At 44.6% G+C, this 60,952-nt stretch overlaps 4 protein-coding genes and 2 long non-coding RNA genes across 8 annotated transcripts; 2 read left to right on the top strand and 4 right to left on the bottom strand.

The window, feature by feature from the left end:
* Nucleotides 1–219: 219 nt before the first annotated feature.
* Nucleotides 220–4,823, top strand: LOC118960363 (pleckstrin homology domain-containing family A member 8-like). Of its 3 annotated transcripts, none has more exons than XM_036974506.1 (5): nt 220–434; nt 1,200–1,401; nt 1,537–1,598; nt 3,344–3,565; nt 3,599–4,823. In XM_036974506.1, exons 1-4 carry the CDS (start codon nt 411–413, stop codon nt 3,539–3,541), a joined length of 486 nt encoding a protein of 161 aa, XP_036830401.1. In that variant the 5' UTR covers nt 220–410; the 3' UTR covers nt 3,542–3,565; nt 3,599–4,823. The 3 variants fall into 3 exon arrangements, 1 of the variants encoding a protein (XP_036830401.1); XR_005048454.1 differs by having other exon boundaries at nt 224–434; nt 3,344–3,598; nt 3,665–4,823; XR_005048453.1 differs by having other exon boundaries at nt 226–434; nt 3,344–3,643; nt 3,710–4,823.
* A 5,730-nt stretch (nt 4,824–10,553) lies between these two features.
* Nucleotides 10,554–33,415, top strand: LOC110514762 (acetylcholinesterase collagenic tail peptide). Its single transcript, XM_036974505.1, is given in 15 exon segments — nt 10,554–10,736; nt 12,149–12,193; nt 12,372–12,398; nt 22,934–23,005; nt 23,483–23,545; nt 23,644–23,670; nt 23,832–23,912; nt 24,175–24,211; nt 24,214–24,254; nt 27,974–28,070; nt 29,210–29,346; nt 29,482–29,601; nt 29,757–29,883; nt 30,145–30,247; nt 30,398–33,415. Coding segments are annotated over 15 exon segments (1,122 nt in total). The 5' UTR covers nt 10,554–10,661; the 3' UTR covers nt 30,468–33,415.
* Nucleotides 33,416–37,432: 4,017 nt separating this feature from the next.
* On the bottom strand, nt 37,433–47,459 carry LOC110515045 (2-hydroxyacyl-CoA lyase 1). Its single transcript, XM_036974504.1, has 17 exons — nt 47,193–47,459; nt 46,550–46,654; nt 46,408–46,448; nt 45,463–45,543; nt 45,229–45,301; nt 44,964–45,041; nt 44,698–44,792; nt 44,279–44,391; nt 43,154–43,289; nt 42,510–42,615; nt 41,329–41,412; nt 39,577–39,678; nt 39,336–39,490; nt 38,680–38,838; nt 38,370–38,477; nt 38,030–38,216; nt 37,433–37,912 (listed from the first exon to the last, which is right to left on the bottom strand). The coding sequence occupies exons 1-17, from the start codon at nt 47,241–47,243 to the stop codon at nt 37,880–37,882; spliced, it is 1,707 nt and encodes a 568-aa protein (XP_036830399.1). The 5' UTR covers nt 47,244–47,459; the 3' UTR covers nt 37,433–37,879.
* LOC118960362 lies at nt 40,113–41,322 on the bottom strand. The gene is made up of 2 exons (XR_005048452.1): nt 40,365–41,322; nt 40,113–40,214 (listed from the first exon to the last, which is right to left on the bottom strand). It is a non-coding gene; the product is annotated as an uncharacterized LOC118960362 (long non-coding RNA).
* Nucleotides 47,460–53,042: 5,583 nt separating the features above from the next.
* On the bottom strand, nt 53,043–56,297 carry LOC118960361. The gene is made up of 5 exons (XM_036974502.1): nt 56,266–56,297; nt 55,989–56,113; nt 55,569–55,605; nt 55,048–55,322; nt 53,043–53,790 (listed from the first exon to the last, which is right to left on the bottom strand). Exons 2-5 carry the CDS (start codon nt 56,087–56,089, stop codon nt 53,043–53,045), a joined length of 1,161 nt encoding a protein of 386 aa, XP_036830397.1. The 5' UTR covers nt 56,090–56,113; nt 56,266–56,297.
* A 146-nt stretch (nt 56,298–56,443) lies between these two features.
* Nucleotides 56,444–59,355, bottom strand: LOC118960364. Its single transcript, XR_005048455.1, has 3 exons — nt 59,202–59,355; nt 56,572–56,782; nt 56,444–56,483 (listed from the first exon to the last, which is right to left on the bottom strand). It is a non-coding gene; the product is annotated as an uncharacterized LOC118960364 (long non-coding RNA).
* Between the last annotated feature and the right edge of the window lie 1,597 nt (nt 59,356–60,952).

The raw sequence follows: 60,952 nt of genomic DNA, 5'->3' as shown, positions 1-60,952 counted from the left end.
TTGTTCGTGTGATCCCGACCGTAATGCATGTCACTGTGTAAACTATAGAGAGCTACGGGTATGTATTGTATGTTACACACATTGCTCTGGATCCTCCAGGCTTACGATCTCTTCCATGTTATACTTAGAATTTACTCTTCTATTGAAGTCTACATCAATTTGTAATGGTTACTGGGGAATGGGGGGGGGGGGGGGGGGACACACAGATTAACACACATTCTTGACTCAAAAGCATTTAATGGAGATTCTCTGTCAAACTGTTTTTTTAGTCCAGGACTAACCTTAATATGTGTCCGTGAAACCGCCCCACAAGGACAAACAATAGTGTAGCAAAAATATCCAGCTTTGAAGTGACATTGGACTCTCTCTCCTCAGACAAACTAGGATCCACAGTATTTGGTCCAGTAAAAATGGATTTTACAGGCAACATCAAGGTAAGAGGAAAGGCTGTCTTGAGTTTAGAACAATGTTAGATGTTTACATTACAGGAAATTAAAGTTAGATTAAGTTTACTAAAGCCTACCTTTTTAAAAAGCTGCTCAAATCAGCATAACATTCTGGGTGCAGATGTTGTATAAACCTGTCTGGTATCAACAGTTCTCTAAATGACCACAAGAGGGACTCTCCTCCCTCCATGCAGTTACAATGGGACCAAATGGACTTTTACACCCACTGGTTCTGTCCCAAATGGCACCCTATTCCCTATATACGGTAGCGCAGTACAGAAGTAGTGCACTACAGAGGGAATAGGGTCCTTAACCCGCCCTGTGAACTCTTCAGTTGTGCAGAATACACACTAAACAAATACTGTTCTAACAATTTCTGTGCTGGAAGGTGAAAGTGATATATTGTCATTAGGCAGTGCTGTGTGTATAAAGCACTGGAACATTTCACTAGCAGAGCTTTAACATAGTTATTTTACTCTACCGCCACCAAGAAATAACAAGCTATGGTTTCCAGTGTTGTCATGGAACAAGTAAACCTGCTAAGTGGCGACACGACACGACCAACCAGATTTAGAAACCTATAAGAACTGCTGGGGCTGCGTGACAAACAGCGCCCTATTCCCTATGTAGTGCACTACTTTTGACCAGGGCGCACATATAGTGTACTATAAAGGGAATAGGGTGCCGTTTGGTCATCAGACATTTGTCTTTATGACGACAAGTTCTTCTGTCTCTCTGTGTGGCTGTCTGTAGAAGATCCACCAGAAGCTGTCGTCGGACCCGGGCAGCTTCCCCACACTGCAGACCATAGTGCTCCACGAGGTGCAGACCGGCGTGGCCCGCGTCCGCAACTCAGCCACCGAGGCCCTGCTGTGGCTCAAACGAGGACTCAAGTTCCTCAAGGAGTTCCTGTCCCTGGTCAACTCTGGGGAAAGGGATATCCCCGGAGCGCTGGGTGAGTTAGCATCGCAACACTGTGGTACACACACACGGTTAATGGTTAGGTGATAGTCCTCTTTTGGTTTGATGTCATATAGTGTATTACGTAATGTCCTCTATTCCTAACACACTCCCCTCCTCGTCCACTCAGGTAATGCTTATGGACGGAGTCTGCGGCAGTATCATGGATGGGTTGTGCGAGGTGTATTTGCTGTGAGTAATGCTTGATAATCAGTCTTCAAGCTCTTTTTAAGGAAGCAGTTTATAGTTGGAAAAAGTCTCCCATCATAAGATCAGGCCCACTTTGGCGGCGCGGGCGGGCATGTGTCTGTGCGTGCGTGTGTCTGTGCGTGCGTGTGTCTGTGCGTGCGTGTGTCTGTGCGTGCGTGCACTAAGGCTATTATAGTCAACTGAAACAAACTAATCAAGGAACAAAAACTATTTAGTAAACGGAAATAAAATAATTAACAAACCTGTTGAAAAGCTATACTGAAACTGTTATCTTTGACTCCAAAACAAACTGAAATAAAAACTAAAATGTCGTTTTTTTTTGGGAGGCAAAAATGGGGTTTAAGGATTTTTTTCTAATGGGGTTTTCAAGCTTCTGAATCTTGCGGATCACATTGAGATTGACTTTATAATTTAAAGGGAGACTCCGCAAGACGAGGAGCAGCACTGCAGATATTGGGCGCGTTTGAGTGGTAATTCTAAAACAACCAACTGTCAAGGACTGGAGTCGGGGGGAGGTGCATTTGCGACAGCTGAAAGTCAGACACTAATGTTCTCTAACAGCAAGGCTCAGATCAACATGGCAGCGATGCCATTGTTTATAAAAAGGTTTTATTTATAATGTGTACAGTATATAACCCTACATCACACACAAACTGAAATAATATTATCCTGAACAAAAATATAAATGCAACATGTAAAGTTTCCAGACATTTTTCATAGGCACGAAAGCTTATTTCTCTGAAATGTTGTGCCCAAATTGGTTTACATCCCTGATAGTGAGCATTTTCCCTTGCCAAGATAATCCATCCACCTGACAGATGTGGCATATCAAGAAGCTGATTAAACAGGATGATCATTACACAAGGGCACCTTGTGCTGGGGACAATAAAAGGCCACTAAAATGTGCAGTTTTGTCAAACACAATGCCACCGATGTCTCAAGTTGAGGGAGCGTGCAATTGGCATACTGACTACAGGAATGTCTACCAGAGCTGTTGCCAGAGAATTTAATCTTAATTTCTCTACCATAAGCCCCCTCCATCATTTTAGAGAATTTGGCGTCCATCCGGCCCCACAATCGCAGACCACGTATAACCACACCAGCCCAGGACGTCCACAGCGTGGACACAGCGTGGACACAGCGTGGACACAGCGTTGTACGAGATCTTCAGTCTGTTCTTGTTCTGAGAAATGAACGCTATTTCATGTGAGAAATTGCCAAGAAACTGATGAGTTTAAGAAGAGTTATTTGTTTCTGGCCATTTTGAGACTGTAATCGAACCCACAAATGTTGATGCTCCGGATACTCAACTAGTTTAAAGTAGGTCAGTTTTTTTATTGCTTCTTCAAATCAGCACAACAGTTTTCAGCTGTGCTAACATAATTGCAAAAGGGTTTTCTAATGATCAATTAGCCTTTTAAAATTATGAACTTGGATTAGCTAACACAACGTGTGGTTGGAACACAGGAGTGATGGTTGCTGATAATGGGCCTATGTAGATATTCCATTAAACAAATCTGCCGTTTCCAGCTACAATAGTCATTTACAACATAAACAATGTTATTTTAATGGACAAAAAGTGCTTTTCTTTCAAAAACAAGGACATTTTCTAAGTGACCCCAAACTTTTGTAGTGTAAGTACAAAACAGTAGTGTAAGTACAAACCTATAATAACCTTGGTGTGTTGGTGTGTGAGACTTAGTGACACTTCGTCTCTCCGTTCCCAGCTGGCCCTCCGAGCAGCGCCATCATACAGCAGCTTTGCGGCGGCTCTGGTGTCCAGAGAGGGGGAGGAACTGAAAGAAGGATTCAACACAGGCATGCACCGGGACCTGGGGGTCTACCTGCCTGCCATGGAGAAACAACTGGCCATCCTGGATGCCCTGTATGAAGAATACAACCTGGAGTCAGATGAGGTGGTCTGAGAGGAGGAGACGAGATCCCAACTGGTGGCCTGAGAGGAGGAGACGAGATCCCAACTGGTGGCCTGAGAGGAGGAGACGAGATCCCAACTGCTGGCCTGAGAGGAGGAAACGAGATCCCAACTGCTGGCCTGAGAGGAGGGGACGAGATCCAAACTGGTGGCCTGAGAGGAACACTACCAGAGGAGGAAGAGAGCCCTCAGACTCAGACCATCTGGGATACAGTGACGAAGGAGGAGGAGGAGGTAGAAGAGGAGAGCCCGATATGAGCCGCCGCAGCAGAGCAGTGGCTCTGGTGTACTTGATGTAGTGTACAGTACTTTAGACTCAGGCTCTTTTCCCTCCTGGAAGTCACTTCCATTATGAACAGCTGCACCATTGGTGGCTGAGATTGCACAAATATGGACTTTTACTTTAAATTGAGGCTGATATTGTTATTATTGACAGCATTATTTGACAGCCTACATAGGCTGCATGTAATGAACTGCATACAACACTGAAGAGTATAATGTAGCGGTGTTAGTATTGATCCCTGCTGAACTCCTACACCAATATACTGTACCTACATGGATGACATGCGTACCACCACCAACCCACCTCCTCCAACCCCCTCCCTCCAGAACCCACCTCCCCCCTCCCTCCAGAACCCACCTCCTCCCTCCAGAACCCACCTCCTCCCTCCAGAACCAACCTCCTCCCTCCCTCCAGAACCATTCTCATTCTCTCACATTGTCTCATCTACAAATGTATTGTTTACCAAGTGACATTAACATGAACTATTATTTTCCTCCTTATCGTAATCATTTAAATGTAGTCTTTATGAGTAACTTATGGAATAAACCATGTTCTATATGGATGGGAAATGTCCATGTTTTAATGTATAGGGTTCGACTGAGGTGCCAACTGAAGTGGGATATATAGCAAGGCCTTGATTCAAAATGTATTAACAATCATGGTGGATAGATTGTTATTGTCTTCTATTAGCTGACTTTCCTCTCTGTGACTGATGTTGTGAGTTAAGAATAATACAACGGGGATCATCATAGAGGCAGTCTAACTTTGGCCTCTTAGTTCTGGACATTAATTCAGTCTTGTTATAGATGCACTGAACCATTTGGACAAAGCAGGAATATCTGACCGATTTGCAATAGGCTGATTCCTTGTTGTGAATAATTTCTAGTGTTAATGCTAATGTTTTTGTATCTCACAATTTCAGAACACATTTTATACGAATGTACATAAGATGGCATTTTTACATATGTATTAAACTGGATGAAATCGTGAATGGCCATGTTTTGGTCATTTGGATGTTATTTCTACCTAGGGCATTTCAGTTTCCATTACAACCCTGTGAAATCCCCTCTTCCTAGCCCTTGATTATGACTCTCCATTACACAGAAGTCATTAGGTAAAGGCATCTTCTCCATGGGGTTTTCTTAAGAGTCCTGACACTTGAGTTTGTTGAGAGCATGGTTTTGGAAGCATAAGGACCTTTCATATCAGTGAGAAATAATTGTCAAACAAGGTTAAATTGATACTCACAAGGCTATGTTCATTTGGAGAGGAAATGTTCATTTGTAAGAGTAATTAATTTGTTCACTTCATTTGGGGTGATAAAACTGAACGTAAAATTCAAGTCATGGCAATCACCTACACATGCAAACAACTGATTGCTCTAATTGGGAAAATGGCAAATATAATTCAAAACTTTTACATTCATTTATTTAAATTGATACTGGCGTCTATATTGATCCCCTGCCAACCCACGATCCAAGTGCCTCTTTATAAATGCCTGACCATTAATGTTGCGGCAGAGGCTGATAAATAGATGGGGGTCTAATTGATATATCCTAGAGACCGACGTTGTGGTGTTTTAGATTCTATATTTTTTACGGTGACAACCGAAAGGAGCGTGTGCTCAGCTTTGTGATTGCATTCATGACAGAACCGTGTTCATTTTTCCTTGTCTTGTGCAACATGTACAAGATCAGATACCTTGTGAAATTGTGTTCTGTTTATTTGTCTACAGTTGTGAAGTGACCACATAGTATGTATGGTCTTTGTCTTTCCAATGACATTCCAGCCATGTAGTATGTTGTGTCGTCGTTGTGTCGTCTTGTTTCCTTGTGAGAGGAGAGGGGAAAGGATTCAGAAAGGCATCCCTTGCAGTAGTAAGATTGTAATATTGTCACAAAGAGCAGCTGACACGATGCCTCCTGTAAATTTAGCGCTCACTGAGGCAGGATATTTAATGGGCAATGGTTGGCAGGGCCCCCTCCTAAAGACGCAGGGATACTGAGAGAGGAGAGAGCGGGCTGTTGAGGGCAGTAGGCAAGAGAGAGTCAGAGAGTGAGAGTGGAGTCGTTTTGCTGTGGCTCCTCAGTAAACCCAAGTTGGAGAGAGAGGGCATTGTATTGACAGCAGCATGATCCTTATCACATTTGGACTCTATCTTCCACTATTGTTTTGTTATGTCTTGTCTCAGTCCTCTTTCCTGGACAATATTCTCTCATTCCCAGCAGGTAAGCGAGCCAGCCGTGTGTGTGTGTGTGTACATGCGCATACTCATGCATGTGTATGTGTTTATATGTGTGTGTGTGTGTGTGTGTTATATGTGTGTGTGCGTGCAGGAATATGTCATGCACGGTTTTGACAAGCTGCAGTCCGACCCTGGGTAAACCCCATGTCGTGTCTTATCCTGATTGTCTTTGCACTTTTGAAGAAGTGTGTGTTCCTGTGTATTTTCCCTTCATTTATGGAATATGAAATGCTGTCAGAATGGAAATGTCTCTATAAATAGCGTCTGTGGACAGTTCCTGACAGGGAAGGCGCATGGTGCTTCATATGTGTATTCAGTCAGAGCCAGGAGCAGCTCTCTCCGGTGTGGATGACTCCACGTATCATGTTACAGCTCCCAGTCGGAATATTTCTGCTGTTCTTATTGGATTCTAGTTATTACGTGTTAGATTTGTAGAGCTATTTTACTTGTTGTTGTATATCTATGTAGATACCAGTTCTAGCGTCTAGTGTTGTCAACAACCTACCAGACTGTACAGTCTTGGCCAAAAGTTTTGAGAATGACACAAATATTAATTTCCACAAAGTTTGCTGCTTCAGTGTCTTTAGATACTTTTGTCAGATGTTACTATGGAATACTGAAGTATAATTACAAGCATTTCATAAGTGTCAAAGGCTTTTATTAACATTTACATGAAGTTGATGCAAAGAGTCAATATTTGCAGTGTTGACCCTTCTTTTTCAAGACCTCTGCAATCCGCCCTGGCATGCTGTCAATTAACTTCTGGGCCACATCCTGACTGATGGCAGCCCATTCTTGCATAATCAATGCTTGGAGTTTGTCAGAATTTGTGGGTTTTTGTTTGTCCACCCACCTCTTGAGGATTGACCACAAGTTCTCAATGGGATTAAGGTCTGGGGAGTTTCCTGGCCATTAACCGAAAATATCGATGTTTTGTTCCCCGAGCCACTTAGTTATCACTTTTGCCTTATGGCAAGGTGCTCCATCATGCTGGAAAAGGCATTGTTTGTCACCAAACTGTTCCTGGATGGTTGGGAGAAGTTGCTCTCGGAGGATGTGTTGGTACTATTCTTTATTCATGGCTGTGTTCTTAGGAAAAATTGTGAGTGAGCCCAGTCCCTTGGCTGAGATGCAACCCACACATGAATGGTCTCAGGATGCTTTACTGTTGGCATGACACAGGACTGATGGTAGCGCTCACCTTGTCTTCTCCGGACAAGCTTTTTTCCGGATGCCCCAAACAATCGGAAAGGGGATTCATCAGAGAAAATGACTTTACCCCAGTCCTCAGCAGTCCAATCCCTGTACCTTTTGCAGAATATCAGTCTGTCCCTTATGTTTTTCCTGGAGAGAAGTGGCTTCTTTGCTGCCCTTCTTGACACCAGGCCATCCCCCAAAAGTCTACGCCTCACTGTGCATGCAGATGCACTCACACCTGCCTGCTGCCATTCCTGATCAAGCTCTGTGGTGCCCCGATCCCGCAGCTGAATCAACTTTAGGAGACGGTCCTGGCGCTTGCTGGAATGTCTTGGGCTCCCTGAAGCCTTCTTCACAACAATTGAACCGCTCTCCTTGAAGTTCTTGATGATCCGATAAATGGTTGATTTAGGTGCAATCTTACTGGCAACCATAACCTTGCCTGTGAAGCCCTTTTTTTGCAAAGCAATGATGACGGCACGTGTTTCCTTGCAGGTAACCATGATTGACAGAGGAAGAGCAATGATTCTAAGCACCACCCTCCTTTTGAAGCTTCCAGTCTGTTATTCAAACTCAATCAGCATGACAGAGTGATCTCCAGCCTTGTCCTCGTCAACACTCACACCTGCGTTAACGAGAGAATCGCTGACATGTCAGCTGATCCTTTTGTGGCAGGGCTGAAATGCAGTGGAAATGTTTTTTGGGGATTCAGTTCATTTGCATGGCACTTTGCAATTAATTGCAATTCATCTGATCACTCTTCATAACATTCTGGAGTATATGCAAATTGCCATCATTCAAAATGAGGCAGCAGCCTTTGAAAATTAATATTTGTGTCATTCTCAAAACTTTTGGCCACAACTGTACATTTGGATACATTTACAGATTACTTTCAGTTCAGCTGATGTTTTTTGTGAAGGGGAGGATCTGCTGATTGAGTGGATTTTAACTTGGCAGCTGCAACACCACTTCTTTGCCAATGCCCCTATGCAGGAGCTTTTCCTTCGTGGCTTGTTAGTGAGGTGTTTGTTCTCTGCCTCTGCAGGATGCAGTAACATACAGATTCTATTACACACCTTACCATCCACTCTGATGCTGTTAGAAATAAGCCAACATTGAGTTTTCTTTAAGCCCCTTCAACTAGTTTTGACACGGACTCTATTCATTTAATTTCCCACTGATGTCAACATGACAAACAAATGAAATATGTCTATTACAAGGGCATCCTCTGCAGGGTCGGTGTGTATTTATTTCCCATGTGACTGACTTACCATACTGTCCACTACTTTCCTCAGCTCTCCAACAACAACCTGCCGTGGACCAGCAGAGGAAATTCAACCCCTGCTGTTTACAGAGTCCACCCCCGCCCCCCCTATTCCCTCCTCCTCCCTCACTGTGGCACCCCGGTGGTCATGTGAGTCCAATGTCATGTGACTTGCCCGTTTGACAGGTGTATGATTGTTTATTTGTCCTTGGGTGCTGTCCAACCCTCACTCCCTGGCTACGTTCCAAATGGCACCCTATTCCCTATTTAGCGTACTACATTTGATAGGGCTGTGGTCAAAAGTAGTGGACTATAATGTATAGGGAACAGTGTGTCATTTCTGACTTAGCCTCACTCTTGCCCTCCTCCGCCACTGACTAAGAGCAGTAGGGATTTCTGATGATAGAGTAGGTGTGTGCAGGAAGCAATGGATTAACTGGTCTCCCAACAGTGCTGACTGCAGATCAGGGTTGATGAGGTGATACGACCATAGATGGTCCTCTCAGAGATACAACTCTGTATATCCTGTTAGAGGGTCCTCTCAGAGATACAACTATGTCTGTTAGATGGTCCTCTCAGAGATACAACTCTGTATATCCTGTTAGAGGGTCCTCTCAGAGATACAACTCTGTCTGTTAGAGGGTCCTCTCAGAGATACAACTATGTCTGTTAGATGGTCCTCTCAGAGATACGACTCTGTCTATCCTGTTAGAGGGTCCTCTGTCGTTCTGGCCCTGAGCAAGGCAGCTGCTGTTCCCCGGGCGCCGATGACGTGGATGTTGATTAAGGCAGCCCCCCCGCACCTCTCTAATTCTCTAATTCAGAGGGGTTGGATTAAATGCAGAAGACACATTTCAGTTGAATGCATTCAGTTGTACAACTGACTAGGTATTCCCCTTCCCTTTCCCAGAGATACAACCCTCAGTCTCGAGCCTGGACTGTAAACTCAAGAGGGGTGATGAGCAGGAGTTGACACTGAATAATTGTGTAGAATCTGAAATTCAAATTGACAGATGACATGACACACAGCTGTCATTTTGATTGGCAAGTAGTGAGCATAAGTGATCCACAATCTTAACTGCACTGTAATTGTACTTCAGTACCACAAACGGCTACTGATCATTTTATTATAAAATAGAGCACTGATTGAATGGAAGAGTGTTTTTGTTTGATTGGTTTAGAATGAGGAGACCAGTAAGGGAGGTGATCACAGACCAGATCCAGATACAGGGACGGAGCTGAAAGGGCCCAGCTGTGTCCCAGGACCCCCTGGCCCCAACGGACCCCCGGTCCTCAGGTAGGTAAACCTATCCACCCCCAAATGTCTCTGTTAATGTTGTCATCCCACTGGCTTCATCAATTCAATATATCTTTTTTAAGCCCGATAATGGCCCATACAGTTATAATACGGTTATAATGCAGATATTTGGAAGAGTATTTCATCAGGGTTTATCAGGTGGAGACAATGGTTAGTTGCCTGGGCTTCCTTACTTGTCAGTAATGGTGGTAGACAGGTGTGGGGGGTTGGCTAAGTCCTCTATAGACCTCTATCAGCTCTTTACCATCTGAGACCCATGTGAGTTCCTTCTCCTTCCTTCCTCTTGTTCCTCTAGAGCTAGGGACAGGGACGGGGACGGAGATGGGGACAGGGACGGGGATGGAGACGGGGACGAAGACGGGGACGGGGACAGAGACAGGGACAGAGACAGGGACAGAGATGGGGACAGGGACAGGGACAGAGACAGAGACAGAGACAGGGACGGGGACGGGGACGGGGACAGAGACAGGGACAGAGACGGGGACGGAGACAGGGACAGGGACAGAGAGGGACAGAGACAGGGACGGGGACAGGGACGGAGACGGGGACAGGGACGGGGACATGGACGGAGACAGGGACAGAGACGGGGACAGGGACGGGACAGGGACAGAGACTGGGAAGGAGATGGAGACGGAGACGGGGACAGGGACGGAGACGGGACGGGGACAGGAATGGGGATTACATGGAGCTCTGCAACACATTAATGCTCCACATTTAGACACGACGCAAATAGACTTTTTCCACTGACTGCCACGACTCTCCGTCCCTCCACACACCATTCTTAGAAACAACCCAAACAGTCTGCATGGAAAGACATATTGAGTGGAGGGAGTCAATTCCTGTATCGCCCACCAGGTTGGGTGGTGTTGCTGTGTGGAGGGTGGGTGGTGGTGTTGCTGTGTGGAGGGTGGGTGGTGGTGTTATTGTGTGGAGGGTGGGTGGTGGTGTTGTTGCTGTGTGGAGGGTGGGGGTGGTGTTGTTGCTGTGTGGAGGGTGGGTGGTGGTGTTGTTGCTGTGTGGAGGGTGGGGGTGGTGTTGTTGCTGTGTGGAGGGTGGGTGGTGGTGTTTCTGTGTGGAGGGTGGGTGGTGGTGTTGCTGTGTGGAGGGTGGGTGGTGGTGTTGCTGTGTGGAGGGGGTGGGTGGTGATGTTGCTGTGTGGAGGGTGGGTGGGTGGTGGTGCTGTGTGGAGGGTTGGTGGGTGGTGGTGTTGGGTGGGTGGTGGTGTTGTTGCTGTGTGGAGGGTGGGTGGTGGTGTTGCTGTGTGGAGGGTGGGTGGTGATGTTGCTGTGTGGAGGGTGGGTGGGTGGTGGTGCTGTGTGGAGGGTTGGTGGGTGGTGGTGTTGCTGTGTGGAGGGTGGGTGTGTGATGGTACTGTGTGGAGGGTGGTGGTGGTGTTATTGTGTGGAGGGTGGGTGGTGGTGTTGTTGCTGTGTGGAGGGTGGGTGGTGGTGTTGTTGCTGTGTGGAGGGTGGGTGGTGGTGTTGTTGCTGTGTGGAGGGTGGGTGGTGGTGTTGTTGCTGTGTGGAGGGTGGGTGGTGGTGTTGTTGCTGTGTGGAGGGTGGGTGGTGGTGTTGTTGCTGTGTGGAGGGTGGGTGGTGGGTGTGGCTGTGTGGAGGGTGGGTGGTGTTGTTGCTGTGTGGAGGGTGGTGGTGGTGTTGCTGTGTGGAGGGTGGGTGGTGTTGTTGCTGTGTGGAGGGTGGTGGTGGTGTTGCTGTGTGGAGGGTGGTGGTGGTGTTGCTGTGTGGAGGGTGGGTGGTGTTGTTGCTGTGTGGAGGGTGGTGGTGTTGTTGCTGTGTGGAGGGTGGGTGGTGTTGTTGCTGTGTGGAGGGTGGGTGGTGTTGTTGCTGTGTGGAGGGTGGTGGTGGTGTTGCTGTGTGGAGGGTGGTGGTGGTGTTGCTGTGTGGAGGGTGGTGGTGGTGTTGTAATGCAGAAGATCCTATAGTAATTCCAGAGTCCTATAAATGGCCACTTGCCTAGATGGCATTCTGTCAGGGAGAGGAGAGCATGATTGGTAAACTCTTCAGATTTGTTTTTCACATCTGTATTCATACACAATTTAGCCTATACAGTATGGCACCGGAGTTAGCTGACTGCTAAGGAAGCTAACAACAAACACATTTGGTGTCCGTATGGATCCTGTACCTACTCATTAATTTTATTTCACATGACATTGTGAAGGGAAATAATATTTAGAATATTACTGGGATTGTAAATAATCAGTTGATGGCATAAAGACAGAAAAAGCCCATGTTCTGATTGGTTAGATATCTGATTATTGTTGACCTTCTACAGGGTCCAGCTGGGCTACCAGGTCTGACGGGACCAAAAGGTGAAAAGGTAAGTGTAATTTATAAACAGTTGTTTTTGCATTAGATGTTTAGTGAATGATTGAAAACTACCATTATACGAAGCGGAAAGGCCTTGTATAAAAAATCAGTAGTTATATCTCTGTCTGTCTCTTTGTCTCTCTTCTTCGCTCTCTCTCTCCACCTCCATCCAACGATCTTGTTGCCAGGGAGAACTGGGACGACCTGGACAAAAGGTGAGAGCACCCATTGATCATTCTATTAGCTCTGCTAAGTGGATTTGCTGAAAAATGAGATCCAGTCCCTCCTCAGTCTGTCTGGTGGGCTGTAACTCACGTCCCGCCGCCCGTCTGTCCGCCCACTGCCTGGTTATGAGCATTATGACATTCAGAGAAAGACAAGCAGCACAACCTGTACACGATGCCAGGACAGCTAGGACACAGAGAGAGCAAGACAAGCAGCACAACCTTGACACGATGCCAGGACAGCTAGGATACAGAGAGAGAGAAAGACAAGCAGCACAACCTTTACACGATGCCAGGACAGCTAGGACACAGAGAGAGCAAGACAAGCAGCACCACCTTGACACGATGCCAGGACAGCTAGGACACAGAGAGAGCAAGACAAGAAGCACAACCTTTACACGATGCCAGGACAGCTAGGACACAGAGAGAGAAAGACAAGCAGCACAACCTTGACACGATGCCAGGACAGCTAGGACACAGAGAGAGAAAGACAAGCAGCACAACCTTGACACGATGCCAGGACAGCTAGGACACAGAGAGAGCAAGACAAGCAGCACAACCTTTACACAATGCCAGGACAGCTAGGACACAGAGAGAGAAAGACAAGCAGCACAACCTTGACACGATGCCAGGACAGCTAGGACACAGAGAGAGAAAGACAAGCAGCACAATCTGTACAAGATGCCAGGACAGCTGGGACACAGAGAGAGCAAGACAAGCAGCACAACCTTGACACGATGCCAGGACAGCTAGGACACAAAGAGAGAAAGACAAGCAGCACAACCTTGATACGATGCCAGGATAGCTAGGACACAGAGAGAGCAAGACAAGCAGCACAACCTTGACACGATGCCAGGACAGCTGGGACACAGAGAGAGAAAGACAAGCAGCACAACCTTGACACGATGCCAGGACAGCTAGGACACAGAGAGAGAACGACAAGCAGCACAACCTGTACACGAAGCCAGGACAGCTAGGACACAGAGAGAGAAAGACAAGCAGCACAACCTTGATACGATGCCAGGATAGCTAGGACACAGAGAGAGCAAGACAAGCAGCACAACCTTTACACGACTCCAGGACAGCTAGGACACAGAGAGAGAAAGACAAGCAGCACAACCTTGATACGATGCCAGAACAGCTAGGACACAGAGAGAGCAAGACAAGCAGCACAACCTTGACACGATGCCAGGACAGCTAGGACACAGAGAGAGAAAGACAAGCAGCACAACCTGTACACGATGCCAGAACAGCTAGGACACAGAGAGAGAAAGACAAGCAGCACAACCCGTACACAATGCCAGAACAGCTAGGACACAGAGAGAGAAAGACAAGCAGCACAACCTTGACACAATGCCAGGACAGCTAGGACACAGAGAGAGAAAGACAAGTAGCACAACTTGTACACGATGCCAGAACAGCTAGGACACAGAGAGAGCAAGACAAGCAGCACAACCTTTACACGATGCCAGGACAGCTGGGACACAGAGAGAGAAATACAAGCAGCACAACCTGTACACGATGCCAGAACAGCTAGGACACAGAGAGAGCAAGACAAGCAGCACAACCTTTACACGATGCCAGGACAGCTAGGACACAGAGAGAGCAAGACAAGCAGCACAACCTTTACACGATGCCAGGACAGCTGGGACACAGAGAGAGAAAGACAAGCAGCACAACCTTTACACGATGCCAGGACAGCTAGGACACAGAGAGAGAAAGACAAGAAGCACAACCTGTACACAATGCCAGAACAGCTGGGACACAGAGAGAGCAAGACAAGCAGCACCACCTTGACACGATGCCAGGACAGCTAGGACACAGAGAGAGAAAGACAAGCAGCACAACCTTGACACGATGCCAGGACAGCTAGGACACAGAGAGAGCAAGACAAGCAGCACAACCTTGACACAATGCCAGGACAGCTGGGACACAGAGAGAGAAAGACAAGCAACACAACCTTGACACAATGCCAGGACAGCTAGGACACAGAGAGAGAAAGACAAGCAACACAACCTTGACACGATGCCAGGACAGCTAGGACACAGAGAGAGAAAGACAAGAAGCACAACCTGTACACAATGCCAGAACAGCTGGGACACAGAGAGAGCAAGACAAGCAGCACAACCTTGACACGATGCCCGGACAGCTAGGACACAGAGAGAGAAATACAAGCAGCACAACCTTGATACGATGCCAGGATAGCTAGGACACAGAGAGAGCAAGACAAGCAGCACAACCTTGACACGATGCCAGGACAGCTAGGACACAGAGAGAGAAAGACAAGCAGCACAACCTTGATATGATGCCAGGACAGCTAGGACACAGAGAGAGCAAGACAAGCAGCACAACCTTGACACGATGCCAGGACAGCTAGGACACAGAGAGAGAAAGACAAGCAGCACAACCTTTACACGATGCCAGGACAGCTGGGACACAGAGAGAGAAATACAAGCAGCACAACCTGTACACGATGCCAGAACAGCTAGGACACAGAGAGAGCAAGACAAGCAGCACAACCTTTACACGATGCCAGGACAGCTAGGACACAGAGAGAGCAAGACAAGCAGCACAACCTTTACACGATGCCAGGACAGCTGGGACACAGAGAGAGCAAGACAAGCAGCACCACCTTGACACGATGCCAGGACAGCTAGGACACAGAGAGAGAAAGACAAGCAGCACAACCTTGACACGATGCCAGGACAGCTAGGACACAGAGAGAGCAAGACAAACAGCACAACCTTGACACAATGCCAGGACAGCTGGGACACAGAGAGAGAAAGACAAGCAACACAACCTTGACACAATGCCAGGACAGCTAGGACACAGAGAGAGAAAGACAAGCAACACAACCTTGACACGATGCCAGGACAGCTAGGACACAGAGAGAGAAAGACAAGAAGCACAACCTGTACACAATGCCAGAACAGCTGGGACACAGAGAGAGCAAGACAAGCAGCACAACCTTGACACGATGCCCGGACAGCTAGGACACAGAGAGAGAAATACAAGCAGCACAACCTTGATACGATGCCAGGATAGCTAGGACACAGAGAGAGCAAGACAAGCAGCACAACCTTGACACGATGCCAGGACAGCTAGGACACAGAGAGAGAAAGACAAGCAGCACAACCTTGATATGATGCCAGGACAGCTAGGACACAGAGAGAGCAAGACAAGCAGCACAACCTTGACACGATGCCAGGACAGCTAGGACACAGAGAGAGAAAGACAAGCAGCACAACCTGTACACAATGCCAGAACAGCTAGGACACAGAGAGAGAAAGACAAGCAGCACAACCTTGACACAATGCCAGGACAGCTAGGACACAGAGAGAGAAAGACAAGTAGCACAACTTGTACACGATGCCAGAACAGCTAGGACACAGAGAGAGCAAGACAAGCAGCACAACCTTTACACGATGCCAGGACAGCTGGGACACAGAGAGAGAAATACAAGCAGCACAACCTGTACACGATGCCAGAACAGCTAGGACACAGAGAGAGCAAGACAAGCAGCACAACCTTTACACGATGCCAGGACAGCTAGGACACAGAGAGAGCAAGACAAGCAGCACAACCTTTACACGATGCCAGGACAGCTGGGACACAGAGAGAGAAAGACAAGCAGCACAACCTTTACACGATGCCAGGACAGCTAGGACACAGAGAGAGAAAGACAAGAAGCACAACCTGTACACAATGCCAGAACAGCTGGGACACAGAGAGAGCAAGACAAGCAGCACCACCTTGACACGATGCCAGGACAGCTAGGACACAGAGAGAGAAAGACAAGCAGCACAACCTTGACACGATGCCAGGACAGCTAGGACACAGAGAGAGCAAGACAAGCAGCACAACCTTGACACAATGCCAGGACAGCTGGGACACAGAGAGAGAAAGACAAGCAACACAACCTTGACACAATGCCAGGACAGCTAGGACACAGAGAGAGAAAGACAAGCAACACAACCTTGACACGATGCCAGGACAGCTAGGACACAGAGAGAGAAAGACAAGAAGCACAACCTGTACACAATGCCAGAACAGCTGGGACACAGAGAGAGCAAGACAAGCAGCACAACCTTGACACGATGCCCGGACAGCTAGGACACAGAGAGAGAAATACAAGCAGCACAACCTTGATACGATGCCAGGATAGCTAGGACACAGAGAGAGCAAGACAAGCAGCACAACCTTGACACGATGCCAGGACAGCTAGGACACAGAGAGAGAAAGACAAGCAGCACAACCTTGATATGATGCCAGGACAGCTAGGACACAGAGAGAGCAAGACAAGCAGCACAACCTTGACACGATGCCAGGACAGCTAGGACACAGAGAGAGAAAGACAAGCAGCACAACCTGTACACGATGCCAGAACAGCTAGGACACAGAGAGAGCAAGACAAGCAGCACAACCTGTACACGATGCCAGGACAGCTAGGACACAGAGAGAGAAAGACAAGCAGCACAACCTTGACACGATGCCAGGACAGCTAGGACACAGAGAGAGCAAGACAAGCAGCACAACCTTTACACGATGCCAGGACAGCTAGGACACAGAGAGAGAAAGACAAGCAGCACAACCTTGACACGATGCCAGTACAGCTAGGACACAGAGAGAGCCGCTGAGATAGAAGATGCATAGAATCATTCTGCTGAGTTGTAGAGGAGAGTGGATAAACCTCCCACCCCGTCCCATGTCTCCTCTAACAGATGGGGAACTTATGGTCACCCTGTTAGCTCCTGAAACCTATCCAGATTCACTGGGCCCTGTTCAGGAGGGTGCAGCGTTACAGCACCTTCACATAGAGATGTATAGCATAGAAAATAGAAGATTGTCGGAGGGACAGGGGAAGAGTGAGACCTGTCAGAAGAGAAGTGTGGTCTTAATCAATTGGTGGCTGCAGTTATGTATTAAAACAGTTCCGTTGGGAGAGCTTCACAATGCGTCCCAAATGGCACCCTATTCCCTTTATAGTTGACTACTTTTGACCAGGACCCATGGTCAAAAGTAGTGCGCTATATAGAGAATAGGGTGCCATTTGGAACGTGTCCTCAGTCACTGCCCTGCTCTGTCTGAGCTGCAGGGCTGGCTGTGTACAGAAGCAGCATTGCAGTGCAATTTAGCTTAGTGCTCGAGCCAGACCATAAATCATTTTATTTCCCACAAGCAGAGGGCCTTCCTGTTCTATATATACGGCCTATCATTTAATTAAAGCGGACAGAGTGACAGACCTTGTTAAAGTCCTTCTCTCTCTCCACATGGCGGACCAGGGTAAATACAGAACACAGGTTGTCATGTCAACATCCCGATCGGCTTATGGAATTCTCTGTAACTATTCAGAACAATCATGTTTGTAACTCCTGCTATATGCTACGTCTATGATATTACACATGGAAATATTATACTGTACACTACACAGCTTACATGGATAGCTGCTGATTCATTCAATACTTATTTTCTTTATTTAAATGATGCCAGGTCAGCTGGTAATTTCTTTGTATACGGCAGTCTTCATGCCCTGTGTTTTCTAGTCAGTTCAGAACTTCTGGTCTGGTTAAAGTAGTGTTCTAACAGTTCTGATATGGCTCAGCTATTCCCACACATACCCTATGTACCGTACACAGGAGGCTGCTGAGGGGAGGACGGCTCATAATAACGTCCGGAACGCCACAAATGGAATGGCATCAAACACATGGAAACCATGGAAGCCATGTGTTTGATGTATTTGATACCATTCCACAAAGTATGCTCCAACCATTACTGTGGGATAACTGTAAAAAGTCTGCTCCGGCCTCCCGGGTGGCGCAGTGGTTAAGGGTGCTGTACTGCAGCGCCAGCTGTGCCATCAGAGTCCCTGGGTTCGCGCCCAGGCTCTGTCGTAACCGGCCGCGACCGGGAGGTCCGTGGGGCGACGCACAATTGGCCTAGCGTCGTCCGGGTTAGGGAGGGATTGGTCGGTAGGGATCTCCTTGTCTCATCGCGCACCAGCGACTCCTGTGGCGGGCCGGGCGCAGTGCGCACTAGCCAAGGTTGCCAGGTGCACGGTGTAGCCTCCGACACATTGGTGTGGCTGGCTTCCGGGTTGGATGCGCGCTGTATTAAGAAGCAGTACGGCTGGTTGGGTTGTGTATCGGAGGACGCATGACATTCAGCCTTCGTCTCTCCCGAGCCCGTACGGGAGTAGCTACTACAACAATTGGATACCATGAAATTGGGGAGAAAAAGGGGTAAAAAAATATATTAAAAAAGTCTGCTCCAACCATTACTGTGTGATAACTGTAAAAAGTCTGCTCCAACCATTACTGTGTGATAACTGTAAAAAGTCTGCTCCAACCAGTACGGTGTGATAACTGTAAAAAGTCTGCTCCAACCAGTACGGTGTGATAACTGTAAAAAGTCTGCTCCAACCATTACTGTGTGATAACTGTAAAAAGTCTGCTCCAACCATTACTGTGTGATAACTGTAAAAAGTCTGCTCCAACCATTACTGTGTGATAACTGTAAAAAATCTGCTAAATCAGGCATTTCCAAAGTGGAGGTACTGCAGGGGGTCTGCGGCATGATTCTTATTTTTTTAACAATGATAATACATTCATTAATACAATATATTTTGTAATAATATTGCTACCAACAACCGATTAAACACATTTTGCAGAAGGGATCTGTGAAAAGTGTTTAGACTAGAGGGTGCAATACAATACAATATATTATTCAACCACAATTTCTGTTAAACCTTAGATGCACAGCCTGGGACTGGGAGGTTCATCGGTATATAGATATCCACAGTTCTCCATCAATTATACACTTCTTTAACTAAATTCTTCTTGTATTCCCCAAAATGTTGTTTTGAACATAATGGCACTGTAATTTATGCCTAAAACGGCAACATTTTCTCTGTGTCCATGGCAAAATGGGTAGAACTAATTTGGTCACCTGTTTTAGTCTTAGACCTAGATTTAATCAGATTAAGTGTTAACAGGCGACATCCGACACCCGCATAGCTGATGTTTTGGCGGTGTCAGAGGTGTAACTCTGTTAGAGCTGTCAAATCGGTGAGAGGCAGCTGCTCATGTGGCCATTTTCACGAAGCCACATCCATTCCACTCTTGTCAGAAGTTCAGAAAGAGAAAGTGTCGGCTATATAGAAATGACACTCAAACAACATAATAACAATTTACACTGAGTGGACAAAACATTATGCTCTTTCCATAACCTCTACAGGATTGGTGAGTTCCCCTCCGGAAGGTTGAGCTAACGTAGGCTAGTCACATTAGCCTGAGGTTGTAAGTAACAAGAACATTTCCCAGAACATAGACATATCTGATATTGGCAGAAAGCTTAAATTCTTGTTAATCTAACTGCACTGTCCAATTTACAGTAGCTATTACAGTGAAATAATACCATGCTAGAGTTTGTATATGTATTGAAACATAACGTAGACTGACCAGGTGAATCCAGGTGAACGCTATGATCCCTTATTGATGTTATTTGTTAAATCCACTTCAGTCAGTGTAGATGAAGGGGAGGAGACAGGTTAAAATAAGTATTTTTAAGCCTTGAGACAATTGGGACATGGATGTTGTATGTGTGCCATTCAGAGGGTGAATGGGCAAGACAATAGATTTAAGTGCCTTTGAATGGGGTATGGTAGTAGGTGCCAGGCGCACCGGTTTGTGTCAAGAACTGCAATGCTGCTGGGTTTTTCACTCTCAATAGTTTCCTGTGTGTTTCAAGAATGGTCCACCACGCAGAGGATATCCAGCCAACTTGACACAACTGTGGGAAACATAGGAGTCAACATGGGCCAGCATCCCTGTGGAACACTTTGGACAACTTGTAGACTCCATACCATGACAAATTGAGACTGTTCTGAGGGCAAAAGGGGATGCAACTCAATATTAGGAAGGTGTTCTTAATGTTTGGTACGCTCAGTGTATATCAACCTAATGAAGGTGTAGATTACATTCAGGTGGCCTTGTCCCACTAGGCCTACTGTCCCTGGTATAATTTAGCCACATTGATATTGTGGCAGATTGTAACCAAAGCCAGCCATAATTAACCATAAAGGCTGGGCTACAGGTAAATAAAATGTACAGCTCTGATTTTCTCCCCATCGTGACTGTTGAAGGGGTAAATAACAATTGTTTCATTGAAGGGGAGAATTTTAGCTTTCCAGAAATTCCAGAAATATTATTGTATGGGAAAATAGAGCTTCTGATGATATCAAAACAGAACTTCCCTACATGAAAGTAAGAAAGAGAATAAACATGATTGTTTCTGGTTGAGGTTAGTTACAAGTGAAGTGTCTTGGCTTCACATCCGTTCAAAAGATGGACTGAAGAGACCACCTGGGAGCTTTGTGGGAGAGTCGGACAGATCAGATAAATCAGATCGCGCAACTGAAAGATGTCAACTCTGCCAATGAGAGGGTTGCATGAAATATCCTGACTTCTGATTGGACAAAACAGATGAAAAGGAGCTTCATGTCAAATGAAATGTCCATTAGTCCCGTGTGGAATTCTCATCTGGTCACATTTTTATCAACTAAAATCAAGTTACAGTTATCGTTTTTTTCCAGAGCGTCTCATTATCATAGCTTTAGTCAGGAAAAATAAGTTGTCAAGTATTTTTTTGGCATACAGTGGGGCAAAAAAGTATTTAGTCAGCCACCAATTGTGCAAGTTCCCCCACTTAAAAAGATGAGAGAAGCCTGTAATTTTCATCATAGGTACACTTCAACTATGACAGACAAAATGAGAAAAAAAACCAGAAAAATCACATTGTTGGATTTTTAATGAATTTATTTGCAAATTATGGTGGAAAATAAGTATTTGGTCACCTACAAACAAGCAAGATTTCTGGCTCTCACAGACCTGTATATTCTTCTTTAAGAGGCTCCTCTGTCCTCCACTCGTTACCTGTATTAATGGCACCTGTTTGAACTTGTTATCAGTATAAAAGACACCTGTCCACAACCCCAAACAGTCACACTCCAAACTCCACTATGGCCAAGACCAAAAAGCTACAAAATTGTAGACCTACACCAGACTGGGAAGACTGAATCTGCAATAGGTAACCAGCTTGGTTTGAAGAAATCAACTGTGGGAGCAATTATTAGGAAATGGAAGACATACAAGACCACTGATAATCTCCCTCGATCTGAGGCTCCACGCAAGATCTCACCCCGTGGGGTCAAAATGATCACAAGAACGGAGAGCAAAAATCCCAGAACCACACGGGGGGACCTAGTGAATGACCTGCAGAGAGCTGGGACCAAAGTAACAAAGCCTACCATCAGTAACACACTACGCCGCCAGGGACTCAAATCCTGCAGTGCCAGACGTGTCCCCCTGCTTAAGCCAGTACATGTCCAGGCCTGTCTGAAGTTTGCTAGAGAGCATTTGGATGATCCAGAAGAAGATTGGGAGAATGTCATATGGTCAGATGAAACCAAAATAGAACTTTTTGGTAAAAACTCAACTCGTCGTGTTTGGAGGACAAAGAATGCTGAGTTGCATCCAAAGAACACCATAACTACTGTGAAGCATGGGGGTGGAAACATCATGCTTTAGGGCTGTTTTTCTGCAAAGGGACCAGGACGACTGATAAAGGAAAGAATAAATGGGGCCATGTATCGTGAGATTTTGAGTGAAAACCTCCTTCCATCAGCAAGGGCATTGAAGATGAAATGTGGCTGGGTCTTTCAGCATGACAATGATCCCAAACACACCGCCCGGGCAACGAAGGAGTCCAGATCTCAACCCCATAGAAAATCTTTGAAAGGAGTTGAAAGTCCGTGTTGCCCAGCAACAGCCACAAAACATCACTGCTCTAGAGGAGATCTGCATGGAGCAATGGGCCAAAATACCAGCAACAGTGTGTGAAAATCTTGTGAAGACTTACAGAAAACGTTTGACCTCTGTCATTGTCAACAAAAGGTATATAACAAAGTATTGAGAAACTTTTGTTATTGACCAAATACTTATTTCCCACCATCATTTACAAATAAATTCATTAAAAATCCTACAATGTGATTTTCTGGATTATTTTTTTCTAATTTTGTCTGTCATAGTTGAAGTGTACCTATGATGAAAATTACAGGCCTCTCATATTTTTAAGTGGGAGAACTTGCACAATTGGGGCTGACTAAATACTTTTTTGCCCCACTGTAGTTGTTGTTGGCAAAATTTACACTGGTACTAGAATTGCAAGAAATCAACTTTAAAATGGCAAAATGGCCTCTATGCCCAAAGGCAAAATGTGTAGAATTCCAGGTAATGAGCATTTCTTCTCTGACGCTAAAAGGGGCCTTTAAAGATGTATTTCCTGGAACCCAAGACTTGAAGTCATAGTAAAACTGCTTCTATGCTAGTTAAAGTCCACTCTGAAGTAGGACTTGTGTTCTGATATTATGAGGTTGTCCCTGATGAATTTGCTATCACATAAGGGGTCACCCACGCAAAAAAATCAATTTGGGAACCCTGTGCTAAAGAAATTATGTTGTGGCCCACCAGGGTCGGACGGGGCCTCCAGGTCTCCCGGGGCGCCAGGGACCAGCCGGGTGGCCAGGACCAAATGGGCCCAAGGTGAGTAAGTCCTATTTCATGGTGCCCAAATGTCAATATGATATTATACCGTATCATAGTATGGGAAAAAAAATGATAGAACACAAATTATGCAATAAGATATGTGTGTTCCTGTACCTACAGGTGTTAGATCTTAATTTGACCAGTTTAGTCGCAGGAGTAAAATAATCTTGCAGCAGGAGGATTAGATTTTTTTTTTAAGTGATCATTTCTAATGAGAATGGACTGTAGTTTTGATAGGCCACAGCAGGTTATATATTAGCAGTAAAATCTAGTAAGGGAAAGAGAACTGTGGGTTTTCAGTGAATTTATGTAAATCATGAGGCTCATTTGAATTTCCTATGGTGCAGGAAAATTCTCTGCGACAGAGTGATCAAAATTAAGATACCACATCTGTATGATATTATTTGTAAAGGTAGATGAAAACTGTGTTGTCAGAGCCGTGTGTGTGTGCACGCGTGCGTTTGTGTCTGGCAGGGGGAGAAGGGAGATGGTGGATTGATGGGAATACCTGGAGCAAGAGGACCTCTTGGACCTAAGGTCTGTGAACCTTCATCCTTCACTGAGAAAATTGTCTGATTTCAACCATCATGTTATTCATAATTTCTATACTTCAGACTTCTGATCTTCCTTCCTAGGGTTTACCTGGATACAAAGGAGAAAAGGTGGGTGATTACTTCAAATGTTTTTGACTGCTTTCTTTTATTCTATTACATTACAAACCATATTTTAGTTCCTCTGGGTTGGTTCAACAACATGTGTGTGTTTTCAGTGTGTTTATGGATGTTTTGTTTACAGTTGTTTTGTCTCCTGTCTGTCTCATCAGGGTTCCCGTGGTGACCGTAGTGAGAGAGGGATGAAGGGAGACAAGGGCACAATGGGCTTCCCTGGAATGCTTGGACAGAAAGTGAGACATACATCTTGTTACATGATCTGATGTTTATCGGCTGCTGGGGTTGATGTGGAGGAGCTGGAGGAAGGGGAGAAGGAGCAGGAGGAGGTCATTGTGGGTGACGTGTAGTGGAGGCTCATTGAACAACAGGATAGAACCAGAATCAACTGGCCCTCCATAATAACTGAAGAACACAATTCTAAACTGGACCACAGTTATTTATATGACGTACCGGCATATGTTGTTGTTGATGGAGTGCTGTGGTTTATGTCCTCAGGGGGAAATGGGTCCAAAGGGAGAACCTGGAATCTCAGGAATAGAGGACCGACGGGCAGACCAGGGAAGAGGGGCAAACAGGTGAGAGATATACTTTATTAGTAAACAGGTGAGAGATATACTTTATTAGTAAACAGGTGAGAGATATACTTTATTAGTAAACAGGTGAGAGATATACTTTATTAGTAAACAGGTGAGAGATATACTTTATTAGTAAACAGGTGAGAGATATATCTTATTAGTAAACAGGTGAGAGATATACCTGATTAGTAAACAGGTGAGAGATATACTTTATTAGTAAACAGGTGAGAGATATACTTTATTAGTAAACAGGTGAGAGATATACCTGATTAGTAAACAGGTGAGAGATATTATTTATTAGTAAGCAGGTGAGAGAAACTGTATTAAACAGGTGAGAGAGATACTGTATTAAACAGGTGAGAGAGTTACTGTAGAAAACAGGTGAGAGATATACCTGATTAGTAAACAGGTGAGATATACTGTATTAAAAGGTGAGAGATACTAGTATTAAACAGGTGAGAGATATACTGTATTAAACAGGTGAGAGATATACTGTATTAAACAGGTGAGATATACTGTATTATATACTCACTGTACTGTATACTGTACAGGTGAGAGAGATACTGTATATAAACAGTGAGAGAGATACTGTATTAAACAGGTGAGAGAGAAACTGTATTAACAGGTGAGAGATACTGTATTAAACAGGTGAGAGAGATACTGTATTAAACAGTGTGAGAGAGATGCTGTATTAAACAGGTGAGAGAGAAACTGTATTAAACAGGTGAGAGAGATACTGTATTAAACAGGTGAGAGAGATACTGATTATTAAAGAGTGAGAGAATGTATTAAACAGGTGAGAGAGATACTGTATTAAACAGGTGAGAGAGATACTGTATTAAACAGGTGAGAGAGACTGTATTAGGTGAGAGAATATTAACAGGTGAGAGATGCTGTATTACACAGGTGAGAGATACTGTATTAAACAGGTGAGAGAGATACTGTATTAAACAGGTGAGAGATACTGTATTAAACAGGTGAGAGAGATACTGTATTAAACAGGTGAGAGAGATACTGTATTAAACAGGTGAGAGAGACTGTATTAAACAGGTGAGAGATACTGTATAAACAGGTGAGAGAGATACTGTATTAAACAGGTGAGAGATACTGTATTAAACAGGTGAGAGAGATGAGAGATGCTGTATTAAACAGGTGAGAGAGAGAGCTGTATTAAACAGGTGAGAGATACTGTAAGTGAGAGAGATACTGTATTAAACAGGTGAGAGAGATACTGTATTAAACAGGTGAGAGAGATGTACTGTATTAAACAGGTGAGAGATGCTGTATTAAAGAGGTGAGAGATACGTATTAAACAGGTGAGAGAGATACTGTATTAAACAGGTGAGAGATGCTGTATTAAACAGGTGAGAGAGAGACTGTATTAAAGAGGTGTGTTATTAAACAGGTGAGAGATACTGTATAACAGTGAGAGAGATACTGTATTAAACAGGTGAGAGAGAGATACTGTATTAAACAGAGAGTGAGAGATGCTGTATTAAACAGGTGAGAGATGCTGTATTAAACAGGTGAGAGAGATACTGTATTAAACAGGTGAGAGTACTGTATAAAAATGAGAGATGTATTAAAGAGGTGAGAGATGAGTATAAAGAGTGAGTGAGATACTGTATTAAACAGGTGAGAGAGATACGTATTAAACAGGTGAGAGATGTATTAAACAGGTGAGAGATGCTGTATTAAACAGGTGAGAGAGACTGTATTAAACAGGTGAGAGATACTGTATTAAACAGGTGAGAGATGTATTAAACAGGTGAGAGATGCTGTATTAAACAGGTGAGAGATGCTGTATTATGTATTAAACAGGTGAGAGAGATGCTGTATTAACACATGTGAGAGATACTGTATTGTGTAATTATAAACGTAGAGAGATGTATTAACAGAGAGAACTGTATAACAGAGATACTGTATTTGTACTTAAACGTGAGAGAGATCTGTTAAACAGGTGAGAGAGATACTGTATTAAGTAGAGTGTGATATTGTGAGATACTGTAAACAGGTGAGATGCTGTATTAACAGGTAGAGATCTGTGTTTGAGAGTTACGTGTTTATAAACAGGTGAGAGAGCTGTATTAAACAGGTGAGTGTGATGTATAACTGTTTGTACGTGTTGTTTATATTAAACTGTAGGTGTTTGTTTATTAAACAGGTGAGAGAGATGCTGTATAACAGGTAGAGAGATACTGTTTAAACAGGTAGAGATGTGTGTAGATACTGTATTACGTAGAACTGTAAACAGGTGTAGATCTGTATTACGTAGAGATGATATTAAACGTGTAGAGATGCTGTATTAACAGGTGAGAGATAAACTGTATTAAACAGGTGAGAGAGATGCTGTATTAAACAGTGTGAGAGATAGAGACTTATTAAACAGGTACGAGTACAGGTACGTACTATTGTATTGTGTAGAGAGAGACTGTATTAAACGTAGAGATGACGATGATACTGTATTAAAAGGTGAGAGAGACTGTATTAAACAGGTGAGAGAGACTGTATTAAACAGGTGAGAGATACTATAACAGGTGAGAGATGCTGTATTAAACAGGTGAGAGATGCTGTATTAAACAGGTGAGAGAGATGCTGTTTAAACAGGTGAGAGATGTATTAAACAGGTGAGAGAGATGCTGTATTAAACAGGTGAGAGAGATACTGTATAAACAGGTAGAGTGTATTAAACAGGTGAGAGATACTGTATTAAACAGGTGAGAGAGATGATGAGAGATACTGTATTAAACAGGTGAGAGATGCTGTATTAAACAGGTGAGAGATGCTGTATTAAACAGGTGAGAGAGATGCTGTATTAAACAGGTGAGAGATGCTGTATTAAACAGGTGAGAGAGATGCTGTATTAAACAGGTGAGAGAGATACTGTATTAAACAGGTGAGAGATACTGTATAAACAGGTGAGAGATGCTGTATTAACAGGTGAGAGAGATGCTGTATTAAACAGGTGAGAGAGATACTGTATTAAACAGGTGAGAGAGACTGTTAACAGGTGAGAGATGTATTAAACAGGTGAGAGAGATGCTGTATTAACAGGTGAGAGAGATACTGTATAAACAGGTGAGAGAGATACTGTATTAAAAGGTGAGAGAGATGTATTAAACAGGTGAGAGAGATGCTGTATTAAACAGGTGAGAGAGATACTGTATTAAACAGGTGAGAGAGATACTGTATTAAACAGGTGAGAGAGACTGTATTAAACAGGTGAGAGATGCTGTATTAAAAGGTGAGAGATGCTGTATTAACAGGTGAGAGATGCTGTATTAAACAGGTGAGAGATGGTATTAGTTTTGTTTATTAAACAGGTGAGAGATATACTGTATTAGGATCTTACTTAATTACTTAATATCATATGCTGTTAGAAGCTGTGATTAAAAAAGGTTTTTTACCTTTATTTAACTAGGGAAGTCAGTTAAGAACAAATTCTTATTTTCAATGACAGCCTAGAAACAGTGGGTTAACTGCCTTGTTCAGGGGCAGAACAACAGATTTTGACCTTGTCAGCTCGGGGATTTGATCTAGCAACCTTTCGATTACTAGTCCAACGCTCTAACCACTATGCTACCTGCTGCCCTCTTTGAGCAACATACTGTAACTTCAAATCACTATGATGTGGTGACATGTTTCGACCACTAAAGGTTTACCATATGTTTGTCTGTCAATGTTTTTACATGTGGTATTTTTCTTGTCTGATTAAACAGGGAGGGAAGGGCGACAATGGGATTATCGGCCCTCTAGGTCCAGCAGGTCCTCAGGGGCCCCCAGGCCACCCTGGTCCCCCAGGTCTCCCAGCCTCAGGTAAGGACTCTACCTCCATCAGCTCTCCCATCTGAGCTTTGCTTTTTTAGAGACCGCTGTAGGGCTAGGGAGTGTGGCTGGGCTAACATGCTAATCTGTTGCCAGTCTGTGATATGCAGGCTGAGTGTGTACCTGGATGAATTCCAGGGAAGAACATCGAGTCAGATTTAGAGTGATTGGTATGTTCTTTGTTGGAGGCTCTGCCCATTTTCTGGACTCTGAAGGCTAGTTTCTCAGACCTAGATTATTAAAACTTTGTCCTGTAATTAAAAGAAAGGCAACATGGAGAATCTCACTGGAAAGTACATTTTGAGGTTTAATATGAGGTCCTGTCAGTGTGAGAAGCTTCAGGGATGGGTGTGAGAAGCTTCAGGGATGGGTGTGAGAAGCTTCAGGGATGAGTGTGAGAATCTTCAGGGATGGGTGTGAGAAGCTTCAGGGATGGGTGTGAGAAGCTTCAGGGATGAGTGTGAGAAGCTTCAGGGATGGGTCTGAGAAGCTTCAGGGATGGGTGTGAGAAGCTTCAGGTATGGGTCTGAGAAGCTTCAGGGATGGGTGTGAGAAGCTTCAGGTATGGGTCTGAGAAGCTTCAGGGATGGGTGTGAGAAGCTTCAGGCAGGCAGCCCCCGTGCAGCATCAGCAAAAGGAAGCAGACATTAAAACACAGCAGGAGGTAACACCAGAGAGCTAATTTAGCTTCAGAGGAACCTGATCACCGCCCCTCTCTCCCCCTCCTGAGGTGTAACAGATACCATGAGGGGGGTGGCGGGGGGATCGGGGATGGGACGGATGCTAAAGCCATGACATCATGTCCTTAAAACAAATTCATAGTGGGCCAAGAAGCTCCTTACATATTTACAAACATTATGTCACCATGTAATTAAACTGTGACAGCCGGTGTCTTGTTCAGGTGTCTGCGCAAATTAAGTTGATTGCTTTACCAACTTCATAGATAGACGAGGGGGCCAGGACAGTGCATTTCAGCAGAGGTATTTATAACATATAGTCCCTGTGACCTCGCTCATGGCTGTCTCTGAATGTGGTACTCTGTGATATAGAGATGGTTTCATGTGTACATCACTTTTTATACATATGCCTACATTGATAATATATGATCTAAATGTTTATTTCTTGTTCAGGACTCTACGTGGTTGGAACGAAAGGTGAGAGGGGGCTACCAGGTCTTCCTGGACCTTGCAGCTGTAACTCCATTAGTGTGAAGAGTCCACAGTTTGATGAACATAGTTCCAGGAGCGACTACGCCAAAGTGCCGGCGGTGAGCAGGCAACACAAGTAACACATGATCAACATTTATTGCGAATCAGAAACTTGCCTCAGCTAAGGCACTTAATAGGCCGAATTAGTCTTTATTGTGTCTCACCCAGAATGTATTTTGTTGTTTCTCGTACAGATATTTGTGGTAAACAATCAAGAAGAACTAGATCGTCTTCATACGGACAATGCCCTAGCCTTCCGGAAAGACCAGAGATCGCTTTACTTCAAAGACACCAGCGGATGGCTGCCCATTCAGGTACCTCACTTGATACACTATCTTCTAAACGGGATATGTCTAAGTGCTTACAGTATACAGCCTTACAGCCTGGCAAGGTTCGTCTTTAAGTTACAGTTTTATTTCATTTTGTTAGTTTTAGTTTCTAATCTCTGTAAAAGACTTCTTTCTTCCAGCTGACGCCGTTCCAGTCTACGGAGAACGCTCCGGAACAGGAGGGTTACTGTGGCGACGGGATCGTTCAGATTCCCAATGGGGAGGAATGTGACGACGGGAATAGGATTGTCACCGACGGCTGCGTCAGTAAGTCATGTTATCAGAGTGGATGAACCAGATTCGTGGTTTGGTTCTGCTGATGGTTCTGTTTGTTGTGGGTTCAGTTACCGCATGGGAAGTTGATTTGGATAAATGCACTTGTTAAATGATAATGCTATTGATGACACACAGAAGCACCGGTCTGGTTTGAATGGCTATTGATCTCTCCCTGTCTCTCTGTGTCTTTCTCTCTCCGCGTGTCTCTATTTTTCTCCCCCTCTGTTTCTCTCTCCATCCCTTCCTCCTCAGAGTGTAAACATGCTTACTGTGGAGATGGTTATCGCTACGACGGGGCCGAGGAATGTGATGGAAAGGACTTTGGCTATCAGACATGCAACTCATATCTCCCAGGGTTAGTAGGCTTACTGGCTTGATCCATTCTTGTCTGCTTTCCATATCTTACTGTACGTAACCTCATAACTTTGTGTTCCCTATGAAGCAGTAACTGTCTGCCATTGTCATGATTAGTTGACAGAGGGTTCTAATTCTTCTTGATTCCCAGGTCTTATGGTCGTCTCAGATGCACTCCGTACTGTGTCATTGACTCTACAAACTGCAAGTATTTCACATGAGGAGGACCCTGGACACAGCAGTGGGATCCTTCTTGTCTCGTTTGCTTTGGTACTGAATAGGATGACGGTAATGCAAATAAAAGATCAACAACAACACTGCAAACAAGAGACTCAAAAAGGAAGTGTTGACAAACTGGACTAAGCCTGACAAAATAACTAAAACTACACACACTAACTCTGTTGTATCGCTGCTGAAGCCATGTAGCTCCCGAGGAGGGGAGCCGGGGCCGGTAAAACGTCCCCTCATCCATTCGCACTGGACAATTTCACTTTGTCTTAAATAAAACTCAACTCAAGACTGAAGAGGCTCTGCCCAACTGATAGGACCAGCCGCTGAACGAGAGGCGGTCAAATGAGAGACAGCCAGGAAGGGAAAGACAGCCAATGGGAAAGCTCTGAGAAAGTGAGAGACTCGTGGGTGGAGCCGGAAGCCATATTTACCTCGACGTAGAACTGTTAAAGAAGAGAGAACCAGGTCTGAACAATCAGAAGTAGGGTGCTGTGTATTTTACTGCAATGTCAATGACGTCATGTACTGTAGCATTTGCATGAGGCTGAGATTGCTGTGAGACCATGGCCACAGATGTCATTACCTAGGCATTTAACCAATCACAATACTTACTATCGTTGTCATGAGCTTCGTACTGTGTATATATAGTAGGTATACGTCTCCAATTGTACGTAGGGAGTATATTGTATGTTATAATTGTACTAATCAGGACAGCAGGGGCATGTTAGTACATGTTATACAGTATTCAGGAGGATTCTGAGAGCCTTGGTCAGTCTGTACTGAAGCCTTGGTCAGTCTGTACTGAAGAGGCAGATCTTAAGCCTTGGTCAGTCTGTACTGAAGAGGCAGATCTTAAGCCTTGGTCAGTCTGTACTGAAGAGGCAGATCTTAAGCCTTGGTCAGTCTGTACTGAAGAGGCAGATCTTAAACCTTGGTCAGTCTGTACTGTAGAGGCAGATCTTAAGCCTTGGTCAGTCTGTACTGTAGAGGCAGATCTTAAACCTTGGTCAGTCTGTACTGAAGAGGCAGATCTTAAGCCTTGGTCAGTCTGTACTGAAGAGGCAGATCTTAAACCTTGGTCAGTCTGTACTGAAGAGGCAGATCTTAAGCCTTGGTCAGTCTGTACTGTAGAGGCAGATCTTAAGCCTTGGTCAGTCTGTACTGTAGAGGCAGATCTTAAACCTTGGTCAGTCTGTACTGAAGAGGCAGATCTTAAGCCTTGGTCAGTCTGTACTGAAGAGGCAGATCTTAAACCTTGGTCAGTCTGTACTGAAGAGGCAGATCTTAAGCCTTGGTCAGTCTGTACTGTAGAGGCAGATCTTAAGCCTTGGTCAGTCTGTACTGTAGAGGCAGATCTTAAACCTTGGTCAGTCTGTACTGAAGAGGCAGATCTTAAGCCTTGGTCAGTCTGTACTGAAGAGGCAGATCTGAAGCCTTGGTCAGATCCTCTTCAGAAGAACAGTAAAGCTATGTACTGTACAGTAGTAGCATTAAGCCAAGATGACTGCCTGTGGAAATAGCAGCCAAGCTGATAGACTGGGAACCCTCACCTTCTGGTAGAACTGAACAGCTGTTGTCCCAAATGACACCCTATTCCCTATGTAGTGCACTACTTGTGACAAGAGTCCTATGGGCCCTGGTTAAAAGTAGTGCACTATATAGGGGATAGTGTGCCATTTGGACAGCCAGGCCCGTGCGCTCTTAGCTTTTGATGGCACTGTACTGTAGTTGAAGAGGGCCGTTCAGAATGTGGACATTGTGGGCAAGGTCAAGCTTTGCTTTAGTTTAGATTGACATTTCCACGGTTTAACTCAGGAACCTCTAACATAATGTTTTCAGAGAAATCCTCCCTCATATCCACTGTAGAACACAGATGAGACCAATGAGTCTATGCTGCACACTGACTGTTACACTGCCCCCCTCCTCACTCAGATGTGCTTACTGTACATGTTGATGACTCGTGCCCTCAGTCCTCCAGGTAAAGAGGAGGACCTCAGTGAACTACTGTCTGCAGGGAGATATGACACGTGAAGGCAGGCAAACTGTTATTATTACTGCTACTACTACATGTTCTTAAATCATTTCCTCATTGCAGAACAGGAAGCTTGTTTAGCTGCTAATTGGTAGGAAGTGAATTCCGATAGTTAGGGTGGGAAACCTTATGACAGTCTAGAAAGCTCTGGACATCTTCCTGTCTCGTATTTATAGCAGCACTCCTCTTGATACCTCCAGCCTGCCTGTTATATAACTGGAGCAGAACTACTGCACCACTCAGTGGAGAACTGAACACTATAGTTGTAGTCTGCAGTACTTCCTGTATTCCCTCAGTAGTTTAAGAGAACGTTTCAGGATAAGCTGTTCTTTACCACAAGCTATAGGTCGCCGTGCCAACGGAGGCCGACCTTTAACCTCACCCACACTTAGGAAAATATTGTTGCTCACGTAAAAGTGGATGTATGAAAATATGTCATTTCAAGACTGTTCTAAATGTTACATCTGCATGTTAGTGGTACTGTAATTTACAAGTTTAAAATGCAACCGATTTGCCAAAGGAGACTGTGAATGAAGCCTACATGCTGTAAGTAAATATTAGTCAACTCTCGACAAGGTATATGCTTTTAAAGAAATATTGATGGTTCTTGTTAATGTAACTGTATAACTGTAAGGACTGAATATTACGTCAACTTTTATATGACAGGTATAAATGTATTATCCATTGCACCGTGTATAAACACATGAAATATCCATTTGTTTGGCTAATATGAGTGTACTGTATGCTGTAGGTACACTGGTAGCATGTGATAACATTACACAATGCTTTTTGGTGGTGAATGCACTCGCATATCAGGATTTCAAAACTCCTCTCTGATTTCATAATTAAAACATGTTTGACACAGACATGCATTATTGAGAACAAAATAAAGATGAGAAAATGGAAGCTGTTGACTGCTACAAGCTATTTACTCAGCCAAGGAACTCACATCAAATGGTTGCGTACACATTTTTGACCAGAGTCAATACTCTGTAGTTAGTGTCAGGGCATCTGGTTGGTCTGACATGGGGCTGGGAGTCAGGGGTTTGTCAGCATCCCCGAGTAGAGGAGTCTCCTCTGTCGTTGACAGTGATTGGATGGTTGGTGTGTGGTGGGGAGCAGACTGACAGTTACGGAAATTCTGTTGACGTTCTCTCAGGAAGGAAGAGAACACATTGCACAGCAGTGGACCTGCATCAAGCAGAGAAAAGACTCTGTCAGCAGGCAGCTGCTGACAAAGTGCTGTGTCTGTCTGTACTATTTCATGTATTGGCAGGGCATAAATATCCTCAGAGAGACAGAGTCTTGAACTGAACACACCACAGCTAGAATTGTCATCAACTCCCCCGGATTTGGCCTAGTCTTCTATAGTCAGCCTGATGGTCTACCTCACGAGCAGTAACATTATTCTTGTAAATGCCCTAATCAACTGAAAAGCCAACAAAGGAATTGTAATCAACTGAAAAGCAAACAAAGGAATTGTATGATCTCTCAGGTGTGGTGTGTGTGTGTGTGTGTGTGTGTGTGTGCGTGCGTGCGTGCGTGCGTGCGTGCGTGCGTGCGTGCGTGCGTGCGTGTGCGTGCACCTGAGGCAGAAGATTGAGGGCTCAGGTTGTGGCAGGGAGCCATGGGTACAGGACAGGAGTAGGTAAGAGTTGGCTGCCGGTCTGCCCTCCCCTCTCCGTAACTCAATTACCATGTCATATTTCACTCCATGATTTCATTAAGGTTCATTTGCCTGCAGAGATGCCCAAGTAAAAGCTTACTTCTGCTTTTCTTTGTCCTACCACTCTGGGTTCCCTAACCAGACCAATGTGATTTGTGGGCAGAGTACAGATGTCTCTCTGTAGATGCCTTTAGAAATGCAGCCCATTCTATTATCTTAATGAAGAGTTCTGAAGTTGATAAAAGAATACAGAGGCCATTTTGTGCTCTGTGTGACCCTAAAATATAATTTGAGAGGGACAGTCTGGGTGACCTTCATCAGTTTATCCTGGGAGGGTGGGGGGCTTCGACCTCTGACCCATCAGGATGCCTGAGTGAGACAGGACTGGTGGCAGGTCATGAAATAATGAACACAGTCACTGGCCTTTCGTTCCCACAGAAAAGTGTTGTGGAAATTCAGTACTGAGAGAGACTTGGTCTTAGTCATTTCTTCAAACAATCATCTTTATTTAACATAAATTAATTATTGCAATAATGAGACCGTCAGCCCACCAGTCTTGACTGACTGTTAGGCTGAGAGTCTAGCCTTTACAGACAAAGCACAGTTTTTATATAGCTGATACCAAGATTGCTTAGTCAGTCACTTCTAACCTTCCCATAAGCCACCTTGGTTATCTACACAGGATGGTCTTTTACTTAGTTTCCCAGATGCCAGGAAGATGAGACAACATTATTCTTAATTCTTCCAGGCTCTCTCTCTCTCTTGAGTCACACAGACCACATCTTGTCTATAGAATGCTAGCTTTTAGGTTATCATCACCAACACAAGTCCGGAAGGTAGCAAGTTCAAATCCCAGAGTTGACAAGGTACAAATCTGTCGTTCTGCCCCTGAACAGGCAGTTAACCCACTGTTCCTAGGCCATCATTGAAAATAAGAATTTGTTCTTAACCTACTTGCCTAGTTAAATAAAGGTAAAAAAAAATATATATATATATATTTTTTTGTCAGGTTCAAGCTCTCTCGTAGAACCCATGTCCTCAACACCCAGACTAGCTGCAGGGTGCTAGAGTGGAGACCATAAAACACAGCATTAGCAGGACAGAAATATCTTACTGTTTGTTAAGTAAATAATTGTTACATATTCAACAAATAAGGTGAATAAATCATGTTTCCCTCACAAAAGAGAAAATGTGTTATTTGAGTGCAGGTTGTGGGTGGAGTTTAGTTACGGTTGTAAGGGGAGGAGGGCGTGGGGGGTGACGCTGGGCTGGGGAGGACGCTGGGCTGGGGAGGCCTCAGGGCAGGAAGCAGGCAGGGACCCAGCTGTCCTCCCAGTCCCAGTGGAAATCCCTGACCTATAGAGAGGAATGACAGGCATGCAGGGTGCTGCTGGTCAGGCAGGGACACAGCCACACATTGGAAATGCATGCATGCACTCACGCGCACACACACACACACACAGGCCTTATTCCAACCAGTGGAGGTCGGTACTGTTTAAGATGAGGGATGATTTTTTTTTCTATTACAGCATATTGGATGACTGTCATTCATATTCCGTTCAACTATCTCAATGTAACATTGATAGGTTTAGGATACTCACGTTTTCCCTATAGCCATCATGAGGATGCTACAACCTAGCCTATGAGTGAAAGTTTACAATGTAGGTGCACAGGTCGAGAGAAATTTCAGTAATCAAGGTGACAGACAGTGACACATTCAATACCGCCTTGCACACTCTTGCCTGCATCGAGCTGATCTAGGGTGTAATCGTTAGCCCAACAGTTGCAAACAAGTTTCTATTGGAGAAATTCAGGTATGTTTATCCCTTTTTGTTCTATTTTCTTCTGTTTAAGAAATGTTTTTTAACAGAGTAGGTGGAATGAATACACCCACTCACACAAACACAGTTCACTTCCATAGCAGCCACACACACAGTGTGACTTTGATCATTGGCTAATTCCTTCTTGCATCTACGCGCTCTCCTCCTCTCACCTTTCCCTTCACTTGTGGACTTCAGTGCACAACACATCAGCTGTCAGGCGAAAAAAAAACATTCCAAGCCAAACCTTCATATCATAACCGCTACACAGCCTACATCGTTGTCACCATATTAGCTCACATCAAGTCAACATGGCTACTAGAACTAACACGTTAGTAAACCCGCTACAATATTGCACTACAGTGTATAGTCAGCAAGCAGTTACACTGGCGGCCCCAGTGGCAATAAATTCATAAAACCAAAAGCTTACCGTGACTTGGAAGAGTTCCAGTGTTGGATAGCCTTAGCCAGCTAGCTAGGTAACATAGCATCCCTCTCTGTTTGAGCCAGGTGTTTGAGTAGGCTAAACTAGCTAGCGAAGTGAAAGTGGAAAAAAATATATAGCTAGCTCTCTCTCGCTTAATTTTTAAAATAAATTCCTTTGTTTAGCTTCAATTATTGTCTTTCTCTTTGGGTCAACTACTCACCACATGCTATGCACTGCAGTGCTAGCTAGCTGTAGCTTATGCTTTCAGTACTAGATTCATTATCTGATCCTTTGATTGGGTCAACAACATGTCAGTTAATGCTGCAAGAGCTCCGATAGGTTGAAGGAAGTCCTCTGGAATATGTGTACATTTTTGGAAGGGGGTGAGAACCACGACCCTCCTAGGTTTTATATTGAAGTCAATGTACCCAGAGGAGGAAGCTAGCTGTCCTCCAGCGACACCATAGTACTACCCTACAGAGTGCTGTTATTGCTACTGTCGACCTTCATTGCAACACTGTATTTTAATAGATTATTTGGCGACATTAATATATTTAGTTTTATCTAAAAAGGTTCACTTTAATGTTTCACTGTTTTTATGTTTATGAAATTCACTGAGGAGGATGGTCCTCCCCTTCCTCCCGAGGAGCCTCCACTGATTCCAACCCAATGTCACACAGACTGACATTGCACACATTTCTCATTAACTAATGTCAGCCATGATGTTTCCTTGGCAGAGGAACCCTGAAGAGGGGTAAGAGGTTAGTTTGAGGAAGGAGTTGCGTTGACCACATGCTACACATTAGCTATTTTGAGCTGGAGGACTTTGTAATATCAGCAGTTACCTGGGTACTGTTGGGGACAAGGCACACTGACCGAGGGACTGGAGAGATGAACAGGACACAGAATCATTTCCTTTACTTCAAAAGGAAGTGGCAAAGAGTCCTCTAGTCTACTGCTCTGAAAGACATTGAATTCACTTAGAATTTTCTAAAATAACTACTAATATCTTTCAGTTTGTCTGCAACAAAGTTTATTTTCAAGGACACTTGTACAAATATAGTAAACAAGCCAAAGACAAATATTATACCTGACATTTTCTCACAAATCTACATCTTAATCATGGTATAAATTTCCAAAATCGAAAATGTAATACTACCGTGTAGTAAATGTGACTTGATTAAAACATTTCATAGAAACATGATTCTTTATTAGATACAAAAACACATGCAGCCTTCTCATGGTCGAGAGAGGAGCTGTCAGTCTCCAAACACCACGTTATAGAGAGAAACTTCACTGACAAGGGCTGCATACCAAATGGCACCATATTCCCTATTTAGTGCACTACTTTTAACCAGGACCCATAGAGAATGAAACTTATAGAGAAGAGGTTGCCATTTGGGATGTACCCAATTTGTCCATCAGGTGGCAGAAGGAAGCAGGTCTTCCTCACTGGCCTACAGGTTGGAGCGAGTTAGCCATGGAAACTCCTAAGAGACAGAGACAGACCATGGACAGTCAGTCAAACTGGCTTTGACGTCCAGATTTTAATTTGCCTGGTATAGACCAGGGAACGGGGTGTCATGTCAGATTTGTCCTGTAGTTACCTGTTGCTTCCTGTCTGAGGAGGGGTCTATGAGGACGTTGAGGAGACTAGGTCTCTCCCAGTCACTGAGGCTGAGCTGTAAGGCACTACGCAGCTCTTCCTCTGTCCGCACCAGGAACCCTCGTCCTCCGAAGGCGTTCATGACCTCATCATAGCGGGCTTCAGGCAGCAGGGTCACAGGGGGGGCTCTGGAGAGGAGAGGGGAGAGTGGAGGGGGGAGAACCGAGGACAAGATGACCAACATACCATCACTAGAGGTAATCCTGACCTTGGTAATCCTGACCAGTCAGAGTAGGCCCAGTCCCAAATTGACCTTTAAACCCAAACCCCTCTGTACTCACACAGTGGTGAGATCTCCCATCTTCCCCATCATTTCCCACGTCTCTGCATCCACGCCGCTGTAGATCCCGTTGTTGTTGACCACGATGATGACCACCGGGAGCTTATACCTGGTCAGAGGGGAAAGCATCAACGACGAGGGGAAAGCATCAACGACGAGGGAAAGCATCAACGACGAGGGGAAAGCATCAACAACGAGGGAAAGCATCAATGACTAGGTTAGAGGGTTGACACTTTAATTCTCCTATGCACCAGACCATTGATTACTACAACCACATTTTGCTATGTGAGAGAGACCTTGACTGTACCAACCTGCACATGGTCTCTACCTCCATCCCAGAGAATCCAAAGGCACTGTCGCCCTCCACACACACCACCCTCTGGCCTGTGTTCTGGTTCCTCTGCACTGTTGCAGCCGCGATGGCAAAGCCCAGACCCACCCCCATCGTCCCAAAGGTGCCAGCATCCAACCTGCGTGCGCGCACACACACACACACACACATGGCTGTGTTAATAAGAGCTCAGAGTGTGTAAAAAAAGGTATCTTTGTTTGCGTGTGTGTTAAGTAGGAAGCAAGGAACAATATCTGGGGGGGTAAGACACTAAGAGAGTCCATCTAGTCAGCCTGTCAGGCAGCACTACATTGAGAAGTCATCCAGTCAACCTGTCAGGCAGCACTATATTGAATAATCATCCAGTCAACCTGTCAGGCAGCACTACATTGAGAAGTCATCTAGTCAGCCTGCCAGGCAGCACTATATTGAGAGGTCAACCTGTCAGGCAGCACTATATTGAGGAGTCATCTAGTCAGCCTGCCAGGCAGCACTACATTGAGAAGTCATCCAGTCAACCTGTCAGGCAGCACTACATTGAAAAGTAATCCAGTCAACCTGTCAGGTTCCTGGACAACAACAACTAATTCCTACTTGCCTACAGGGAAAATACTTGTGTGAGGCGGCATGCCTTGCCTGTGTCGAGGAAGGTAGTTGTTCAACATGGTACGCCCAATGTCCATGGTGTTGGCCCCCTCACTCACGATGACACAGTCGTGGGGCAGCAGCTGGGAGATGTGGTGGAACACTTGGTAGTAGTTCATGGGTGTTGTTGACTGAAGAGCTAATGCCTGGAGAGAGAAACACAATCAAATCAGGGGTGGTAGATAGGCTAACTTGCTTAGGTCACAGGTCATGAACGCACACACCAACACACCTTTGTCATTGTTGCGTTAGCAGCCATCTTCTCTTTCAATGTGGTCCACCATTCTGTATCAGCTGGATACTTCCAGCCATCTTTATGAACATACTCTAGGATCTGAAAGTTAAGATGAGGAGTAGAAACTAAGCAAACTGAATCAAGTACAGATGTACGATCTTAATTTGAGCACCCTGTAGCAGGAGAACTTTCCTGCAATGCAGGACATGTAAAATGTGTTGTATATTTGAGGTTTAAAAAGGCTTCTGAAGTGTTTACTCTTATACATTTCAGACTTGATTTTCCCCTATGAGAAATGTATCAACCCCTACAAGAAAATGTCAAATTATTAATCCACATAATAATTCACATTCCTGTTGCTGCAGGATTATTTTCCTGCCTGTAGCAAACTGCTTCAAATAAGATCCTACATCTGTACCAATTCAATTCCATATATACTTTGCTGAAAATCAAATAGTTGTTACAGACAGGATAATCAATGCTTGTTTCTTTAAAAAAATACATTTGTTTTAACCATTTTTTTTTTTGTAAAGTGTATTGAGACTTGTTAAATGCACTGTAAATACAGACCACTGTGCATACCACCAGGACCCAGCAATACAGTAACATACAGATATGGGGCACATATTAGATGCCTGTGATGTGTTACCTGCTTGACAACAGCATTTATGTCCCCCAGGACTGAGTTGTGTTACCTGCTTAACAATAGCATTGATATCCCCAGGACTGAGTTGTGTTACCTGCTTGACAATAGCATTGATATCCCCAGGACTGAGTTGTGTTACCTGCTTGACAATAGCATTGACGTCCCCCAGGACTGAGTTGTGTTACCTGCTTGACAATAGCATTGATATCCCCCAGGACTGAGTTGTGTTACCTGCTTGACAATAGCATTGACGTCCCTAGGACTGAGTTGTGTTACCTGCTTGACAATAGCATTGACGTCCCCTAGGACTGAGTTGTGTTACCTGCTTGACATTAGCATTGACGTCCCCCAGGACTGAGTTGTGTTACCTGCTTGACAATAGCATTGACGTCCCCTAGGACTGAGTTGTGTTACCTGCTTGACAATAGCATTGACGTCCCCCAGGACTGAGTTGTGTTACCTGCTTGACAATAGCATTGACGTCCCCTAGGACTGAGTTGTGTTACCTGCTTGACAATAGCATTGACGTCCCCCAGGACTGAGTTGTGTTACCTGCTTGACAATAGCATTGATATCCCCCAGGACTGAGTTGTGTTACCTGCTTGACAATAGCATTGACGTCCCCCAGGACTGAGTTGTGTTACCTGCTTGACAATAGCATTGATATCCCCCAGGACTGAGTTGTGTTACCTGCTTGACAATAGCATTGATTTCCCCAGGACTGAGTTGTGTTACCTGCTTGACAATAGCATTGACGTCCCCCAGGACTGAGTTGTGTTACCTGCTTGACAATAGCATTGATATCCCCCAGGTCTGAGTTGTGTTACCTGCTTGACAATAGCATTGACGTCCCCCAGGACTGAGTTGTGTTACCTGCTTGACAATAGCATTGACGTCCCCTAGGACTGAGTTGTGTTACCTGCTTGACAATAGCATTGACGTCCCCCAGGACTGAGTTGTGTTACCTGCTTGACAATAGCATTTATATCCCCCAGGACTGAGTTGTGTTACCTGCTTGACAATAGCATTGACGTCCCCCAGGACTGAGTTGTGTTACCTGCTTGACAATAGCATTGACGTCCCCCAGGACTGAGTTGTGTTACCTGCTTGACAATAGCATTGACGTCCCCCAGGAGAGCCGCAGCAGGTTGCATGTTGTTCCCCATCTCCTCTGCACATAGATCAACCTTGACATAAATAAAGTATGTGGAACGTTACTACAACATACCAGCAACACAACGCATGACAGGAAGAGCACCGTGCGCGACACATGACAGGAAGAGCACCGTGCGCGACACATGACAGGAAAAGCACCGTGCGCGACACATGACAGGAAGAGCACCGTGCGCGACACATGACAGGAAGAGCACCGTGCGCGACACATGACAGGAAGAGCACCGTGCGCGACACATGACAGGAAGAGCACCGTGCACGACACATGTAACAGCAGCTGGAAGACCGGCCAAACACAACAGAAATAACCAGGTTCCACCACATAATGATAAGGCTAACACACACACACACACATACATATATATACACACACATACATATATATATATACACACACATATAAATATAATATAAATATAAATATTATATATTGGTGGTGTGGTATATGGCCAATATACCATACAGGCCATAGCCATGGTAAATTGGCCATAACCACAAACCCTGAGGTGCCTTATTGCTATTATAAACTGGTTGCCAGCGTAATTAGAGTAGTAAAAATACATGTTTTGTCATACCCATGGTAAACAGTCTGATAAACCACAGCTGTCAGCCAATCAGCATTCAGGGCTCAAACCACCCGGCTTATAAAAGACCGTTTAACATGGGTAATATTTTCACTGTTAGAATGTGGTGGTAACCAATTTATAATAGCAATAAAGGACCTCTGGGGTTTAAGGTATATAGCCAATATATCACGGAATAAGGCCTGTATCCAGGCACTCTGCGTTGCATCGTACATAAGAACAGCCCTTAGCCATGGTATATTGGCCATTTACCACACCACCTTACAGATGTACTGTACAGCACTATGACAGCCATGACATTATTTAGACAGACCACAAGAGACTTATAGAGAAGCTTATATAGGTAATAGACTAAATCCAATAGACTGACTCAAAGACATTTATACCTGGTTACAATGAACTGCAGTACACTATGACATGACCTGTGACTAGGGTTGCAAAATTATGGCAACTTTCCCAAAATTCCCAGAAATCCCTGTTGGAAGATTCCAGAAATCAGAAAATCTGACTGGTGAACTTTGACCTACCTGGATGACCTTTACATGGGGGTCAAACCTGGGGGGAAGGCCAAAGTGCAGGATCCAGTTGAGCCTGGCACCAAGTAGGACCACAACATCAGACTGGAGCAGAGCTCTGCAGTCCACACCAAGACCATAGAACCAGGAGGATAGGAAGAGAGGAAGAGAGGAGGAGTATAGGAGGAGGAGGGTTAGGAAGAGAGGAGGAGTATAGGAGGAGGAGGGTTAGGAAGAGAGGAGGAGGATAGGAGGAGGAGGGTTAGGAAGAGAGGAGGAGGAGGGTTAGGAAGAGAGGAGGAGTATAGGAGGAGGAGGGTTAGGAAGAGAGGAGGAGGATAGGAAGATAGGTGGAGGAGGAGGATAGGAAGAGAGGTGGAGGAGGATAGGAAGAGAGGTGGATAGAAAGAGAGAAGGAGGAGGGTTAGGAAAAGAGGAGGAGGATAGAAAGAGAGGATGAAGAGGGTTAGGAAGAGAGGAAGAGAGCAGGGAAAAAAACACAATCAGATTCAACAAAATGTGATGAAAAGAGACTAGTTATAGATGGGGATTTCAGGAAGGCCCAGAGTTCTCCTGGTCTGTTCATCCTGGTCCTACTTATACAGTCAAAGGTCTGTACATGAATATGATGCCAGCTGAGAGAAGGAGTGGCTGACCTGGAGCGGGCAGCAGCAACACAGTTGGGGTGGTCGTCAGGCAGCACCCCTTTACCCATGGGGGTGGGCAGGAAGGGCAGGCCACACCCCTCCACCAGCTCCCTCAGAGCCCCCTCTGCTCTTCCATGGGCTGCACCTGCAGAGGGAAACAGACAGAGGGCACCGCCACACTGATATCAACAGACTGACCTTCCCAGCTGGGATGCATTCAGCTGAACACAACGTTGTGCAATGTCTGATAAAAATATAGCATGTAGAACAAACATGCCTCTCTGACAGGTAGAATGAATAATCGTGTCCACAACTTTTGTCTACTGAACGTGGTCCTGTTTTCAGCTGAACCCTGGTACAATGCTATAGATGTTACAGTGCATTTCAGCTGGCTATTGATCCCTCCTGGACAGACAGTAACATAGCTGGTAGTAGCGTCTGTCAACAGACTGGGGAAAGGGGATACCTAGTCAGTTGTACAACTGAATGCCTTCAACTGAAATGTGTCTTCCGTATGTAACCCTCTGAATCAGAAAGGTACGGGGCTGCCTTAATCCACATCTTCGGCGCCCGGGGAACAGTGCCTTGCTCAGGGACAGAACGACAGATTTTTATCTTGTCAGCTCGGGAGATTTGATCCAGCAACCTTTCGGTTAGTGGTCCAACGCTCTACCCACTAGGCTACCTTCCGCTAACGAGGAACTCTGTTCTGGTACGCTGATTTTTCACTACTGATCATTTGGACAAATCACGATTTCACAGGTGCTCGCATCTTTTCAATGTCAGAAGGGGATGGGGACATTTGGCCCATAAACTTGCCTGAAACTTGCAGAAAGTTTCTGTTTGGGGGGGGGGGGGGGGGGGGGGGGGTGAAGAGTCACGTTTGTATCTTTGTATCTTTCTCTTAATATCTCCCCACAGAACTGAATCAAGTACCTGACGCAATTCCACAAGATGTCACTTCTGGGTTTGGCTATTAAAAAGCATTGCCTAACTTTCCCAATGATAAGTAAAGGCTGTTTGGCCTACCTTTCCCAATGATAAGTAAAGGCTGTTTGGCCTACCTTTCCCAATGATAAGTAAAGGCTGTTTGGCCTACCTTTCCCAATGATGAGTAAAGGCCGTTTGGCCTACCTTTCCCAATGATGAGTAAAGGCCGTTTGGCTCCTTTTAGAACAGCCAGTGCTTCTGTGATCGCCATATGGTCAGCCATACTCACTGGAGGAGGTGGACAACAGGGCACCTCTCTGACAAAGGAAATAGGAAAGAATTGGTCAAACATTAAACATGTTACCTATCAACTTCATTGCATAGGTAAATAAATCATGAAGGGCTATCTAGGCTTATTGCTATTCTCTGATGAGAATACTTTGATATAGTGCTATATTTTCTAACTAATTTAACAAAATCTGGTAATTTCTTGTTCACTTCAGACGTTAAAAGGTAGAACAAAATAAAATCTAAATGGTGATGTGAAGTCAGAGGTATACATATTCAACAGTAACACATTAGTATACATTTTAAACGGATGAGAGACAGTGATAGCCACCAACCTGACTCTGCTCCTGTCCACTTTAGCATTGACCATGTCCCCAGATATGTCTACGTATACAGCACCGGGACGTCCATACATGCTAGTGCGTACTGCCTAAGACAGACCAAATACCCTTCCATTCACTATCAATTAAGGCTGTGTTCTTCTGAAGCACTTAAGTTACCTTGCTAAGCTGGAAAATTAGAGAAATTCAGAAAACAATTGCAGGTGATACCAAATGATATGAAGAGGACTAAACATAGGGAGTCAGAGGAGACTGTATACCTTCTCTACCACTGAGGAGATCATATCCAGACTGCTGGGCCTAGCTGAGAACTTACTGTACAGTCTGCACGCCTCCACCTGACGGAGAAAGAGAACCACAAATAACAAATGATGTCTTCTTTCAGCAATTAAACTGCTAGGACCAGTTTCCTGGACAGAGATTCTCTATTGAGTTTGCTTTTTAGGCCATGACTAAGCTTAATCTGTGTCCGGGAAACCACCCCCTAATGTTCAATAGTCAGAAACCTCATGGTTGAATTAGTACCTGTGGAAACTCTTGAAACGCCCCAGTGGTCTCCTGGTTTTGATCGGAGGAGCCTCCAATAACAATCACAGGCCTACAGAGAGAGTGGTATCACACAATGACATCAACTGACAAGCGGAGATAGTTTGGAGTCCTCAGATCATTTTTTGCAGTGTAAGGATAGCATCCCTTCTTTTGAAAGGAAGGACCACTACATGAGTAGAAGGGCCTTCTGTTTGTAGAGTTCTAACATACCAGCAGTTCATGTTAGCGTTGGCCATTCCACCAAGAGCATGGATGAGTCCCGGTCCAGACACAACCAGACACGCCCCTGGACTGGAGAGGAACAGACAGACAGGCAGACAAACAGGAAGATAAGCAGACAGAGAGGAACAGGCAGACAAACAGGAAGATAAGCAGACAGAGAGGAACAGGCAGACAGGCAGACAAACAGGAAGATAAGCAGACAGAGAGGAACAGGCAGACAGGCAGACAAACAGGAAGATAAGCAGACAGAGAGGAACAGACAGACAGGCAGACAAACAGAAAGATAAGCAGACAGAGAGGAACAGGCAGACAAACAGGAAGATAAGCAGACAGAGAGGAACAGGCAGACAGGCAGACAAACAGGAAGATAAGCAGACAGAGAGGAACAGACAGACAGGCAGACAAACAGGAAGATAAGCAGACAGAGAGGAACAGGCAGACAGGCAGACAAACAGGAAGATAAGCAGACAGACAGAGAGGAACAGAGAGGCAGACAGGCAGACAAACAGGAAGATAAGCAGACAGAGAGGAACAGGCAGACAAACAGGAAGATAAGCAGACAGAGAGGAACAGGCAGACAAACAGGAAGATAAGCAGACAGAGAGGAACAGGCAGACAAACAGGAAGATAAGCAGACAGAGAGGAACAGGCAGACAGGCAGGAAGATAAGCAGACAGAGAGGAACAGGCAGTAAGACAGGAAAACAAACAGAGACAGATAGAATTAGCAATGTAAAACAGCTATGAAACTGACCCTCACACACAAGTCTGTGTATGGCTAGTTAATATCCCATGGTTTAGTATTGTATGGAGAGAGTAGTCTCCCTAGGCAGATGGGTTGCTTCCCACATTAACAATGTATGGAGATAGGTCAGGGATTTCAGAGAGGAGAGACAGTATCTCTAGAGCCCTCTTATAATGACAATCCTCCTACCGTCCAGTGAGGTAACCAACAGCAGACGCAGCATAGCAAGCCTGTTGGATGACACACACCACATCAGTATTACTGGTGTACCCACAACCAATTCACATAAAAAATGTCATGGGAAGATTCCTAAAAATAAAAGGTGGCTTACGGCTTGTTCATTGCGCATTCCCACATACTTGATTCCTGAGGCTTGAGCTGCCATAGCCACTTCAATGACTGGAACACCAACTATTCCAAACATATACTCTACATTCTGCAGAGAGATACATGTGGATACAGTTTGAATTGTTACAGTGTAGTGTAGATGTTCTTTGCATTGACACACACTTTGGCATACATCAACAGGGGTGTTAACATATGCTATTCCATATGTTAACAAACATCCACATAAACATCTAAATGTTTTGCTACACAAATATTAATAGTTCGCTATATCATTTGCTCACATCGTATATAGACTTGTTTATACTGTATTATTGACTGTATGTTTGTTTTACTCCATGTGTAACTCTGTGTCGTTGTATCTGTCGAACTGCTTTGCTTTATCTTGGCCAGGTCGCAATTGTAAATGAGAACTTGTTCTCAACTTGCCTACCTGGTTAAATAAAGGTAAAATAAAAAAAATAAAAAAATAAAATACCAGTGCAATGACCTTTGACACACTTTCACAACTCCTAGTGCTACATTGTCACTGCCAAGGACATGATCAGCGACGAATATATTATTTACCAAACCGTAGCAATACCGTTATACAGTGTAATACTCTTTTATATAAATTGCACATATCTCACCTGAGCTTTTAGTGCCTCAGCAATGAGCTGAGCGCCTGTCACATCTTCCATTATTACTGTCCAGAAATCTGTTAGTGATACTCAATAGCTTATACGTCGTTTTTAGATCTCTTGCAAATCATTGGTTTTTGTCCGCATTACAAAATGCATTATATGAGTAGCGACAATCGATAGATATTTCGATAGCCACTTACTCCACAGAGTGCAAACTTGAGTGACTGGACGACTTCTGGCACTGCTGCCCAAAGCATGACCCGTTTATGCGACTTCCGGGTTCAGGGCCAATCACATGAGCCGTACGATAGTAGTTATGAATATGTATCTTTTTTTATTGCAAGAAATACAAAACAAGGTCTCATTATGTTTTTATAACTGCACTTATACTTAACTCAATTAAATAATTATGAGTGTATGACTTGAGTGTATGCATTATATATATGGGCTTCATAGAAAGTGTAACAACTGTTCTCTGTTCATCTTGTTTTAAAATTGTTAAAATAAAATGTACATTTAAAACAAGAAACAAAGAAAACACATTTTATGATTTTTAATAGGTTCAAAAAGTTGGTTGAAAATACACTTGCACTTACAAGAGCTTACATGGTTCTCGAATGAATTAGGTCTGGTCTCTGCATATAAATACTTAGGGATATGGTTGGATGATGAACTGTCTTTTAAAATGCATATTGACGAACTTTGTAAACGGCTAAAAATCAAGCTAGGCTTCCTCTATAGAGACAGGACATGTTTGTCCTGTACAAATAGAATACAAATTGTGCAAGCTACTTTATGTCTGTTATAGATTATGGGGATATTATCTACATGCATGCTATGGCATCAACACTTAAATCGCTGGATGCTATTTATCATTGAGTACTTAGGTTTATTACGGACGCTAGCTACAGAACTCACCACTGTGTTTTGTATCAAAATGTGGGTTGGACTTCGCTGTCCATGAGACGAGATATGTTCTCGTGTTTGTCTATGAAGCACTTCTGAATAAACTACCATCTTATTTATCATCACTCATCAATATTAGAATTAGAATTCCTAAAACCAGGTCTCAAGCATGGATTACACTTGAGGTCCATGCGATTTCCACAGAGTTGGGTATGGCTGCCTTTTCCTGTTACGCTCCTTGCCAATGGAAAAGCCTGCAGACTAAACTTAATTTGAGACTCTTGTCCCCCTGTTGCCCATTTTAAATAATTATTGGAGGATTTTTATTTCTGTATTGCTTGTAACTTTCGGGTAATGCAAGTTATTGTGCTGTTAGGGGAATAACCTGTGTGCAAACGTAATAATCTGCTGCTGTATTTGTGTGTTATCTGTGATGGTCTTGTTTGTCTTGTGTAGTTTCTTAATCATTGTAGCTAAACTGAATGTGTAACATGTCTACGCAGGGCCCAGCTGTAAAAGACACCTTGGTCTCAGTCTGTGTTCCTTGTTGAAATCAAGGTATAATAATATGATCCATTCATGGCTTTAGTTGTGTCTTGATCATGTGAATAGTCGACGGAGTTTTCTCCTATATGTCTGTCTTTATGTGACGACATCTTTTCTGTATTAAAATGTGATTTCCACAATCAATAATCATAAACAGTGCTTCACTATAACTATGTTTGACAATGTGGTACCATTATCTTGCACAAACAGTAAGACGACTATAGACAGAAATCCATGCAGTAAGTTTTATTAAATAAAGGCTCTGATTAAAATAGTAATAAAATCTGGCATTTGGCTAATTCTTCTTCCAAAAGCTTCTCTGAATGGTTTGGAGACGGCTCTGGAGATAGCTCGTAACACCCTGACTATGAGAGGGCGTTTACGGGACTGGGACTCCTGGGGAGCAGGGGCCAGTGTGGTTGTCAGGTCCTCTTTGGGTGGGGAAGTGGATGGAACCTCACACTCAGCATCTGTGAAATAATATTTCATAATCAGAAAATGAATGTGTGTATCTGTCTGTCCGCCTGTATCTGTAGTCACCGTTTTAACAAGCTGGCCATAGGGTGATACATCAATATGACATTATCGATGCTTATCACTTACCCTGTGAAATACGAGTCTCTCTGAGACGTTTGGTAGGCAGAGAATCCTGTTCAGGGTGGCTCTTCGGTTCCCCCTTTGTCTTGAACAGCTGTTGACAAAACACATCAGGACAACTGAGCATGTGTAAAATATATGGCATGGATCCCAAAAGGACACCCTATTGGCTACTTAAGGCACTACTTTTGACAAGGGCCCATCGAGCTCTGGTCAAAAGTAGTGCACTATATAAGGAATAGGGTGCAATTTGGAACACATCCATTGACTCTCTCGCTCCCATGTGTATTAGGATTGTATTACAGCGGCCTCACTCAACCTCCTAAAGACAATGACAACAGCATTGTTCTAATGCAGAGACAATAGGGGTTTAGTGAATATGTAGGGTACATTTCAGCCCTGCCTTACAGAGGTAATCTAAAGACACTGAGCCCTCTACCTTAATCCTGATCTTTGGAATCTTGACAATTTTGTGCAGGAAATGCCACTTCCTGTTCTTCTTAGTCTCTTCCCCCCTGGCAGAGGGAAGGCGGGCCATGCCGTCAGCCTTTACATCAGCCGGGCTAAGGCCCCTGGCAGGGAATTCCTCAGTAGCATTAAGGTCAGCCACAATACCATGAGTGATGTCACTTGCAGCATTGCTGGTGTCTGAGTAAGAAGAGCAAGCTGGTGTGACCGACCTGGGTACAATAACTGGGAGAGAAGAGGACGCAACAATGGAAATCAGTCACTGTGTCCCAAAAGGCCTTCTCTTCCTTTATAGTGCACAACTTTTGAACTGGGCCCATAGGGTCTGGCTCTGGTCAAAAGTAGTGCACTAAATATGGAAGAAGGTGCCATTTTGGACGCAAACAGCAAAGTTCACATCATAAAATGCAATGTAGTGAGCATCATGTTACAATGAAGTCCTATGCAGATGAAGAGGTACTTTCACTTACCATCCTCCATTGCAGACTTGGACAGATCAGTCAGGCTGTCCATCACCATGTCTGTCATCAACTTGATGACCTGATCCAAAACCCTGTCAGCGGTGGGTGGCATAGGCCTAACCAAACACTGCCCCAGGAGTCTGCTAACAGAAGTCTGGGCAAAGCTGTAAACGAGCTCTGACGCATCGTGCTTTGACAGCTTCCTCAGTGCTGGCTTTGGCAGAGCTGGTTGAGAGAGGCTTCTGTGGCCAGTCGTGGACTGAAGCTGGCGGCTTATGGTTATCTCCTGAATGAGACCATGGACCTTTGCGATCAGGTTGCCAGACGCATCTTGAAGGGCTTCAATTGACAGGAGTCTATCCAGATTTCTTCTGCTGAAGTCATCTCTGGGTCGTCTGTCTTCAATGTGTCCATTATAGTTTTCACTATGAGACTGGTGTCAGATATGTTTATTTCTTGTTGATTCACAAGCGCTGACTGTGAACCTGTCTTGTCCATTGCGTTAGAGGTATGGCATTCTGTCCTTGTGATCTCATTGGCAGCACTCATGTCAGGCAACAGGTCAAGGCTCTCCAGTAGAGAGTCTAACATGTTAGTGGTTATCAGAAGCTCCTCCCTTGCATTCTGCCCAACAGATGAACTCTCAGAGTTGGCCAATCTGCACTTGATCACATTTAGGATCAAGCTGAGCGTCTCCTTTGCAGTTTTGCTAAAGCCTTCTTGGCTGACTGCCACTGTTCCGTCTTGTAGAGCCACAAGAGGTTCACAACTTGCACTCAATCCACTACCATGGAGAGGAGAGGTTCTCTTCAAACTGGTGTCGCTCACAACTGACATACTCCTGGTAGGCAGAGTGACATCCTCACTGCATGTGTCAATTACATGGTGGTCTGTGGAGGAGCCACTCGAAGACACAAGGGCTTTAGACCTTTTAGTCAAACTGACTTTTGAAAATGGCTTCTCACTTCTCACAGACGGAGGGCGGCTCCTGTCCTTAACAAGAGCAGTGTCAGGGGACTTTGAGCATCTGAGTGTCTCCACAGGGGTGGAGTCCAGCACATCTTTGGCTGTGGTGACTGACACGGGTGGAAAAGACAAAAAGACGTTCAGTCTATCCTTTACTCTGTGGTACATGGTATGAGCAGCATCCAATAAGGTGTCAAAGACAACTCTGGGATTGAGCTGGGACTGCAGCTTTTTCTCTCCTAGTGGGAAGGAGTCTGTGTCCTCCACTGTGTACCGGGATAGACTTTCAAGGTCTTGCATGATCATATTCACTATATCTTCAGTTGTAGAAACCACATGGTGTGAGAAGGTGCTGCTAGTCATGCTCTGTGGCAAAGAACAGTTGGCTTCGCTAGCAGCTCTGAGAATGGCCTCACGCACAATCAGTTTGGCCGTAGCTTGGAACTCAGCACTGTGAAAGCTCTGGATGGAAATGTTAGAGGATCTGCTGGCTGCACTACGAGATCGCGTGACGTGAGCCTGGCAATCTTGGCTGACGTCCCGTCACTCGAAATGGTGAGGCTCTCTAATTCGAAATTATAGAGTCCAACTTCTGGTTGAAGTCGAAGGATGCATTTGACATGCTCTCGCATTTGACTTCCTTTGAAGTCTCCACCCTCAGCACCGAGATCACCTGTTTGATGACCCTTTAGTGCAGGTGTCGAGGGTGAGCTGGTGGGCTGAGGACATTGAAGAGGTATTACTGTCTGTCTTCTGTACAGGAGATACCTCCACAGTGGTCTCAGTTACAAGTAGTCCAGTGTCATATAACTCAATTTGCACAGGAGTATTTTTTCCCTCAGTGAGAAGGTGAGAGGTGAAAAGCTTCCTCAGTTTGTCCAGGGTTTTGGTATAAATCTTCTGGGAACCTGAACTCACTTCCATCCAGAACATTTTGCGACCTGATTTCGTACGCATGGAGGTCTTATTGACCTCAGATACCTCATGCAGGTCGGAAATAATTCCACCAAATAGATCAGAGGATGCATCCTCAATATTCTCAGCGGAAACGCAGACAGACAGAACTTCTGACAGTTTCCCAGTGTCGGTTTTATCCAGCACGCTAGTATATGTCACAGCTGCATCCTGAATGACCTGAGTGATGCATTGCTCAGCTTTGACGATATACCCCTCCACTGGTTGACCATGGAGGATGTCAACTTTATCAACAGGGAGCACATTCTGAATACTCACATTCTCCTCTGATGGGCGTGGGCTGTTGAAGATAATGCTCTCAGTGACCATGTTAGAGGAGGCGAGAGATGAGTCGAGAAGCAGAGACCTGTATATTGTCGAGGTGGAGATCTCTGGGTGCTTAATCATAGCAGCCTCCTCCAAAATGGCCGACGGGCCCTGGAGGATGTCAGAAATATCCATGTCCTCAATGCTCTCTACCAGAGACGATAGTAGGTCTCTGGCTGACAGGTCGGTTGGTCTCTGGTTCTCGAGCTCCATTTTGATTGCTTGACAGACCGTTGCTGCAGCAACAGCAGAGCTACAACACAACTGCTTCAAGGTGGAGTCAGAAATAGATGACAGATCTGTCATGGACATGGTGGAGAGTTGACTCTCAGAGACAAAGGGTCTGAGTTTGACAGACACCTGTCTGACCAAGTCCCCAGCAAGAGCTCTCATATCTATTGCTCCACTAGCTGAGTTGTAGGAGCAGGCACTCTGTGGCCTTGACGGGCTCCTGCTATCCAAAAATCCTGTTATCCCAAAAACCTCAAGTACAAGATCCACAACATCGGATGACACTTCTGACATTCTGTTGTGGGACAGAAATTGACTTGGATGAACGGTGCCTGCATTCAGAGTCCAGTCGCAAACAGAGTTGTCGGACTGACTCTGGACTACTGGAACTAGACAGGTTTCACTTGGACCTTGGCCAAAGAGTTCTGCCATTTGAGCAGAACTGATTTAAGACCTTTGACTTGGAAATGTTCAGCAGTGGGTCGTTGTTGGACAGTCTGGTGGACGGTCTGCTAACCGATCTCTGAACAACTAGGCTTTGTATTTCTGCCGAAACGGCAGTGAGAAAATAGGTCAAGGGGCTGGTCGCTCGTCCCTTGTTTCCTCCGTTGGCTTTAGCCTTAAAGATGCTATCTATGATGATGACTATAACCTGTCCAGCCAGAGGACCCAATATGGCCTCAAGCTCCCTCTCTAACTCAAGGGGAGACTTGTAGCCGTGCGCAATATGCTCTATGGCATGGGAATACATCTTAGCAGACACCATGCTTAGCATTTCTTGGGCAAACTGCTGACTTGCTGAGATACTACCAGACAGCGGACCTAGAGTTCCCTGACTGAAACTTTGCATTAGCTCAGCCAATCTGGAGTTGAGAAGGTTCATTACCAACTCTACAATACCCATCATAAACCTGGTGTCCGTTGGTATTTTGACAGGTCTGTATTTCTCCCGTCTACTCCAACTGGATGACAGTACGATGCCACTCTGCGACTGGCCTCTCTGGACCATGTTGAAGACAGAATCCTCAGAGATTCCAAACACAGAACTCAGTGGTGCCGAGTGGGGTCTGTGTCTCATCTCTCTATCACCACCCTCAGGTGAGGAGACATATCGCTCTTCGTCATCACTCAGCAAAGAGGTCATGGACCTGCAGAATGCACAACAGAAATGAATAGTACATGATAACAAAATACAACATATGATCCAAGAATTTGGAAGTACCTAAGTAGTATTTCTCTCTAGGTGGATCTGGAATGGATATTTGTACTTATAACAAGGGACATGGGAATAATGTTTTTAGAAAGACCTACAAGAAGAGGAGGGGAAAGGGGTGAGTACCTATGAGAGGAGGGGATAGGGGTGAGTACCTATGAGAGGAGGGGATAGGGGTAGGTACCTATGAGAGGAGGGGAAAGGGGTAAGTACCTATGAGAGGAGGGGATAGGGGTGAGTACCTATGAGAGGAGGGGAAAGGGGTAGGTACCTATGAGAGCAGGGGATAGGGATAAGTACCTGTGAGAGGAGGGGATAGGGGTAGGTACCTATGAGAGGAGGGGATAGGGGTAGGTACCTGTGAGAGGAGGGGATAGGGGTGAGTACCTGTGAGAGGAGGGGAAAGGGGTAGGTACCTATGAGAGGAGGGGAAAGGGGTAGGTACCTGTGAGAGGAGGGGATAGGGGTAGGTACCTATGAGAGGAGGGGATAGGGTAGGTACCTGTGAGAGGAGGGGATAGGGGTAGGTACCTGTGAGAGGAGGGGATAGGGGTGAGTACCTGTGAGAGGAGGGGAAAGGGGTAGGTACCTGTGAGAGGAGGGGATAGGGGTGAGTACCTGTGAGAGGAGGGGATAGGGGTAGGTACCTATGAGAGGAGGGGATAGGGATAAGTACCTGTGAGAGGAGGGGATAGGGGTGAGTACCTGTGAGAGGGGGATAGGGGTGAGTACCTGTGAGAGGAGGGGATAGGGGTAGGTACCTATGAGAGCAGGGGATAGGGATAAGTACCTGTGAGAGGAGGGGATAGGGGTAGGTACCTGTGAGAGGAGGGGATAGGGGTAGGTACCTATGAGAGGAGGGGATAGGGATAAGTACCTGTGAGAGGAGGGGATAGGGGTAAGTACCTGTGAGAGGAGGGGATAGGGGTAAGTACCTATGAGAGGAGGGGATAGGGTACCTATGAGAGGAGGGGATAGGGATAAGTACCTGTGAGAGGAGGGGATAGGGGTAAGTACCTATGAGAGGAGGGGATAGGGGTAGGTACCTGTGAGAGGAGGGGATAGGGGTAGGTGTACCTGTGAGAGGAGGGGATAGGAGTTGGTACTATGAGAGGAGGGGATAGGGGTAAGTACCTGTGAGAGGAAGGGATAGGGGTAGGTACCTATGAGAGGAGGGGATAGGGGTAAGTACCTGTGAGAGGAGGGGAAAGGCGTGGGAGTTTGTGTGCTGCAAGTAGTTCTTGAACTGATGCGTCTACTGGGTCCACCACGAAAGCTGAATCTGACGCTGCGGCCAAGAGAGCTCACTTCTCTAGCCTCATTACTTCCTGATCCAGAAGAGCTTGACGAATCAGAGAGCCTGATCTGCATGGTGAGGTCAAGGGCGGGAACGACCACAGTGGATGTAGACTCCATCACCCAATTTGTAATATCCATGCACCTAGCACTAAACTCATCTCTGCTCATCTGAAATGTTAAAAGACCATACAGAGTTAGTTTGTTAACGGAGCTGCACTGCTGCACCATGTGTTTACTCAAGCTAGTCAATTAAAGCAGTGGTTCAGGATGTTCCACAATGCTGGAAAGGGGGGGCCTGAGGGAAAGTTTGGGAACCTCTGAATTAAAGGTCCTGCACGATTTCCACCAATAGGAGTTTGGAATGTTTGGTCCATCTTACCAACATGAACTACTTTAGAAGTGACTATAACTCACCCCGGCACGCATATTCTCACTCAGCAGATTCCAATGGCTGAAAAGTAAATTAAAAAAGATACACAATTAAACTACATGACATTACCTCTATTCTCTTAGATTACGGTATGGATGGACCTCTACGGAACTAGGCCACATCCAAACATCCCTGATTGGTCAGTTGAGTCCCTTGTATTTGCCCGAGACACCTCACCTCCTTCTCAAAACCCATAGGACGAGATGGTCAAAAGGGAGGGCTTTCTCATCCAATGGGTTTTGAGAAGGAGGCGAGAAGAGAGGACTCGAGGAGAATGCAATTGAGATTGTCCCTATGGGTACGTCTCAAATGGCCCCTATTCCTTAAATACGGAACTATTGTTGACCAAGGCTCTAATAGGGAACATATCTAGGGGATGCACAGGGAACCAAAGAGCAACTAACCCATCCTTCATGTCCTGCACAAAGGTGTGTAGGTCTGGGTAGCTTCTCTTTCCCCTGCTGAGGGTGAGGCTGGTCTGGGAGGCTGCAGCCTTGCGGGTCATGGTAGTGAAGGTCACCACTTTAGCCTGATGGGGACGACAGAAAGCAGACTTAGGCTGGAATTCAATCAAATTCGCCATGCAGTGTTAACGTAATGTCTGTTTACGAACTACTGTCTGCGTGCACAAACAGACATGTACACACACACACACACACACTGTTATCTGGAAGCATTTACCTTTGCCACTCGTTCAGTCTCCTGGCATTGAGATGGCCGGCTGTTTCTACATCATCACTCTCCTGCATCACACTCTCTCCTTCGACCTCCAGTGTCAGAGTTGATGTGGATGTCTTCAGATCAACCCGATTCAACTCACTCTCTCCTTCGACCTCCAGTTAGAGTTGATGTGGATGTCTCAGATCAACCTGATTCAACTCACTCTCTCCTTTGGCCTCCTAGATTAGAATACCTTTACTAGCTCAAGCTTGACAATTAATTTGTCATTTAATCTTCAATGCATCATTAAAACACAAAACATCATACCTCCTGTGACTGAGATGGGATGACAATGGCCTCGTCCAACTCACTCTCTCCTTCAACCTCCTGTGACTGAGATGTGCCATCTGTCTTCAGATCAGCTTCCTGCATCTCAATCTCTCCTTCAGCCTCTAGTGACAGAGTTGGGATATCTGTCTCTAGAACAGCCTCTTCCAACTTGGTCTGTCTCTCAACCTCTCTGTGATCTTTATCAGATCTAGATACAGAAAAAGGAATCTCTCTAAGGTCACTATAAAATCACCAGAACATCATGTCAGGTGTACAGTTCAGTTTACCAGTCAAATTGCCGTGATCAGAGGCTCTATCCTTTCTAGTGATTCTATTTCTATGGTCACATCATAATGCATCATATCTATGCTTGTGTCCGAAATAGCACCCTATTTCCAATATAATGCACTTCTTTTGGCCGGAGCCCTATAGAGTGCCACAGGAATGAGTCATAATCCCCATAAAACATAGTAGTCAAACAGGGAAATGGTTCCAATCGTTTTTACACCATACACTTTTCCCATAGTGGATTTTAGAAACACTTAAAATAAGGGCTGTGTTTCAGGTAGGCTTACCCTGGTGTGACATTTTGATAACTGTAAATCTCTCTAGGACAAGGTGACTTTTATCAATATATTTGCCTGTATTTACCCCCCAAAAATGAAATGCTAATTATCTGCTAATGTGGCTATCATAAAGAACTACAAATGCCACGATGATCATGCTGATCGAGGCAAAGGTAAGAATCTCTTGATTAACTATCTAATGTTAGCTAAATGTAGTAATTAATAAATTGGCTACATTTCTTTAAATGGCCAATTCTGTGAACTGTTTAGTGCAAGTTTTAAATTGACACAAAACCTGTTAGCAAAGGTGTCAGCTAGAAATGACGTTTAGGAGCTTGCAGGGATTTGTAGTTTTGCATGTCTACTTTGATGCTAATTACACATTTCGAATCTGAGAGTAAATAGAGCCAAATGTATTGCTAAAAGTCACCTTGTCCGTGACAGATGTACATGGTTCTAAAAATGGCACACCAGGGTAAGCCTACATGAAACACAGCCCTTATTTTATGTGTTTCTGAAATCGCCTATGAGAAAAATGAATGGTGGAAAAACGATTGGAACCATTTCCTTCCCTGTTTGACTGCAAGGTTTTATGGGTATTATGACACCTAAAAAGACGGGTTGGTTGTTTAGCAACAAAACTGGCATGTAACTGGGTAAAATGACAAAGTAAATAGACAGGGTTCGCTTAGAACGTTGACAACATGTAAACTATATTTAGTCTCTAAATGTTACCGGCAAACAAATACATTTGCATAATGAGCACTTGCTAGCTGAGGTTTAGAGTCATAACAAGATACACGCATTCCGGCCATTGATGAGCGAGCGCATGTTTTTCATGACCAGCCAACCAGTGTATGGATCTTAGTTAAAAGTAGTGCACTAGCCTACATAGGGAATAGGGTGCCATTTAGGACGTAAATGTGAAGGTGGTGTCATAGCCTTTGACCCTAGACCCCCATTTGACCCACAACAGATTCTACTGTACCTTTAGCCAACTCTCATGACTCCCCGGCCATAGAATTTGTAGTTTGATATTACAGAATGAATAGCACATAATTTCATTTATTTAACAATATTTAATCCACAGTAATTAATATAAATGGGTATTTCAAAATAATTATAAACTGTGTGGATTGAGACCTGAATGCTGATTGCTGAAAGCCGTGGTATATCAGACTGTATACCATGGGTATGACAAAACATGTATTTTTTACTGCTCTAATTATGTTGGTAACCAGTTTATAATAGCAATAAGGCACCTCGGGATTCGTGATATATGGCCAATATACGTCGCCAGACCCACTGACTCCAGGTCATCTACAAGTCCATGCTAGGTAAAGCTCCGCCTTATCTCAGTTCACTGGTCACGATGGCAACACCCACCCGTAGCACGCGCTCCAGCAGGTGTATCTCACTGATCATCCCTAAAGCCAACACCTCATTTTGCCGCCTTTCGTTCCAGTTCTCTGCTGCCTGTGACTGGAACGAACTGCAAACATCGCTGAAGTTGGAGACTTTTATCTCCCTCACAATCTTAAAACATCTGCTATCTGAGCAGCTAACCCATCGCTGCAGCTGTACATAGTCTATCGGTAAATAGCCCACCCAATTTTACCTACCTCATCCCCATACTTTATATTTATTTACTTTTCTGCTCTTTTGCACACCAATATCTGTACATGACCATCTGATCATTTATTTATCACTTCAGTGTTAATCTGCAAAATTGTAATTATTCGCCTACCTCCTCATGCCTTTTGCACACAATGTATATAGACTTTTTTTCCTACTGTGTTATTGACTTAATGTTTACTCCATGTGTGTAACTGTGTTGTCTGTTCACACTGCTATGCTTTATCTTGGCCAGGTCGCAGTTGCAAATGAGAACTTGTTCTCAACTAGCCTACCTGGTTAAATAAAGGTGAAATAAATCAAATAAATATACCATGGCTAAGGGCTGTGTCCTAGCACTTCGGGTTGTAAGAACAGCCCTTAGCCGTGGTATATTGACCATATACCACAACCGCTTGGGCCTTATTGCTTAAATAACATGCCTACCTTGAACTCTTTCTTCTCACGTCCTTGCAAAATCAGCACATTTCCTTGCCAAAATGAACGCTCCTCCAGGACTAGCGAGAATCAGACTGAACTGCTCCCGGTTTCTCATCAGTTTCAACGTTTATCAGTGATGACGTAACAATGCTGTACAGATTTGACGCACTTCCAATCTCGTGCTGATGCAACGCCCTGAGCGGTTGAAAGCTCACGCATGGAAATCCTGCGAGTTGTACACAAATGTAGGCTACTATTGCCCTTAAAAATGTCATGTTGTGGACGCAATGCAAAATAAAATAAAATACATAACCCACACCGATAACCCAGAGTTCATCATTAAATAACATTTATTACTCATAAAATATACAGCAAACTTCAGATACTGAAAGAATTCATGGGAGTTTCGAATTCAGTCACCATTTCATATGTACATGCTAGTTTCATCCGTTTAAAATAATGATAATGACACGAAAAACCTGTGAACCTGTGACTCTTGTTGCTGATTTGGTGAACATAGCAAATGTATTGCACATATTTCCAGTTAAAATGATTTTCAAAAAGAGAAAAACGGGGATATGAACATTCAATCACATACAAGGATTGAGAGGTTTCATTTTTTGAAGAAGTGAAAGCAAGCAACACCTGTTAAAAAACATTGATTATAAGACCAAAGACAAATAATATCGATATTTATTTTCCAACAGAAGAAAATCTAAATGCTGCTGTCCTACCATTGGATTACAATGTTTCTCCTCTCCAAGGGAGACATGTTTTCCACCTCACATGCCTCTGGATAGTATCAGTGCTTTTCACAAACGTTGTAGTACTTAGTGTGCATCATTGTTGTCGCTCATACAGGTGCCCCTACTCTCCTAACCTCCCCTCAGTAACTAACGAAGGCACAAAATGACAAATATCACAAGAAAGAAAACATGAATTAATTATTAACTTTCTAAAATACTTTCTAGAGGCCAAAGGACAGGTAGGTTTAATAATGTAATAGGTCCCTTCAAATAGTCCTGTGCTCACATACCAGCATCCTAAATGGCACTGCTTTTGACCAGAACCCTATGGACCCTGTTCAACAGTAGTGTACTATTCAGTATAGGGTTCCATTTGGGATGCATTAAATCTTTACAATTACTCATCAGAGCAAATGGTACCATTTTTTTATTCCCACAGAGCTTAAGACATGAATGATTTTATTAAAATATTTGTTCATACAAATGTATGATTTCCCCTCCTCCCACATGGATTACAGACAAGAGGTAGTGGCGTTCTGACTGTCTTAGTGTGCGGATAAACATGACAATCACTCTCATGAAACTTAAATGAAACATCACTCCTTATGTCTTTCTCAGCACAAACACTCAGCCCAATTTCTATACTCAAAACAGTTTTGAAAATGCCGAAACGCAGGTTTCTACCGTTTAGGGCCTTTGTGGGTAAAGGTAAAGATGGGGTATAGCAGCAGCAGTTTCCTCTGAAGTCCAGTATCTGCGGAAGGGAAACCTGGTGGTACGAGAGGATGAGTGTGGGCCTGTTGTGCTTCCCCCTATCCCTCCCTCTTCTCTCTCACTGTCTGAGGGACTCTTAAGGTTCCTGTGCGGATGGCTTGGTTCGTGCCTCCGAAGCTGGCTGGGGATTTAAGCAACGCTGTGTTTATGTGTGTATTTGTTTGTGGCCTCTGGCCCACTTCGCTGTCCCTCTGTCCAGTACGTACCGTTGTAGCAGGCCCAGTGTAGTGGCGTGTA

The sequence above is a fragment of the Oncorhynchus mykiss genome, unplaced genomic scaffold (assembly GCF_013265735.2).
Source record: "Oncorhynchus mykiss isolate Arlee unplaced genomic scaffold, USDA_OmykA_1.1 un_scaffold_608, whole genome shotgun sequence".
In the NCBI taxonomy this organism is placed as follows: Eukaryota; Metazoa; Chordata; class Actinopteri; order Salmoniformes; family Salmonidae; genus Oncorhynchus; species Oncorhynchus mykiss.
This window is presented reverse-complemented; position numbering and strand designations above follow the sequence as displayed.

Excerpts from the sequence above, each read along its gene's own strand:
- LOC118960363 (XM_036974506.1), top strand. The coding sequence starts at position 411 with ATGGATTTTACAGGCAACATCAAG. Across the intron at positions 435-1,199 it reads ATTTTACAGGCAACATCAAG|AAGATCCACCAGAAGCTGTC; the intron begins GTAAGAGGAAAG and ends GGCTGTCTGTAG. Across the intron at positions 1,402-1,536 it reads GGATATCCCCGGAGCGCTGG|GTAATGCTTATGGACGGAGT; the intron begins GTGAGTTAGCAT and ends TCGTCCACTCAG.
- LOC110515045 (XM_036974504.1), bottom strand. The coding sequence starts at position 47,243 with ATGGAAGATGTGACAGGCGCTCAGCTCATTGCTGAGGCACTAAAAGCT. Across the intron at positions 45,544-46,407 it reads GTTGGTTACCTCACTGGACG|TCCAGGGGCGTGTCTGGTTG; the intron begins GTAGGAGGATTG and ends GTTCCTCTCCAG. Across the intron at positions 37,913-38,029 it reads CCTCAGACAGGAAGCAACAG|GAGTTTCCATGGCTAACTCG; the intron begins GTAACTACAGGA and ends TCTGTCTCTTAG.
- LOC118960361 (XM_036974502.1), bottom strand. The coding sequence starts at position 56,089 with ATGACCCGCAAGGCTGCAGCCTCCCAGACCAGCCTCACCCTCAGCAGG. Across the intron at positions 55,606-55,988 it reads GTGCAGGACATGAAGGATGG|CCATTGGAATCTGCTGAGTG; the intron begins GTTAGTTGCTCT and ends TTTACTTTTCAG. Across the intron at positions 53,791-55,047 it reads CCTTTCCCCTCCTCTCACAG|GTCCATGACCTCTTTGCTGA; the intron begins GTACTTACCCCT and ends TGCATTCTGCAG.